This window comes from Balaenoptera borealis (genome assembly GCF_965194805.1).
Source record: "Balaenoptera borealis genome assembly, chromosome: 15".
NCBI lineage: Eukaryota > Metazoa > Chordata > Mammalia > Artiodactyla > Balaenopteridae > Balaenoptera > Balaenoptera borealis.
In genome coordinates this window covers 81,118,244-81,190,332 of record NC_138871.1, presented here as the reverse complement: position 1 = coordinate 81,190,332, position 72,089 = coordinate 81,118,244, and the positions used below count along the sequence as shown (strand labels likewise).

The window sequence follows — 72,089 nt, the reverse complement described above, 5'->3', positions numbered from 1 at the left end:
TCATTAGACAGGATGAATCTTCCTTTTATCGAACACTTCCTCTATGATAGACACTATAGTAAGTTTTGACATTGTTCATTATATTTAATCCTCAGAGCCACCCTAGGAGGTAGGTATCATTAGTCCCATTTTACAGATGACGTTAAGTCATTAGGTAACGGACCTTGAGGCAGGTAGAGAGTTGCATTTGCGTTAAACTCCTCTCAAGGATGCTTTTGAACCTAGATTGTCCGACAGTGAAACCCTTGCTCTTTTTTTTTTTTTTAAACAATCTTGCTGTCTGCCTGAATTCCCACACATCTTAGATGTCCACGGAAGCCAGTTGGGAGAAGAGCATCTTCATTGCACTGGTGGCAGACGTGAAATTACTAATTAAACATTTTTATTCTCTGGTCTTCTTTAACTGCAGGTGGTAGAACAACTCCTTTTCACCCTCTCTGCCCCTCAGGAAGGACCCTTCCTCCCTAAGGCATCCCCCCTAAGCTTAGCCCAGGGCATCCCACCGGCTTCCTGCCTTGTTCCAGGAAACTGGCACCCCAACAGCAGCAGCACCTTAGCAGAGTTCCAGAACATTCCTCCATGAAAAGCCCGTGAAGTGGTGCTCCCACCCCCGGGTGCTCACAGCGTGGATTATAACATGAAGTCAGCAGAGAGGTTTGACAAGAGCCCCAAGGCCACCATCTTCCTCATCTCTTCCTCTTTCAGGTGACAGATTTGAGAGGTGGTGTTTTCATCAGCTCAGGTGCTATAACAAAAAGACACCATAGCCTGGGCGGCTTATAAACAACAGGAATTCATTTCTCATAGTTCTGGAGTCTAGAATCTGAGATCAGGGTGCCATCATGGTCAGGCTCTGGTGAGAACCCTCTTTCAGGTCACGGACTGCCCACTTTGTTTTTGTGTGTGAAATAAAGTCAACTTTAATTAAGCATTGTTCATGTACTTTAACATTCTTATTCATTTAACATTTACTGAACACCTGCTAGGGGGTCAGTCACAAGTCACTCTCCTTCTTCACATTTGTCAGCGCTTCCCATCGCCTTCCCATGCTTTGCTACTCAAAGTCTGGTCCGTGGACCAGTAACAGCAGCATCCCCTGGGAGCTTGTTAGAACCAGAGGATCTCAGGCCTCTGCCAACAGACTGTCCACTTCTCATTGTGTCCTTATGTGGCAGAGAACGGAAAGAGGACGCAAGCCCCCTGTGTAATATTTATCAGGGCGCTAATCCCATTGTGGGATCTTCACCCTCATAACCTCATCTAATCCTCATCACCTCCCAAAGGTCCCACCACCTAATACCATCCACGGGGGTGGGTAGGGTTTCAATACATAAATTTGGGGAGGACATAAACATTCAGTCTATAACAGGAGTACGTAGATGTTTTTTCCCCTTCCTCTCCCTCTGGCTCTTTGAAAATTTAATCACGCAAACATTTGTTTCGCACCCACTCAGTTCTAAGCCCTGTGCTAAGCAAGAGGAACCTAGAGAAAATTCAGGGTCTGGTCAGAGAAAGAATATAAACCAGAAAGTCCAAGGCTAATGGGATGAGCGCTGTGGTGAAGGCCTGTATAAAGTGCTCTGAGTACACAGAGGAGGGGCAGGATCATTCAGCCTGCTGGGTTAGGGGCGTTTCACATGCCCCCCTGGTCTCCACGATGCCAGCAATGCAAGCTTTTAAGCTGAGAAGCAACCTGGTCAGTTGTGCTTTAGGATAAGCTTTCTGGCAGTGAGCATTTTCAAGGTCAGAAACACCCAGCGCCCAGCAGAGAACCTGATAGGAAGTTCACCGATTCCAGTACCGCTGATGGAGTTCCTATGATATGCCAGCTCTGGGCACATAATGTGCAGCAGTGAAGTCCCCACCCAGAGAAAGTGAAACAGTCAAGTCAACAGGATATTAAATGCAGAGAGAGGTCGGCACTTAGGAGAAGCAACTCACCCTATCTGGAGAGTGTAAGCCCGGCTGCCCAGACACGATATTTAAGCTGTATCATGATGGAGAAGTAGCAGTTAACCAGAAAAATGGGGCAAAAGTGGGGGGGAATGAGCAGGGAAGAATGTTCTAGGCAGAAGAAGTGGCATAAACAAATGCCTGAAGGCAGGAGAGAGTGTCTGAGTGAGAGTCTGGCCCTGGTTAGTGTGGCCAGAGTTGTGAGGTGAAGCTGAGACAATGGACAGGACAGGACACATTTATTCAACTTAACTGCAATGGCTGCAAGGGGGACAAAAAGCTGGAGGGAACAAGCACAGAGGCAGGGAGGCCATTTGGAGCAGAGCAAGGCGAATTTGATGGAGGGAAGAAGATGAAAGTCAGGACTAAGGCAGTTAGAGTGGAGATGGAAAGAAAGCATCAGAGGGGACCATCAGAAAGACACCAATAGACGACACAGGGAAAGGATCCACATTCATTTCAGTAAAGGATACAAGAACGACCGACCGTAAGAACATTGAACAGAGCAAGCACCCCAGCAGGAGTGTCCACAATGAAGGGGCAAACACCCCCTCGGGCTTTCAGATCCCAACTGTGGGATCTGCTGACAATGGGATTGTCTGATCTAGATGAGAACCCCTTAGTCCCATGGAGTGGTGGGTGGAGTGTACGTTTTTGGCCAACCCCAATTTTCCTAAAGACTCTGGCTACCCCTAACTGGTTCTCTCCCCAGGTGCAGAGAACCAGTAAGAACCGCTGCCCATTGCCGAGATCAGTTTCCAGAGGGCTCCATCCCCCAGCATGTCCGTGCTTCAGACCTGTCTAGAATCAAGTCCCACGGGGAATAAGGGAAAATAGCACCGGAATGACTCCCAGCATGTGCTGTGAGCAACTGAGATGGGAGGAGGAACGGGTCTTGATGGAGATGGTGGCGGCAGGCAGAGGACGGTGTAGAAGACAGAGGGATGAAAATTATCAAAAAGCAGATGCCTCAGAAGATATAACCATGGGAGGCGATGCTTCCTGGAAAGAATTGCGGTGCCATGGATGGGACAGGCATGGACACTAGGCAGAATATTTTACTTCCCTGAAACTCAGAGCCCCCAGCAATAAAATGGGACCACAATCCCTGCTCAGTTTGGGGACTAGGTTGTCTCTTGGGCTCCTCCAGTTCGAAAGTTATATGAATTGATGGATGGAAGTTCAAGCTCTTCTGGGGGAAGTCTCCAATCCTTCCCTAATCCCACCTGTACCCATCTTTCTAGCCACACTCCATGATTCCCCTTCCAAAAGCTCTTCTTCAACCAGGCTGGGCTCCTTCCTGGTTCCTCCTTATGCCCATGTCTTCTCAGCCCCACTGATTCCAGCCCTTAGCCCTACCTGCTGATTCTGTCTCTCAACAGAATACAAGCGAACACAACTCAGACCTTACACCTGTTCTATCCTTCCCACTAAGGAAGCCTTCCCAGCTGCCATTGATTGAGCACCGACTAAGTACCAGAATATCTGTTACTTCACTTCTTCAACACTATGAGCAACTTGAAGGTCACCGATATTAGAGGACATACCAAGTTCACTCATTTGGTAAGTAGCAGATTTGGATCCAAACCCATGTCATGCTGATTCTGGGGTCTGCAATCAGTCTCCTCCAAGGTCATCTAACCTTCCACACTTAAGTCTATTCCTGACTCTCCAACAGGTTCTCACATGTGACAAATTCGCCTCATCCTTTAACTTGCCATGTGTTTTAAACTTGTCACTAAGCCAGCCTGTGAAGTCAGGAACTGTACCTTCCACATCTTATGATTGCCCACGAGTCACATTTAATTTAAATTAATATTTTCTCTGTAGAGACAGAAGCCAGGGTCCAACAGTGGGAAAAGCCCAGACTGAGAGCAGCAAGCCTGGGTTCCAGCACTTTCCAACAACCAAACCTCCCGTGTCTTTGGAGGGTCCCTTTCACCCTTGGAGTCTATTTTCTCATCTGTAAAGGGTTGGATTTAATGATAGCTAACTTTCCTTTTGGCATTTGAGGCTAAATGAGCAGAACCTTTGAGAGTAAACTCTAAGGGGCATCAGAGCTAATCTGCTTACAGACAGGGAGGCTCTGAGGAACCAGCTGAGTAGTTTAACAACAGGAAGGAAGGAGACAAGGGGGCCCAAGTGGCAATAATGGAGAAAATTTATCACTCGATTCCTGAGATTTATTTTAGAGGAATGAAAAATGAAGGGCGGAGACCTGAAAGAGGAAAGACTCTTTTAGGAGCAATGGAATATGGATACCTGTTACAAATCTTCCACCTTTAATTACTCTTAAAGGTGGTCATTAATTTAATACTTTTATAGGGCTTGGTTTTTGAGAAAGTGGACAGTTATGGAAAGGGATCGATGATACATAGAGAATGACTTTGAAAAGTAATCAAAGGAATACACAGGCTGCATGCCTGGTCCTTAAAATGAAGACAGGACCCTGTATCAAGGATATTATGGGGTCTTACTAGGTCAGAAAGTAGAGGGGCTCTGTGATCACAAACTAGAGGACCTAGAACATTAGAAACTGAAAAGTAAGTTCCAAGGTTTACAAAAAGGATCAGGAACGAAGAAAGACGGGATGGCAGGGGGCATGGAAGAAAGGTGAAGTGACGTTAAAGTGGTTGGGTGGTCCAAGTTTAGGATTTCAGGTTCACAGCTTTCAGGATGATGAAGAAGGAAAGAACAGTGATGAACTCTCTATGAACATATGGCATCAAGCATGGCAATCAGGCTCCAGGTAACTGCTCTTGTCCTTGCTCCACTACCGATTGGCTCTGTGACCTTGAACAAGTCACTTCACCTTAAAGAAACTGCTTCTTCATCTGAAAATTGAGTCATAATATTTATCTGCTCTAACCAAGCTCCACCAGCAGCAGGCAAGGTCTGTAATGCGCTAGGAAACTAAGATGCCCTGTACCAATCCACAGCATCTTACAACAATAGAGAATCATCCTTTTCACCCTCTGGTGGCATCAGGCTCAACAGTTTTCCAGTCTGCACAGCACCTGCCCTGCTCTAGATCTCATGATCTTCACTTTGACCATTGCAACTACCTTCCATTTTGCCATTTCAATCCATCATCAACCAGAGCAATGTTTCCAAATTGCAAGTGTGGTCAAGTGTCTCTCTTTCTTATAACCCTTCCCATCATTTCTAGATTACATTTCAAGCTCCTTAAGAATGCCTACAACCTTCACAACCTGTCTTCAATACTCCATCTCCAAACGTTGCTGACCACTTGGTGTCACAATCCTTATACTGCAGCCAAGTTGAGCTACTTGGAATTCCCTCAAGACACCTTGATCTCCCATGATTCCAGGCTGTACTACGCGCTCATTCCTTTTCCTGGAGTGGCCTTCCTAACTGACATGTTCCAACTTATCCTTCAAGACCGACTTCAAATACAATCTTCCCTGAGAAGGTTTCTCCAACTCCCCCAGGCTGTTAATATTGCTGTTATCTTTGATTTTTAACCCAAACATTTATTTGTTCACACTGGAATTTCTACCATTTCCCTTAGGAAAAAAATGTTCTATAAACTGCTTATTGAGTTTGATAGCCCTGAAAATTTTCCTTTGTAGCCCTGAAAATTCTACATTATTGACAGCTCCAAGGTCAGTGTTTTGGAAATAGTGGGGTTTTTTTTTTTTTAATAATTATTTTATTTTTGGCTGTGTTGGGTCTTCGTTTCTGTGAGAGGGCTTTCTCTAGTTGTGGCAAGCGGGGGCCACTCTTCATCGCGGTGCACGGGCCTCTCACTATCGCGGCCTCTCTTGTTGCAGAGCACAGGCTCCAGACACGCAGGCTCAGCAGTTTTGGCTCACGGGCCTAGTTGCTCCGTGGCATGTGGGATCTTCCCAGACGAGGGCTCGAACCCATGTCCCCTGCATTGGCAGGTGGATTCTCAACCACTGCGCCACCAGGGAAGCCCAATAATGGGTTTTTTTAAATTTATTTTACACTATTTGCTAAGACTAAGTGAACTTGGGGGAAATGAATATGATTTTGGGGTCATCCTCTGCTGTATGGAATATTTCTGTAAATGTAAGAGATTTGGCAGGGGATGGGGAGGGGGGCAATTCACCTGCTTTTGTTCATTATGGAGAGTCAGTATCTAATTGCAAATTCCCTCTGTGCCCTCATGATACTCTATGCAAAGCTCTAGCTGAGGCTTTGTCCCACTACTTCTCATTGCTACCTACTTCTCAGCCTCCCAGAGAAGGCCCAGATGCTCTACAGCCTGGGACGATGTATCCACTTCCATGTTCCTCAGCAGCCAGCCTAGTGTATGAGAGACAGTTGGTATTCAATTGAGAAATGTTCTTTGCATGAGTAACAATAGCTAACATATATGGAGGGTTTACCATGTGCCAGGCAGGCACTGTCCTAAACACCTTCTGTGTAGTAACTCATTTAATTCTCAAAATAAGCCTATGAGATAAGCATTATAATTATCCCCATTTTAAAGATGACAAAACAGAGGCCCAGAGTATGCATAGAAGCCTGATTTAGAACTTCAACACTCTGCCAAGAGAGCCACACCCCCATCACGACACTTCACTGCCTCTCATGTTGAATAAACAAACCATTTATGAGTTCCATTCTAATGGAGCTCTTTAGCCTTTTATCAGTTTTGAGAAGGGAACAAGACAGGTTGGTCTAAATGCTGAGCAGTTTCATTCACTGTTCAATGAATGATTGCTTTGTGCCAAATATTTGTCCTGATTTCTTGGGGAACCAAGATGAGTCAACATTGTTTCTGAAAAAATGAACAAAATCTGGCCTTCCTTCAAATCCATCACCAAAAGTAACATTTCCCGATCATACTGCCTGTTTTTGAGATAGACGGAAGTTGTCATCCAGAGGCCAACCTCCCAGAGCCAGGCCATCTTCACAGTGGCAGACCTAAAGAAGTGGCTTTAAAGACCCACAAAAGGAGGCCATCGATGCTCAGGGCAACAAGATGGACAAGACGTTATTCTCCCAACAGCTGGTCCAGAATTCCTCTTAGGAATGCTGTTTTTGTTGGAAGAGCTGAGACCTTGTGGTATGAGTGTCGGCTGCCCTCATAATTTCCATAAAGGAGAGCTGAAGAGGAGAATAAAAACTTGCTGTCTCCAAGAAAGCAATCTTGGAGGAATGGGGGTGAGGAGGGAAGGTGGGAGAGGAAAGAAGAGAACCAGGATAATAATAAAAATTATGATTTAGTTCTCCTAACAGCCCTCTGATGTAGGTACTATTATTATTCCCATTTTACAGTTGAGGAAACTGAATAGTTAAGTTAGCAGAAGCATGTGTGATTTCCTTTCCCTCTGAATTCCTCAATTTTCCCAAAATTTTACCAAAATCTTTCAAAATTATAGGTGAGTATGAGTCTGGATATTTTTGTTGAATGTGAATATCAGCGCTAAGTTCCATGTGTGGGTTGAATTAGAGTGAAGAGGAGGCTGTAGTACATGCCGGACGTTGATGAACCACACATTCGCATCTTCGAAAGTTCGCAACTTGAAGATTCGTATGTAGGGGACTTACTGTACAATAGCCACCACCATGCAACATTGAGGAGAGAGGGTTACACGTGAGTGCTGTAATTGGTTGAATTGCTGGGAAGCAGAAGGAATGTTCTTTAAATCTGCAGGGATTCAAACTAAAGTAACCCTAGAGTGATGGAAGAATTTTCAATGGGTGTGTGAGCACAGAAAGCGCTTTCAAAAAAAAACAAAAAAAGGAGGACAAAAATGATGGTTTATACTAAATATCTGTTTTCCTTCTGGGAATCTGGAATTTTGGTATGTTCTAAAGAAGGGTGCTTACATGACCAGCCCAAAATTAAAACCATAGGCACTGAGTCACTAATGAGCTTCCCTGTTGACAACATTTCACATGTGTTGTCACACTCGTTGATGAAAGAATTAAGCAAGTCCATTGTGATTCCACTGAGCAAGGACTCTTGGAAGCTTGAGTTCAGTTTCCTCTGGACTTCACCACATGTGGTTTTTTTTTTTCCCTTTACAGATTTTGCTTTGAATGTTTTCACTGTAACAAATCCTAAGTGTAAAAATGACAACATGGTGAGTCCTGTGAGTTTTCTTAGCGAAGCATCAAACTTGGGGGCTGTCTTGGTGACCTTGGATGCAGTTGGGCAATAAAAAGACTTTAAGCATAAAATGTATTACATGAAGACAACATTTCATGAGAGAAGTGGAATGGAAAGGTGAATTCAAAGAGCAAAAGGAGGAGGGTAACATTTTTCAACAGTTGAACAAAATCTTGCTCACCATTTTTTAAATGGAGAATTCTGGGTACCAAACACTATGATATTTAGAATCCATTGGATACATTTAAAAGAGTGACGTAAAATATTTTTTTTAATATCAGTATTTATAATTTAGTGAAAATTTAAATTTATAGAAAATTTAGAACTATGTGAAGGAATATACATATTGATTTCTAAAATTTAGGGAAATAAATAAAATTTAAGACTATATGATGATTACTATAAAACAGAGGTTCTTGCTCTTAAAGAGGGTTACATACTCTTTAGTGAATCTGATGGAAGCTATGGAAGCTCTCACAAGATATATTGCACATATGCATACACCTACAAAATCTTGGATATGGGGACTTCTGCTTCCAGTCAAAATGGAATAACAGGGACCAGATTTACCCTAATGACAAAAACAACAGAAAAACACAAAGTATATACAAAACAACAAACTCATTGTCCATGAGAGACAGGAAACAAATGAGGTGAGCCCTATGATTGCCCCAGTTTGCTACCTTGAGAAAATTTCTAGGTGTAGGGCAGAAAGGGACAACTCAGGCAGAGCCTCACTGATCCCTTGAGTTAAGGAGCTGGAGCTGAGAATCCAGGTAGATATGAGTGGCTAGCATTCACAGAAAAGAATTCCAGAGAGGAGAGAACTGCACAATAATATCTGGAAATTTGCAGAAGTGTTTCCCAAGTGTTCAGCAGATCAGTGCATCTGTATGAGGAAATTGCCTCAAGGAATGAACTCTCAGAAAGGATAGAGGAAACAGTACTCAGTGCTCACAAGGGACAAAAATAATGCCCATTCCCACCAGCCAGATTGGAACACTTCATAATTCATGGAATGTTGGTTAGAGTACTCAGAAGAATCTTGATTCAGTATTGGAGAATAATTAGCCCTAGACTAAACACTGCTCTATCCTACCAAAAAATCTTAAAAGCAAGACCTGAAAAATTCAACTGTTTCCCTGTAACTCAGGTGATTCCCACAGTAAAAACTCAAAAATATTTATAAGTATACAATATCTAACACCCAAAAAGGTAAAATTTATGATGACTGGCATCCATGCAAAGAAGCAGGAAACTAGGACCCATAAGATAAAGCAGACCAATGAATTGAAACCATCCATAACTGACACATGTTAGAATTAGCAGACAAGGACATTAGGGTAATTATTATTATCACTGTATTCCATACATCCAAAAAGTTAAGTATAAACAGGTAAATATTAATAATATTCAAATCAAACTTCTAGAAATGAAAACGATATCTGAGATTTTAAAAAATGCATTGAATGGAAGCTTAGACATTATGGAAGAAACTACAATGACATAGCAGCAGTAACTATCCAAAATAAAACAGGAAAAAGAGGATCAATTCATCAAGAGTACCTAACAATACTAAATATTTAGATACTTGATAGCAGAGATTCAAAACACATGAAGGAAAAATGGATGAAACTATAAAGACAAATAGACAAATCCACATTTGCACATAGGCAGAACACTCTTTGACATAAATTGCAGTAAGATCTTTTTTGACCCACCTGCTAGAGTAATGAGAATAAAAACAAAAATAAACCAATGGGACCTAATGAAACTTAAAAGCTTTTGCACAGCAAAGGAAAACATAAACAAGACAAAAAGACATCTCTCAGAATGGGAGAAAATATTTGCAAATGAAGCAACTGACAAAGGATTAATCTCCAAAATATACAAACAGCTCGTGCAGCTCAATATCAAAAAAACAAACAACCCAGTCAAAAAATGGGCAGAAGGCCTAAATAGACATTTCACCAAAGAAGACATATAGATGGCCAATAAACACATGAAAAGATACGCAACATCACTAATTATTAGAAAAATGCAAATCAAAACTGCAATGAGATATCACTTCACACTGGTCAGAATGGCCATCATCAAGAAATCTACAAACAGTAAATGCTGGAGAGGGTGTGGAGAAAAGGGAACCCTTTTGCACTGTTGGTGGGAATGTAAATTGATACAGCCACTATGGAGAACAGTATGGAGGTTCCTTAAAAAACTAAAAATAGAACTACCATGTGACCCAGCAATCCCACTATTGGGCATATACCCTGAGAAAACCATAATTCAAAAAGGCACATGCACCCCAATGTTCATTGCAGCACTATTTACAATAGCAAGGACATAGAAACAACCTAAACGCCCATCAACAGAGGAATGGATAAAGAAGATGTGATACATATATACAACGGAATATTACTCAGCCACTAAAAAGGAACAAAACTGGGTCATTTGTAGAGACATGGATGGACCTAGAGACTGTCATACAGAGTGAAGTGAGTCAGAAAGAGAAAAACAAATATCATATATTAACGCATATATGTGGAATCTGAAAAAAATTGGTATAGATGATCTTATTTACAAAGCAGAAATAGAGCCACAGATGCAGAGAACAAACGTATGGATAACAAGGGGTAAGGGAGGGAGGTGAACTGGGAGATTGGCATTGACATATATACACTATTGATACTATGTATAAAATAGATAACTAATGAGAACCTACTGTATAGCACAGGAAACTCTCTCTACTCAATGCTCTGTGGTGATCTAAATGGGAAGGAAATCCAAAAAAGAGGGGATATATGTATATGTATAGCTGATTCACTTTGCTGTACAGTAGAAACTAACACAACATTGTAAAGCAACTATACCCCAACAAAAATTTTTTAAAAATACATGAAGGAAAAACTGATTAAACTATAAGGACAAATAGACAAATCCACATTTATAGTTGGATGTTTTAATACTTGTATGTTGATGATTGATTTAAAAAATAAAAAATCAGGAAAAATATAGATGACTTGAAAATAATTCCAAATAACTTGACCTAATTAACATTTGTGGAACGTGCCACACAATAGTGCAATACACATACTTTTCAAGTGCACATGAAACACTGATCAGGACAGACCACATTCTGAGCAATAAAACATTTCAATAGTTTAAAAGATTCAAGTCATACAAAGGCTGTCCTCATAACAAATGAAATTAAATTAGAAATAAAAAACTGACAGATCTCTTTAAAAATCAACAAATATTTGGAAACAATACAACATACTTCTAAATACTCTATGCATCAAAGAATAAATCAAAAGGAAAATTAGGAAGTATTTTGAATGGAATAAATATAGAAACACAAAATATCAAAATGTATGGTATGTATGTATGGTATGCTGATAAAGCAGTACTTAGGGAAAAATTTATAGCACTAAACACATGTATCAGAAAAGAATAAGGTCTCACATCAATGACCTCAGCTTTCATCTTATGAAACTAAAAAAATAAACAAAGTAAACACAAAGAAAGCAGAGGAAATGAAACAATAACAATCAGAATGGAACCAATGAAACTGAAAAGAGAAAAATAGAGCCAATCAATGTAACCAAAATCTAGTCCCTTAAGAAAACTAATTGATAACTAAAATTGATACCCTTACCCAGACTAGTCAGTTAAAAAAAAAAGATATAAATTACCAATATCAATAATTACTATAAATTCTATAGATATTAAAAGGATGATAAGAAAATGTGAAACTATTTTTATGCCAATAAATTCAACGATTAAGATGAAATGGACAAAGTCCTTGAAAGGCACAAACAACCAAAGTCTAATCAAGAAGAAATACATAAACTAAATGGCTCAATATCTATAAAACAACTGAATTTGTAGCAAAGACTGGAGCAATGCATCAACAAGCCAAAGAATGCCAAGGATTGCCAGCAACCACAAGAATCTAGTAGGAGGCAAGAAAAGATACTCTCTAGAGGCTTCAGAGAGAGCATGGCTCTTGGACACCTTGATTTTACACTTCTAGCCTCTAGGACTGTGAGAGAACAAATTTCTATTTCAAGTCACTTAGTTTGTGGCACTTTATTATAACAGCCCTAAAAACTTAGTACAATGACAAAGAGGGATTTATCCCATGAATGCAAATGTAAGTTAATATTAAAAATCAATTAATATAATCTACCATATTAATACACTAAAAAACGATCATCTCAATAGATGCAGAGAAAGCAATTGACAAAATTCTATGTCTATTCTTGATAAAAACTCTCAGCAAAGTAGGAATAGAAGGGCATGTCTTCAACTTCATTTTAAAAACCTACAACTAATACCATACATAATGATGAAAGACTGAAGATTTTCTCCCTAAGATCAGTAGCAAGATAGTGATGTCCTCTCTCAGCATTTCTATTCAACATCATATTAGAAGACCTACTCAGTGCAATATGTTAAGAAAAAGAAATAAAAGCCATCCGCATTGGAAAGAAAGTAGTAAAACTGTCTTTGCTCACAAATAACATGATCATCTATGCAGATACAATCTGATGGAATCTACAACAAAGCTACTAAAACCAATAAGTGAATTTAGCAAGGTTTATGGGATACAAAATCAATATACAAAAATCAACTGTATTTCTATATACTATCAACAAGCAATCAGAAATTAAAACAAAAATTACCATTTACAATGGCATAAAAAATATTAACGACTTAGTGTTACATCTACCAAAAATGAGCAAGACCTATACAAGGAAAACTATAAAACACTGCTGAGATAAATTTTTAAAGAGCTAAATAAAGGAGAAGTATACTGTGTACATGGGTTGGAACACTGTTAAGGTGTCAGTTCTCCCCCAAATTGATCTGTAGACTCATATAATTTCAATCAAACTACCAACAATATATTTTTGCAGAAATTGACAAGCCAATTTCAAAATTTACATGGAAATGCTAAGGACATGAAATAGAGAAAACAACTTTGGAAAAGAACAAAGTTGTACGACTGATACTACCTGATTTCAAGACTTTTTATAAAGCTACGGGAACTAAAATAAGGTGATAGTGACAAATAGATCAAGGAAATAGAATCGAAAATTCAGAAAAAGAACATATATGTATATATATGAACAACAAATTTTGACAAAGTTTCAATATCATCTCAGTGAAGAATATCCACATGCAAAAAATAATTTAAAACAGATCATACACCTAAAGGTAAAGGCTAAAACTATAAATTTCCCAGAAAAAAAAAAAGAAAAAGGAATAAATCTTTATGACCTTAGGTTAGGCAATGCTTTCTTAGAGACAACATCAAAAGCACAAATGACAAAAGAACAAAAGATAAATTGGACTTCTTCAAAATTAAAAGCTTTTCTGCTGCAAATGACACCATCAAGAAAGTAAAAAAGACAACACACAGAATGGGAGAAAATTTATTATATGATTTATATATCTGATAAGGGACTTGTATCCACAAGGTTAAGAAGAGTGACTCCCCTTTTTTTTCATTTTTTAAAAAATTTTTATTGAAATATAGTTGATTTACAATGTCATGTTTGTTTCAGGTATACAGCAAATTGATTCAGTTATACATATATACAAAAATATACACTTTTTTAAATATTCTCTTCCATTATAGGTTATTACAAAATATTGAGTATGGTTCCCTGTGCTACAGAGTAGATTCTTGTTTGTTACCTATTTTATGTATAGTAGTGTGTATATTTTAATCCCAAACTCCTAATTTATCCTTCCCCCACCATTTCCTCTTTGGTAGCCATAAGTTTATTTTCTATGTCTGTGAGTCTATTTCTGTTATGTAAATAATTTCCTTTACAGATGGCCAAAAGTCACATGAAAAGCTGCTCAGCAGTGTTAATTAGTAGAGAAACACTAATCAAAACTACAACGAGGTATCACCTCACACCAGTCAGAATGGCCATTATCAAAAAGTCTACAAAAAATAGATGCTGGAGAGAGTGTGGAGAAAAAGGAACCCTCTACACTGTTGGTGGGAATGTAGACTGGTACAGCCACTATGGAGGACACTATGGAGGTTCCTTAAAAAACTAAAAATAGAGCTACCATATGATCCTGCAATCCCACTCCTGGGCATATACCCTGAGAAAGCATAATTCAAAAAGGCACATGTACTCCAATGTTCATAGCAGCACTGTTTACAATAGCCAAGACATGGAAGCAATGTAAGTGTCCATCAACACAAAAACTTGTACAACAATGTTTATAGGAGCATTATTCAAAATATCCAAAAAAGTGGAAACTCAAATGCCCATTAGTTTATAAATGGATAAATAAAATATACTGATACATGGTACTACATGCATGAACCTTGAAAACATTATGCAAAAAGAAACCAGTCACAAAGTCTGACTCTGTTTATATGAAATGTATAGAATAGGCAAATCTATAGAGAAGAAAGTAGTGTTTGTCTAGGGCTCAGGGGAGTGGGTACTGAGGTGTGACCATTTAATGGGTAGGGGGCTTCTATGGGGGATAAGAAAAATGTTCTAAATTTGGGTGTGATGATAGTTGGAAAGCTGTGAATATGCAAAAACCATTAGATATACTTTAAATGGCTGAACTGTATAGTATATATGTAAATTATATCTCAATAAATAGTTTTTAAAAATAAAAAGCAATTCAGTGAAGAAAGGATAGTCTTATCATCAAATGGTGCTGGAAAAATTAGATATCCATAAGCAAAATAATGAAATTTATACCCTATACAAAAATTAACTCAAAATGGGTCCCAGCAGTAAAGGCTCAGGAAAAAAGAAAAGTCAAGTTTGCGGGGGGAGTCGACAGCTGTTGAGATGATAAAGGCCTCAGAAGGGCTCCAAATACAATAAGAACTAAGGACGCCCATCAGTAGAATTTCTGAAACTTGCTCAAAGACAAGAATCATCTGGAGTGACCCCTTAAAATAATCTTTTTAAACATCAGTAACTCAGGCTCCTATTGAATCAGATTCTCTGTGGGAGAAATTTGGTCAACTCTAACTTAATACACATCCCATGTAAGCCTTATCATTGAAGGAAGTTTAGAAAATACTGCCCTGATGTACATATTTTTGCTTGTAAATGAGTATAAAATATAGTAAAAAAATTTAAATGACCTATTTGGGTCTGTAATGATTCCAAAGTACAGTATTAAACTCATTGGTATACAAAGGGCTACACAACATAGGGTTTCAGAATCCAGGCTTTACAGCTGGACAGTTGGAATTTACACCCACACTCCACCAATGGAAGTTAAATAGTCTACCTTCATTAACAACATGGGAATAATAAAAGCATCTAACGTGTTTGTGAGCAAGGAATTGAAAAACGTCTCCAAGAAAAGCATTTAACAAAGTGCCTAAGACATAGTAAACTTCCCATAAACTAGAGCTCTTATCATTATCACATAATAACAAAACCCTCCCACCAAATTCTATGTTTTAACTGCCCACAGCCTCCTAAGAATGGTGGAGCCCCCATCAGTTTGCAAATCCCTTTGATCAGGCTGGGGGTGCTAATGCTAAATCCTTCATAATAAAGGGGTGAGAAATTGGGAGGAGAGGCGTCAGGCTGAACCTGGCTGAAAAGGGGGGCAAAGGAGATCCTACTCCCCATTTTCTTCACCCCCATAGAAGAGTCCATCCAAGACGGGTCTCTGAGAAACAGAAATGTCTAGTGAGTAGTTTTACATTTTACTGGGGAATTATGACTTAAACTCACTCCTCTGTCTTGCCCATTAAAACTCTAAGTTGATCATTAAGATTTTTCTGAACATCTAATCTTTAAAGGAAACGTGAAAGAGGGGCCGCGATGATGGGCTTGACAGTGCGAAACAGCAGCTCCAAGGAGTAGGTGACAGGTGGCACTGGGGCATAATAAAAATAATGAAATAAGTCTGCTACTATTTTTTTAAAAATCTCTCTATGTTAATATGATAACTTTGTAATGAAAGTTGTCCCAGCGATAAGGCCTTATTCCTGGAGGAAGAGGTAAGTCTCTCCCCTAAAGGGAAAAGGTATTCCTGGTTTAGTCTCTTATGCCTGGATTTGAGGAATCTAACACTCTTGGGAGTATTCCAAGTGGATGTGGAAAGATGAACTGGGCCAAACGAAGGTGGCCTGGGAGCCAGATAAGAAGACCTCTGCCAGGAGGCCTCAGACTTGAAGTCAAGTCATCTATGCCTTGTGAGACAAAATACAGAGGCAGGCTTCACTCATTTCCAGTTCATTACCGTCAAACCCTCAATAAAACTGTATGCAGCTCCTACCTAGCTGTGCCACGGGGTATTAAAGCAAGGATCTGTGGTCCCCTGTTCAGTATCATCATTTAAGAGAGAACAATGGTTCCTGGAGGCCAGCAGGGTGGTGACAGTAACCGGTACAAAATTCCAAGAAATAGTGAATCTCTAGGAAGAATCACAGCAGGAAGATCAACTAGCCGTTTCCTATTCTCTCTTCATTGCCAACAATGTGGGTTTAAATTTTATTTGCTTCTCTCACAACTACAAATTTTGGCTCTTGCTGAACCAATGTCTTGAATTGTTTTCTTAATTCTACATAAAATTTGGTTAGACTCAGTAATAGATTTAATCGATCGAAACTATCACCAAATTTAATAGATTGAAACTATCACCAAATTCATTATTGGATTGTTTTATTGATCTAACACTGCCAAAGAGCCGTCACTTTCTAAAATCCCTTCATTTTCCCTTTGCTTCCACCTCCACCATCCACCCGTTGGCCTTCTTCCTGGACCGTGCCACAGAGAACATCTCACCCCATCACAAATTTGACTGCTTACCAACAGTGGGTAAGAAACAGCAAGGCGACACTGAGATGTGAATGCTAAACAGCCAGCCAAGGTTACTCGCCACTCCATGGATTCATGAAATTCATATTTGTGCTCAGCTAGACTATAAATGACTACATGCAGGTCATGGGATTTATGTGTCATGAGTCATTAAAACCATGAATACTAAATCCTCAAATACTAAGACTCTAGTGAAGAAAATCTCACTGTGACAAGCTAAGTGTCCACCCCTATGGCTCTTGCATCTCCATCACCCAGACATGTCAATCACCAGTGCTCATAACGATGCATGTGATGGAGTATTTAAAGAAACACAGGGACATTTCTATTTCGACTCTACAGTTCTCACAACATCTAACACAGAGATCTGTACATAGAAAAAAAGGTCAATCAATGTTTGTCAAGTGGTATGCTCTGTTAAAAAAGGCAGATAAAAAACAAACGTTTCTAAAATTAAAATTCATTCACCATTCTAATGAAATTAATCCAAACAGTAGTGGATATCTAATATGGACCAAACATTTAAACATGTGATATCTAATGTATACTTGTAGGCTAAAAGAAGTTAGATGGTAGACATAGGGAAAGGATTTGTGGTTGCCAAGAGGGAGGAGGGGCAGGGGAGGGTTGGACTGGGAGTTTGGGATTAGCAGGTGCAAACTACTATGTCTAGAATGGATAAACAACAATGTCCTACTGTGTAGCTCAGGGAACTATATCCAATATCCTGTTATAAACCACAATGGAGAAGAATATGAAAAGGAATATATATACATATATACACACATATATATACACATATGTGTGTGTGTGTGTATATATATATATATATATATGTATACGTATATATACACATCACTTTGCTGAACACCAGAAACTAACCCAACATTGTAAATCAACCATACTTCAATTAAAACAAACAAAAAAGTTAGGTGGTTTCCTAAGGTCACACAGCTGTGAGCTGGGAACCAGATGTAAATCCAGGTCTCTATAATTCTGAAGGCAGGGTTGCCTCTCAAAGAAACCATCTGGAAAGAACCCTCAAAGAAGAGAGAGAAAGGAAGTGAGGCTGGATGGCTGAGGGGGATGATACATCTAGTAACCCAAGGTGATTAGAGGCCCAAGTAAAAGCCCACATTGTCGTGTAAGACCTTGGCTGTCTCCAGAGCTGGCATATGCTGAGTTAGCAAGTGTTTTTGAAATTAGAAGTGATATTGGACAAATGATCATTGTAAATAACTCTTGGCTACAACCAATGAATGTGCGATGAGGAAAGGGCCTTTCCCTATGATGGTGCCTCTCCCCACATCCTTTGATGGAGCTCACTCTACCCTTTTGGTATTCTCATGACACTCTTTCTTAAACCCCTTCTCGGGTATTCTGGCCACTCTGAGTTGTCAGTAGCTAATACCAATATAAAGGTTTTAACTGTAATGCCCCTGAAGCCCTGATGTGAGAACTTCAGAACATCAGTAGACCTAGAGTCTGCATGTGAAGATAGGGGATGAGCTGGAACCTTTCTAGGGGTCATGAAATGGCCACCTATTGGTAGACACCTAGTCCTCAGAAGGTATAAGCCCTGCTGCATCAAACAAACCTGAAATCTGTGCAACTGCTTTTGAATTATGATGTATAAAATAAGCCTCTACAATAAAAGGAAAGACAACCTGGGAGTACCTTAAGAAGTAAAATTGATTTGATTTGATTTTAAAAAGGAATTTTTAAAATGGCTTTGAATATGTGCATTCATCTGAACCATAATATGCTTTTGACAGACTTAGGTTAAAGCAACTGAAGAAAAAAAAAGTAGAATTTAAAGCATATCCAGGGCTTTCAAAGCATCGTACAAGCGTCACTGACAAACACAAAAAGAAGCTTCAAACTACAAAATAAGAACAATGAGAATCAAAGGCAAAGGAAAATGAACAAACAGGATAAAGCGAGGTGTTCTTTCTTCCCCAGGAATATTTTTAGTTTATTGCTTCTTGTTAAAGTTTACTGCATGTCATTATAATCCTGGGCATGAGTTCTTTGTGAATATTTGAATTGCTTTGTTTCAGAAAGTTTGTTGGGAGGAGGCAATGGCATTATTATACACATTTAGCAGAATGTTCCCTGTGGTCTATTGAATCAAGCTAAACTCCACATTCAAGACCTTACCAAGTGACTCCAGTCTATTTCTTCAGCTTTGTCCCCACAACTCCCTCTGTCTGAAATGCCACTCCCCCCCTCTATGTACCCAAATCCTTCCCATCTTTCCAGACCCAGAGCAAAAGCCAACTCTTCCCCAGAATATTTCTCAGTCTCCCCCAGGACATAAGGATGATCTCCTCCCTCCTTTTAATTTCCACATCATTTTATCCATACATGCCCACAACCAATTTATAAAAATGCCACACTTAGTCTTAAATAACAGTTATTTGTGCACAATTATTGCCCCTAATGCAGTTTGCTCCTTAAGAGCAGACATCATACCTTCCATATCTCTGAAACCCTTGAATTATTTAGGAAAGAACTTGTCACATAGAAGGAAATCACACACACACACACAAAAATCAGTGAATGAATGAAAGTTGTAGTGCCTATAAGCATCCTTGATGCATAGAAAGGTAGAACAGGTGTACAGCGGAATTCTTTGGTGTAGAGGAGAAGGAGAAGTCAGGGGGTGTGGCCAGAGGAAATGACTTTGCTGGTGAGGGAACAAGCGAGATATTGTGGACTTAGCATTGCAACCAGGAATACCTGCCACAGTGCAAGTTGATGAGTCAATGTTAGAACAGCGATGAATTAAATTTTCTACTCTGGGTCAATAGTTTCTCCCAACATGTCCCCTACCTGCATTCCCTGTTTTCAGTAAATATTTTCTTATGCAGCCTGTTTAAATAAAATCCTCATAAAATCTCAGGACTGAAAAGGACCTTAAAGTTCATGTAGTCTAGGGACCCATTCCATGTTTGAGAAGCTTGGACAACATCCCCATTGAGTGGTCATCCATTCTCTGCAGGGATATCTCCTATGGTAGGCAGAATTCTAAAAAATAACCTCCAAGATTCCACAGCCCTTCATCTCTGAACCCTGTAAATGTGAGGCGATATTACCCCCTTGATTGTGTCATAAGACACAGTTGACTTTAAAAAGGGGAGGTTGTCTGAAGGGATCCAATCCAATCACATGTGCCTTTAAAAGCAGAGAACTTTCTCCAGCTGGTAGCAGAAGGAAGAGTCAGAGGGATTTGAAGTACAAGAAGGACTCACTACTCCATTGTTGGCTTTGAAGATGCAGAGGACAAAAAGCCAAGGAATGCAGGTGGCTTCCGGAAGCTAAGAATGACCCCTGGCTGAGAGTCAGCAAGGAATGAGAACCTCAGTCCTACAACCTCACAGAACTCGATTCCGCCAACAACCTGGATGAACCTAAAGCAGATTCTCTCCCAGCCTAGTCTACCTCTTGATTTCCAGCCTTGTGAGACTCTAAGCAGAGTATCCTGCTAAGCCTGCCTGGAATTTTGACCAACATAACTGAGATAAAAATGGGTATTGGGCTTCCCTGGTGGCACAGTGGTTGAGAATCTGCCTGCCAATGCAGGGGACACGGGTTCAAGCCCTGGTCTGGGAAGATCCCACATGCCACGGAGCAACTGGGCCCGTGAGCCACAATTACTGAGCCTGCGCGTCTGGAGCCTGTGCTCTGCAACAAGAGAGGCCGCGATGGTGAGAGGCCCGCGCACCGCGATGAAGAGTGGTCCCCATTTGCCGCAACTAGAGAAAGCCCTCGCACAGAAACGAAGACTCAACACAGTCATAAATAAATAAATAAATAAATAAATAAATAAATAAAAGAACGTGAATTTCTAAAAAAAAAAAAAGAAAAAAAAATGGGTATCATTTTAAACTGCTAAAGTCGTGGTAATTTGTGGGTGTTTGGCAGCAGAAGAAAACTAACACATTTCCACTGGCAGCAGGTTTCCGCTCTCTCCAGTAGCAGCCTCTTCTATCTTTGGAGAACCCTGGTCAGCAGAAAGTTCTTTTTTTCAATTCAACAAATTATTTCTTCCTATAACACCCACTGATCCTGCTCCTATCACTTGGCTCCCTTAGAGCGAATTCAATCTTTCTTCTACGTGACAGCCTTTCAAAAATTAAAGATGTTTCTCATGTCACATCTTTAGTCCCTTAAAGCTTTCTTTATATTGTGCGGCTTTGAATGCTTTTGCCATCCTATTCACCATCCTATGAGTATGGCCTCATTTATCCAGGTGACTAATAAAGTGAGGCACTAATAAAGGATACTGTATCAATGCACCCCTTGCTGGCACTACACCATCTCTGAATGTCTTAGGCCAGCCCCACCAACTTTCTCTAGCTTGAAGCCTAAGTCTTAGGTACATGAATAATTGGTACCTTAGTTAAGGAGGAGATGGATTACCTTTTAGCTTCCAGAGAGAAACTGCCCGGATATCTCGGGGTCAGCCATTGTTTCATCATAACCGGAAGAAAAAAAACTGGTCCAGGAGAAGGTCTGATTTTTCAATTCCAGGTTTCTACTTGGCAGCCACCTAAATGCATGTACGGTGCATGAAGTTTATGAAGGAACATCCCTTCTGACAAGGATGGAGAAACTGGTACTGAACTAGTCCTCCCACTGCAAACAACTATAAAACTGGAAGAAATATATTATGTGACTCTTTTCAGACATGAAAAGACTGTGATCCTTGAGAGGAGGAAATACAGATGTACCAGTGAGGGCTCTAGCAATGAAGGGAGCAGATTTGGAGCTGAGAAGCAATAACTGATAACTGAAGCACAGGCTGAGCCTCCTGATTGCCCTAATTTTCTGCCTGGAGGCAACTTCTCAGACTGTGGTGTGGAAAGATGGAGCCCAAGAAGAGCATATAGTCTGGCTGAGCTGAGGAGGCAGAGATCAGATTTGGGGAGGGATGAGCTGGCCAGAATTTGCAGGCCAGGGTACCATAGAGGAGGGAGTTGCACAGAGAACGAGCTCTTTAAATCTGCATTTGGGGCCCCCTTAAGTAATTGGCTGAATATTAAGCTGTACATGTACAAGGGCAAGACTCCACAAGAATAGTTCTAAGAGACATAGGACCTCGTACTGATCAGAGTGAATAAAGCTTGTTGAAAATTCCAGGCATTCAACTGAGATCTCAGAAAGTCTATACCTTGGGAATAGTACTACTCTATCTCTGGAGCTAGATCTATTCTAGACTCAACTGTAGTGGGTTGAATGGTAGTCGCCCAAAAGATAGGTCTATGTTTTAACCATCAGAACCAGTGAATGTGATCTTATTTAGAAAAAGAGGTTTTTTTCAGATGTAATTATATTCAAGATTTTGAAATGAGATCATCCTGGAATATCTGGGTGAGCTCTAAATCCAATGACAAGGATTCTTATAAGAGACAGAAGAGGAGAAACAGAGTAGAAGGCCAAGAGAAGATGAAGATGGAGGTTGGAGCTATGCATGCTAAGCCAAGGAATGCCTGGAGCCACCAAAAGTTGTAAGAGGCAAGGGAGTATTCTCCCCTAGAGTTTTCCAAGGGAGTGCAGTCCTGCCAACAGCTTAATTTCAGGCTTCTGGCTTCCAGAATTGTGAGAGAATAAATTTCTGTTGTTTTCATTCACAGAGTTTGTCGTTTTGCGTTAAGGTAGCCCTAGGAAACTAATATACCACCCTAACAAAACTGAAAGCCAAATAACAAAATGTTTTTGAAAACTCTAGGGCTCAGCTTGACCCACTAGTAAATATACCACCTGAAATTCAAAATCTTTAAAAGAAGATAATAATATCCAGACTTTCAACCATGTAGCATTCACTATTGTCCAGAATAGAATAAAAAATAAAGAGACATGCAAAGGAGCAAGAAAATGTGACACCCATAACCAAAAGAAGAAGGACAAGGTGTTGGAGGAGAAGAAACGAGGGGAGATGAAGTGAAGGACAAGAAAAAGAGAAAGAGAGAGAGAGAGAGAGAGAGAGAGAGAGAAAGAAAGAAAGAAAGAAAGAAAGAGAGGAAGGAAGGAAGGAAGGAAAGGAAGGAAGGAAGGAAGGAAGGAAGGAAGGAAGAAAGAAAGAAAGAAAGAAAGAAAGAAAGAAAGAAAGAAAGAAAGAAAGAAAAAGAAAGAAAGAGAAAGAAAGAAAGAGAAAGAAAGAAAGAAAAAAGGAAGAAAGAGAGAGAGGAAGGAAGAAAGAAAGAAAGAAAGAAAGAAAAAGAAAGAAAGAAAGAGAAAGAAAGAAAGAAAGAAAGAAAGAAAGAAAAAAAGAAAAAAGGAAGAAAGAGAGAGAGGAAGGAAGGAAGAAAGAAAGAAAGAAAGAGGGAGAGAAAGAAAGAAAGAGAAAGAAAGGAAGGAAGGAGAAAGAAAAAAGAAAGAAAGGAAGGAAGGAAGAGAGAGAGGAAGAAAGAAAGAAAGAAAAGAAGGAAGGAGAAAGAAAAAAGAAAGAAAGAAAGAAAGAAGAGAGAGAAAGAGAGGGAAAGAAAGATCTAGAGATGAAAGACATGTTGGACTTTACAGATAAAATTTCAAAACAGCCATTTTAAATATATTTAAGTAAAGAAAAAGATACACACCATGATTGAACAAAGAATCTCAGAAGGGAAACAAAAGAGAACCCAATGCAAATTCTATAAATAAAAAATACAACATCTGAAAAAAGTTTTATAAATTCCTGAACTTTATATACATTATCTCATTTAAGAAGTAACATGACACAATGCAACTATCACAAGGCTTGGCATTCAAACTCTAGCCATGGAATTTGGGGCAAGTTACCGTAACACATAATATATGTTTTTTCTGACCTGAAAAGCAACCTACTTTTCCACCCCTTTCTCCTGCGTTTGCTTGTTGTCCACACCATGAACAAGGGCTCAAATGAAAGCAACCATCTTCTTAGAAATTCCGTACTCCATGCCACAATTCATGGTCTAGAGAACAGTGACACCTGACACAAGCTGGGACAATGTGTCCTTCCCTTGGAATTTTTAAATAGAATAAGAAAATAGAGTCAAGTTTCCCTCAGTCAGAGATTCCTCTATATCTAATTAAGTGATGGTCTTCTCTCAGGGTATCTGATTGGCTTTATTCCAATTCTTCAATAGACAGTTTTTAAGTTGACCTACTTCTAGGTATCAAAAACATGAAGCTGTAGCGTTTGAAGAGATCTTGGTGTAAATGTTTTTATTTTCCCTCTTTTTGCAGCTGGAGATAGTAAAACATTCAAAGAATAAGTGGTTCTCTCCAATTGTCTCCTGTTATTCTCCTGCCAGACACATTATACTCCCCTGCATTATTTCCCCAAATGCCCATATCCTGCCATGCCACTGTGCCTTTGCTTAAGCTAATTTCTCCACCTAGAACATCTTTCCTTCTCTTCCCTCTTACCAAAATTCTATCTATTCCTTTAATGTTCAGTCTAAAGATCATCTCTGTGAAACCTTCCCTGGCCCTTCCAAAGCTCTTCTTCATCTCTTTACTCTAGAATTTTATAAACCTCTTGGAGAGCACACATCATCCCATGACTTGTATTCAAGCTCATTCTGTTGATGTCTACCTTCTCACTTGGAGTGTGGGCTTTGGGGAGGGAGAGAGGAGAGAACAAATTGGGTCTTTATTCATCTTTGAAACCCTCACTGATCCTATGTGAAGCTTTGCACATATAATGATTAATCAATATTTATTGAATTCAACCAAATTTTTCATTAGCAGAGACTAACTCATCTCAAAGAGTTTTATCTATTTACATAGTAAAACTATCAAGAAATGTTAAAAGAACTGGGATTGCTTTTCTGGGTAGAGAGAAAAAAATCAATACAGTGCTGCCTTTGAGTGTAGCTGGCACAGAGTAGGTAGACAATTAACACGTGTTAAATTGAATGTCATGACTGGACCACGGCAAGTAATCAGAAGAATCAAGTCTCTGGATGTCCTCTCTTTCTATGAGATACACTCCCTCCCATTCATACTTTTTCCTTTGTACTCCAGTAAAACCCAATCTTTGCAATATCGCGTTTCAGTGACACTCCCTCCAGCCCCTGGCTCCCCTCCCCCAGACTCCAGTCCCAACAGAACATCTGTTATCTTAATGAGAAGACTCCTCTTTAATCTCACTTTCCACACAATTCTCAGGGTACCAGGTGGGGGGTTCACATTGCAGAATTTGAATACGAGGTGCATGGGGGTACACAGAGAGCTATTTTCTGCCAGATTCCATTAGTCATAGCCAAGGTTGGGGAGAAAGTTTTCATTTTTGTGAGTCACTGTTTATCTGTCTATAAATTTAGTAATGAAATGCTTATGCCACAGGCATGGGGACAAATTTCATTTTTGCTTATAAAATCCTCGGGGCATGTTTGGATCCAAAGTGCAATAACAGTATAAAATATTGCCCTGCTACTGCTATCTCCAGGCCTGGAACTCATTTCTGTATTATGAGAAGCGAAGAAGAAGATTTATGGGGAGATAAGGAGATAGCTTTTCTCAAGTATTTAAATGAGATTTTTCTTTAAATAGTCATTGTCTGCTAGTGTCCTGTTGCTTGGGACTGAGAAAGAATATTTGTCAGTAGCTCTAGAAACTTGTCTATTTATTGGGAGTCAGGGAAATACTTCAGTAGGAGTAAAAACAGCTACAATTTATTAAGCATCGTCACAAGCCTACTTTCTACCATCATTACCTTGAATTCTCAATATATTTTTGCAGAGTAAGTGTTATTAATACTTTATAGGTAAGGAACATGAGGTTCAGAGAGGTTGAGCAAATTTCCTCAAGTCACACAGCAATACTGGCAAAGCTGGGATTTACAACCAGAGTCTTATGACTCCAAAAGCTTTTGCTTCCTCCGTTACTAGTCTATATAAGACCAAGTCACAGAGATCCCTACTGTTCATCATCTGACTCCCCATTCCTATCCTTGAAAACATCTGGCAACTCTTCATTGTTTTTAGGAAAAAAAAAAAGTTTAAAATTTAATACAAATGGGAGAAGGTTTCTCCCAGTACATGGTATAGATGTGTTGGAAGGCACTCCTAGCCTAGGCTTACATGCTTTGGCAAAAAGGCTAGGTCTATAATTTTAATGCAAAGAGACAACCTTAGGAGCTGAGTGTGGGTCTCCCTTGTTAATATAAAACCCTGCAGGCAATGGGATCACTCTTCCCCTTGTCCCTCTCAGAACCCTGCTAAATAAAAGTAAAGGCACGAAAAAACCACAAACCTATAAGGCAAAGTGAATAGGAAAGGAGATATCAACATATAAAATATTTCAAAGAATTGGGAGGCACAAAGCAGGTGGAGGAGTGGTAACTGCCTTCGCAGAGCAAAGGAAGTAGCTAACGCTGCAGAAAAGATGCTAACAAGAGCACTGAAAGAACGGGTACTGCCGTAGGCCAGGGTGAAGCACCCAGAAGTAATCATGGAGACCAGCTGCAAGACCCCCGGTCAAGTCCCAAGTTCCTCTTCTCAGCTCTGAGCATCCAGGCAATGGCCAACCTCCCACACACAACCCCCATGAGGAGGTTAGAAATTTATCTTCTGAGGAAATTAAACCATGAAAACTCTGTATTCGGAGACAACAGAGTTAAGACAAGAATGAAGCGCAAGGGCTGAAAATAGAAGCAATAAGGGACAGCCGCCACCTCAGCCCCCTTGTCCTGCCCTTGCTCTTAAACCACCAGCAGCCTGGCATATGCACACCCCCAGGCAAAGAGATTATTGCGGGAGGAGACTGAATGCGCCCTGAACAAAGGCTTCCAAGTACTGACTTTGGGCCAGAAGGGACCGCTTGCTGCCAAACCATCTCATAGGGAAGCTTATCAGAGAGAGTTTTGCCTACTCAGAGGTCCAGATTAGGCTTTTCATCATTCAATTTTTAATTTTTTGATTCTTAATGTGAATAAGCAGAGGGGGAAATCACTAAATATGTGAAAATGGCCTCTGATGTGGAAGATTGAGACCTAAGAAAAGATAGTAGGAATCTTAAAGACATAGAAGAAGCAAGGAATTTAAAAATATTTTAAAAACACATGATCAATATCATCAGAAAGATAAGAGAAGATAACACATCCTGTGGACAAGAACAGGATGCCGTAGAAAGGTAAAATCCAAAAAAACAAGAAAAATTATTTTTGAAACTTGATAGCCCAAAATTTTTAATTTACTAGAAGTGTTCAGAGATAAAGTTGGGGAAATCCCCCAGAAAATAGATATCAAATAAACAGAAGAAAGGAAGATAAGAAAATTTGATAATCAATTCAAGATATCCAATACCTAATTGGAATGAAAGAGAAAGGAAACAATAAGGAAAAACAGAAAAAAGCAGAAGAGAAAAAGTTATCAAAGAAATAATGCAGGAAATTTTTCTGTAGATGAAGCACATATGTCTCTACCACATGCCCAGCACAATGAATGAAAAAAACGTGTTAAATTATAGCAAAGGACTCTAATGCTCCAGGGGAATGTGGAGCCATAGATGGAAGGGAAGAGAAGAGATATGTGAGTGGGAAATAAGATGGCATTGATTTAAGTTACTGAAATACTGGGGTTTATTTATGACAGCAGTGTTATCCTACCAGGGTAGCTAGCCTCAAAGATGGCTGCCAACTGGTCCCTCCCCGTCTCTACACATATGCTGCTCCTCACATCAAGAGAGGATGTCTAATTCCTCTCCCTGGCATCTGTGCTTGCCTTAGTGACTTCTTTGAACAATACAGCTCAGCAGAGGTGATGTTCTAGGACTTCCAAAGCGAGATAATAAGAAGACTTGCAGATTCTCTCTGCGCATCTTGAGAAGCTCATTCTTGAGATGCTCCCTCATAGAACCCAGCTGCTATGCTGTGAAAAGCCCAAGCCACACGGAGGGGACATGCATAGCTGCTCTGGTTGACTGCTCAAGCTGAGCCCCCAGCCAACAGGCAGCATAGACTGCCAACTGTGTGCATGAGCCGTCTTCACTCTGCAGAACAATCAAGCCCTAGGATGACTACAGACACCCCAGCTCCTCCGTCACTACCATGTGTAGCAGAAGATCCCGTTAACAACACTGAATGGTGGTGATAATACACTGTTTGAAGCCAGTGAGTTTTGAGGTGGTTTATTATGCAGGAATAGATAGATAGAACACTTATATAATACAAGGGAGTAAATCAAGAAGAGGGAGACATGGGGTCCAGGAAGTAAGAACAAGCGCTCTCAACTATCCCACGATGAGAGCTGAGAAGCAGAGCTAGCAACAACTGGTCCCTTCTGGAATGGGAGAATGGGGATTTCAGGAGAGAGAGCTTGAGGAAAAACAGATTTGATGAGTTTCCTGATATATTTTAACATTTGGAAAAAATACAGGTGGCATAGGGGGAAAAAATAAGGAGAGATACAGAGATAACCAAGCAAATGAAAAATGAGGCAATTGCTTGTTCAAGGAAAATAAAAATTAAATGAGAAAGAAAATGTGATAATTATAAACAACTTGGTTCATAAATAATCAAAATTTGCATAAGCATTTACATACGGTAAATGCTGACGAATTAGAAATTGAGAGAAAACAAGATTAGTAAGATGGGGGTAGGAAATAAGAAGGAAAGGGATGTATAAGAGCCAATTCCTTATCTTACATAGAGGAACTGAAAAGGTAATGTCTAAAACTGATCATAAATAAGTGGCAGCATAAGTACATTATTTAGAAGGACTATCAGGTAAATATCAAAAAAGAGTTAAGAGTAGTTGTCTCTGGGAAGAGGAACCAGGTGTGGGAGGAGTCAAGCAGGGGCTGCAGCTTCCTTTGTAAGCAGAACAGCAGGGGCATAAAATGTGCCAGACTACCTATGATTTCTGTCTTAGTCTGTTTGGGCTGCTATTACACAGTACCACAGATTGGGTGGTTTATAAACAACAGAAATTTACTTCTCATAGTTCTGTAGGCTGGAAAGTCCACGATGGAGGCACTGGCACATTCGGTGTCTGGTGAGAGCCTACTCCCTAGTTCATAGAAGGTCAACTGTCTTTTTATTTGTCCTCAAGTGGCTGAAGGGAGAAGGGAGCTCTGGAATCTCTTTTATAAGGGAACTAATACAATATGCCCTCATGACCTAATCACCAAAGTCCAACCTCCAAATACTATCACTTTTGGGCATTAGGTTTCAGCATATGAATTTGGAGGGAGCTGTAGGGGGAGAGGACACATTCAATCCATAGCATTTAGATCTCAGCTCCGCCACTTAGAAGCCCTATGACCTCAGGCAACTAAATAAACCTCTTTGTACTTCAGTGTTCCATCTGTAAGATGGAGATAATAATATTCAGTTGTGAGGATTATTAAGTGAGCTAATATGTAAAAAGCATTTAGATGTAAGTACCTGCCATACAAGCATTTGCTATCATTATGTCAAGCCTTTTAGCCCCATTGGATTTTAATCCATGTGCAAGAATTACTTTGATAAAAACAAAAATTAATTTTAAAATTCTAAAATAAATCTAGAGATTAATGATTTTCTGCTTGCCAATGTCTCTCACATTCTAGACTGTGCATCTTGGTCCATAGAAAAGGGTTTATCCAATTTCTTCATTTATAAAATAACCTGTCTCACAGAGCAGCAAGGAGAATCAAATTCACTGACACGTGTGAAGTGACTAAAACAACACCATGCACGTCATACAGGTTCAAGAAGTATAAGTCCCCACTCCATTACCCAAATTACAGACCATCTGATTATATATATATATAATTATATATATTATATATAATTAATGAAGAAAGGTTAAGAGCACTAGGATTTTTTGCAGAGAAAACAAAAGTTTGAGGGAGAAAATTAATGGCTGTTAAATTCTCTAGACAGAGGATGGTGCTCAACCTTCTCCACCTTTGGGGAAGGGGACACAAGAAACCATTGTAGGTTTACAATAAGGAAGACTTTACTCTTGGAAGGGACATTAAACATTGAAGGAGGCATTGAAAGTCCCTTCTTTGGAAGTTTTAAAAGCAGAATTCAGTCCCATGGTTTGGGATGACTTTTCAGTGCTCATGGAAAGGACATCTTCTGGCATCAGAATCTATATAATTCACTGAACTTCAACATTTTGCAAAAGATGTGGTGCTTCAAAGGGTGTGTGCCACCCCTGGTTCTCTAATGAGGCAGACTCGCAGACACTTCATGCCCAAGAAACGAACAGTCTTGTCAGCCACTCAGGACCCTCTGCCTAAGCACCCCCAGCATGTGCCTGGTTTTCTTTCACTCCTCAACTTCTCTCCAGTTTGACCCCTTAACTCAATACCCTGACATTGACCCCTGCCTCCTGTTCTTCCTAGACTTAGCTCTCCATAGCTTACTACTCCTTCAAGGTGAGGCCTTTGCACTTCAGCCAATAGACTAGATCATCAGAAGGTAAAATAAAATGAATTTTCAAGTCAGTAATAAAACAAATGAATACATTAAAGGGTGTGGGTTTTCTGGAGACCACTGACTTACTTGGGAAATAAGTGAGCTGAAGTAGAATTTGAAAGTCCCTATAAGTAAACCTTTTTAGAGATAAAGTGCTGAAAGTCCCTATGAGTAAACCTTTTTAGAGATAAAGTGCATCTCCAGGTACAGTTAATGGAACACTGAATTAGAAGTTAGAATTCTATTTCTAGGCCAGCACAAATCCCGTCTCTCTCCCTATATTTTTCTCCCATCCCATCTCCATCCCTTTTTCCTAGGGGAGCTGACTTGATCACCAAATTGGTCAGTTTCCATCCAGAACACTGATTAGTCATGGACGCCATGCTAAAGCTCACGTGCATTGATATGGAGTTTCCTCACCTCTTTCCAGTGGCTGAATGAGTGAGAGACCCCAGTGAGTCTCTGTAATGTGTAGACTTTATGAACAAACAGATAATAAATGAGCGGGATCCCTGTAATATTAGGGATAGATCATCTTTGGGGATTTAGGATGGTGGGAAAACTTCATCAAATTATTATAAATTAAGGTATAAGAGTGAAATCTAAAAGCCCTATCTATGGTCTGGAATGTTATGATTCAAAGAATCAGCTTTGTCAGAGGCAGATGTAAAACTATAGTGAGAGGCTGGGAAGCCTTCAGAATTGGTATATTTGCAAAAAATAAAAAACAAAAAATAACAATAAAAAACCAAATTTCTTATTTGGGAAAAGAACATAAAAAAACAGAAGAGGGCTTCCCTGGTGGCGCAGTCGTTGAGAATCTGCCTGCCGATGCAGGGGACGCGGGTTCAAGCCCTGGTCTGGGAAGATCCCACATGCCGTGGAGCGGCTGGGCCCGTGAGCCACAACTACTGAGCCTGTGCGTCTGGAGCCTGTGCTCCGCAACAAGAGAGGCCGCGATAGTGAGAGGCCCGCGCACCGCGATGAAGAGTGGCCCCCGCTTGCCGCAACTAGAGAAAGCTGTCGCACAGAAACAAAGACACAACACAGCCATTAATTAATTAATTAATTAAAAAATTTAAAAAACAGAAGAAATAGATCTGGTTTTGAAAACAGACTTTGGTTCTATAATCAAAAGAGGAAAAGAAAGACAAAGGAAAGATGAGACACTCTCACCCAGAAAACACTATCGTTCCCAGACTTGATAAAGGGAAAATGAGGACAACTACAGGAGGAGGTAGAAATTTTTTAACTTATTCGGCACAGCCTGAAAAAAAGTAGGTTAATAAGAGAGAAATGGAGTACTAGAAACATATCCCACCGCTGCAAAAATAAAGGTGATAAAAAGGAAAGCTTCTAACTAGCATTAAAGAATAAGATATACAAAGTCTGTACAACTAAAAGGCTGAGGTAAGGCAAGAACTTGGAGAAGGGTGCATAACAAGGATGAATTGTTTCTCTCTGAGCCCCCAAGAGCTTGGACTGTGGAAACAACTACAGCTTCAATCAGAAATCTATTGAGGACAGGAGTCTTTGTCTTAGAAGACTTGGAACTATAATTGTTGGTTTAGATGTCTAGAGGCTAGTTGCATACCTAAAAAAAAAGGCGTTCAAAGGATGTTTTGTTACATGAATAAATATTCTATGAATGGCTGCCAGTTTGAATGTCTGAATCCCTTTAATACTTTAAATTGAGACCACTTGAATACAAAAAAAAAAAAAATCAAACGCAGTTAAGAATTGTATTACTAATTCTGAAATATTGTGTGGAAATTAGTGTGTTCACATACTATAGAGCAGGGCACACTTAGAAATCTCAAGTCTACTGATGATCTAAAACCAGTTTCTGACATTGGTCACACAATCTTCTATGATGTTCTCTGGGTAGATGCAAGTGAAACAAGGGCCACAGCCACTTTAGTTGACATAATTAAAGATCCTTTCAAACACCATACATGTGGGTAGAATTCACATGTAAATTGTGGATGTGAATCATTTTATGAACAAGATTCTATTTTGAGTGTGTGTTTTAGCTAGGAGTCATCTTCCAAATATCCCAGAGCAGAATAAAATTGCTCATTTTCAGAGGTTTAAATTTCTCACAGGTATATATTGGGGCAGCATAACTGGGGGCGGCGGGGGTGGGGGGAGAAAGCTATTTTCAACTCTCTAACTAAAAAGATATGAATTGAAATGTTCCATTATAATTCCCATTCTCATATCTCCTGCCAACGTATAGAATGGCCCATTAAATTCACAACTGTTCAGAGAGAGAATACATTTAACACTACTGAGTAGAATGTTGTTAAAAAATTAATCCAACACATTGAGTCCTCCTCCCCTTGAGGATGCACTGTATAAACTCTGCCTTGTAATATAATACCTTCAACTCATGGAAAGGAAAAGTGGTTTTTATACATAACACATTCCATTCGTCTCTTCAATTCCCCATTATTTCCTGATTTTTTAAAAGGACTCTAACAAAAGTATTGCATACCAAGATTTTTCTTATATTTCACAGTAACAGCTTTCATGCACTTTTGAAGAAATTGATAATAACCTGCTTCATTTGCAGAAAAATACGCCATAGCTTGTAACTTGAAGTTTATTTTCTTCAACTTGGCAATAACTTGAGTGCTTACACAATCAAGAATTCTTCCTCTAGAGCAGATCTATGGGAAAGGTGGTTATTTTAGCACCTTTCCAAGCATTAGGAAAATCAAATATTAAACTCAGTTAATAAAGTGAGAATTTTCCATTTATACACACACACACACACACACACACACACTCAAATGTACTCTAGAAATAACATCATTTAATCAATAGAGGAGCCCTCAAAGTCCATAGGATATAATTTCATAGGTTTTAGGTGATATATTTCTATTTTTTTTAATTCTAAATTTTGAAATACCTAAAATAAACACAGAAAAGACTTTTAGAAGTTCATTAATTCATGTCCTTATCTCCTGGCAAGTCAGTGTCCTAATTATTCTATAAATGTAGATCTAAAATTAGGTATGGCCTGATTTCAGATAATCAGTCAGTTATTTTTCAATCCAAGCAAATTGAGGTTAAAGAATAAGAATAATAACCTGGTCCATGAAATGTTATCTCTTTGAAATGTGCACATGCATTTAAATGAATCAAAAATGTTACAAACAAAAGAATATTTGGATTCTGTATTTAGAACAAATTTACTTAACAAATATTAATTATGTGCCTGCCTAAAAAATGTCTGAAAAATGTTAAGATCATTTAAAGCATGGCTTTCAAGTAACAGCACCTATATCCACAGAATAGTATTCACCCAAATACCCAACAGTAGGGAAATGTTTAAATACATTTTGGTATGTTTTCTTTTGCTTCATTTTCTATGCATTTCTTACTTAGTTGATAATCTTACCCCAGCATTCAAATTCTGATGAATTTTGAGGTTGGTTTCCTAACTTCCTCTCCCACCAGCCTCCCTCTCATTCTCAATTCCCAATTCTAATTCTAAATTAGAATGTAATTGGTCAATCTACAGGGGAAAATATTTGTATTTGTCCAGATGTATCTACCATTGCTCTGAAGAAAGGTTTGGGCCAGAGACGTCGGTGCACACCATCACCCTGAAAACATCGGTAAGGAAACAAATAAGACATCTCCCCTCCCTACATAATGAGGCAAAAGACAAGAAACTTTACCCCAGAGATTTCATCAACTCTTTCCTTGATTTTATCCCTATCATATTCAACGTGGTGGTATCACTGAGGCTTATGTTCATTCATAAGGAAAGACTACTCTTAATTGGAGGGAACACAGGTGCTCATCCATATAAGTCCATTTTGAAATGTAAGACATAACATAATTCAAACGGACCCATCTACCAAAAGTTCCAGGGCAATGTACACTAGTAAATGGGAGAGAGTTTTGTCTTAAGTGAAACACTTACTTTTCAAGATGACTCAATGATATTTCCCTTTTGCTTCAAGGAGGATCTGTTTAAAAAAATTTTTTTTAATCACTTTGAATCCCCCCCTTATTGTTTCCAGTGGTCAATAAGAATGTTAACAGAAGGAAATGACAAAAATAGCAGGGGAGATGGATAGCTTCTTCTATAAATGGCATCAGGGAAACTGGACAGCTGCATGCAAAAGAACAAAACTGGACTACTATCTTACATCATATGCAAAAATAAACTCAAAATGGATTAAAGACTTGAACCTAAGACCTGAAACCATAAAACTCTTTAGAAAAAAGACATAGGCAGTAAGCTCCTTAACACTGGTCTCAGCAATGATTTTTTTGGATTTGATACCAAAAGCAAAAGCAACAAAAGCAAAAATAAACAAGTGGGACTACATCAAACTGAAAAGCTTCTGTACCTCAACCATCAACAAAATGAAAAGGCAACCTACAGAATGGGAGGAAATATTTGTAAATCATATATCTGATAAGGGCTTAATATCTAAAATATATAAAGAACTCATATGAATCAATAAAAAAAAGTCTGATTTTTAAAATGGGCAAAGGATATGAATAGGCATTTTTCCAAAGAAGACATACAAATAGCCAACAGGTCGTGAAAATATGCTCAACATCACTGATCATCAGAGAAATGCAAATCAAAACCACAAAAAGATATCACTTCACATCTTTAGAATGGCTATTATCAAGAAGACAACAGATAAAAAATGCTGGTGAGGATGTGGAGAGAAGAGAACCCCTGTGTACTGTGGGTGGGAATGTAAATTGGTGCAGCCAATAGGGAAAACAGTAAGGAGGCTTCTCAAAAAATGAAACAAAAACTACCACATGATCCAGCAATTCCACTTCTGGGTATTTATCCAAAGGAAATGAAATCACTGTCTTGAAAAGATGTCTATAGTCTTATGTTCATTGCAGCATTATTTACAATAGCCAAGACATGGACACAACCTAAGTGTCCATCCATAGATGAATGGATAAAGAAGATGTAGTGTATACATACAGTGGAATACTATTCAGCCATAAAAAGAAGCAAACCCTGCCATGTGCCACAACATGGATGAACATTGAGGACATAATGCTAAGTGAAATAAGAGAAAGTCAAATACTGTATGGTCTCACTTTGGTGTGGAATCTAAAAAACAAACAAACAAACAAAAATCTCATAAATACAGAGAACAGATTGGTGGTTGTCTGAGGCAGAGGGTGAGGGTGTGGGAGAGATGGGTGAAGGTGTTTTTTTGTTTTGTTTTGTATTGTTTTAAGAAAAAAACATAGCAGAGGAATTAAGAGAAAAACAAATATCGTATATTAACGCATGTATGTGGAACCTAGAAAAATGGTACAGATGAGCCGGTTTACAGGGCAGAAGTTGAGACACAGATGTAGAGAACAGACATATGGACACCAAGGGGGGAAAACTGTGGTGAGGTGGGGATGGTGGTGTGCTGAATTGGGCGATTGGGATTGACATGTATACACTGATGTGTATAAAATTGATGACTAATAAGAACCTGCATTATAAAAAAACAAACAAACAAAACAACTAATACTAAACTTTCATTGGGTTATTTGTATGGAAATATGTTAATATAAATGTTTCAGGCATTAAAAAAAGAAAAAAGAAAAAAACATAGCAGAGGATTTAAGATAGTAATTAGGTTAACAAGCAAAACAAAGCTGAAAAGCTAATTCACGAAAGGAGAAATAAAATTGATAAATATTTTTTTAAATGTTCAGCCTACCTGGTTATATAAAATAAGTACAAATTAAAATATGTTAAGAGGTTTCTGCCTATTAAATTTGTAACAAGTTTTTAAAGCTCACAATTTCCATGAAACTGCTCAAACTAGTAAGCTCCTATTACTGGTGAAATAGCAAATATTCAAGTCTCTTTAGGAAAAATGTTAGGCATGTGACATACAAATGTTTTGCCTATTTGATCCAGTAACCTCACCTCTGTGAGTTTAAGAAAATAACCTCAAAAATGGAATAAAGCCATATTCCCCAAAACAAGCAAATAAGATCAAAATCAGTATATACGCCAGCAATAAAATAAACCCTAACCCTAAACCATTGCACATCAGTTCAATGGAACAGTCTGCATCCCTTGAAATAATCATTGGCAATACCCGCAAGTAATATGTAATTTAGAAACAGACAAAATTATGTGTGTAACAGGAATCCACCAAGCAAAATATGATTCTGTAGCCATTTTTCTGTTTACCAAATTAATTGTAATATTTACATCATTTTTAAAAGAAAACAATTTTTTAAATAAATGGTAGGAAAAATTTTTGAACATCTATGGAAAGAGTAGACACCATCTTTCACATGCATTCAGCAGAGATGGTTCTCACTGAAGATCTGTTAAATAAGACATTGGCATTTATATATTAGAGAACCTTAGATTCTTAGAGCAGAAAGAGGCATATAATAGTTGCCTAGGAAGTTTATATATTAAGAGATCCTTTTAAAGCTCAGAAGAACCTGTAAACCCATGCTAAACATTTGATATTTTTATTCAAACTCCCTACTAATGAAAAGAAATGCAAATTAATATGAAAGAACATTTTTCACCTATCAAATTAAACACAACTTAAAATTTTATAATAACCAGTTCTGGAAGCAAGATAATGAAATGATCGCTTTCATACATTGCTGCTGGTAGAAAGAATAGCATAAGTTCGGGGGATTACTCCTCTGGACATTGACCCCTAAAAAGATAAGCCTAAATTCAGAAAAACGGGTTTTTATCACGGCATCACTGCAGCATCATTCAACATGGATGAAAACAAAAATACAATCTCAATGTCCAATAGCTGGGTAATCCCTATGTAAACTGTGGTATATACACTTGAAACAATAGTACACAGCCACTAAAAAAGATGCCTGTAAAAGTAGCAATAATAGGAGGGAATGAGTAGGCTATAATTTTAAGCGAAAAAGAAAGACATAAAATGGTACACAAACAGCATCACTACAACTCCGTTTTAGAAAACACTGTGTGCAAAAAACAGACAGGAAAGAAATATATCAAAAATTTACCAGTGTATACTTCGGTGGTGAGATGATGGGTAACTTTTTTCCTTTTATTCCACATCTTCCGATTAATTTTAAATGACCCTTTTTCTCATTGTAATTCTTCAATTGTTTAAACAGCAAGAAGTCTTGTTTAGTCAACTGAAAATTTCAGGCACAAAGTGCACAAGCAGGTTTGCATCTTGGAAGGCTAAAATAAAATTAATAAACAACAATATTACTATGAATAATCATAGTAATAATAATATCTTACACTGAGTATCATGTTTTTAACTTTCCAAAGTAGTTTTTTTTTAGTCTTCCAAGTCCTTATCATCTTAAAACATCTCTCTAAAGCAAATTAATTTAATCACCCCTTTTTATTTAATGTATTCACCGAGCACATCACTATCGGACCCTGGAATGTGTGTAGGGAATACAAGAAAATAAGACGTGGCTCATGAGTTTGAAGAGCTCACAGTCTAGAAGAAGCAAATGAAGAAACAGACAGTGGTGATCACTAAAGAGGTACACATGGGAGGGTTAAACTTGCCCAAGGGAAGCAAGGACATCTGAGCCTGGTCTTGAAGTGGGAGTGGGAGTTTGACAGCTGGAGAAGGGGAGAGAAGAGGTGTTCACCCAAGGACCTAGATGTGACACAGAGGAGCTAGCAGGACAGACTGCCTAGGAGGGCTGCCTGGGTGCCATATGCATGGGGGAGGGGTGGGGACAGAGAAGAAACGTGAGGTCCAAAGTCAAGTGATACCCAGCTCAACTGTCAGGGCTGGGACTTGACCAACAAACCTCAGCTCTCTCCATTGATTTCAGAAAAAATATATTAAATTTGAAATTTAAAAAAAAGCTTGATTCATATCTCTGCTGTATCAGGATCTCCTTGCTGAGTCTGCTTCCCATGTGAAAAAAGCCTTCTTCACAGGTTGTAAGGAACTATTGAAATAATGGATACGAGCTTAAAGTCCTTTGTGAATTCTAAAATTGTAAGAATTAACACACTTCTTTCTAGGTTTATAGGGAACCACGCCTTCCACTTTGAAAGATGCACAGTCATGTCAAATTTCCCTGCAGCATCATGGTTCTCAAATTCTGCTGTATACTAGAAACATCTGGGGAACTTTGAAAACTCTTGATACCCAGCTGCACCCTTATCCATTAAATCAGAAACTCCAGAGGTGTGCTCCAGGCATGGAGCGATCTAAAACTTCCCCAGGTGATTCCAATGAGCAGCCAAGTTTAAATATTAGTGCTTGAGTCCTTGACCCAAAGTATGGTCCAAGGACCTACAACATCGACATCACCTGGGTGCTTGGTGGATATGCAGAATCTCCAGCCACACCCAGGGCTGCTATGTGAGAATCTTCCTTTTAAGAAGCTCTCCAGGTAATTGGTGTACATGAAAGTTTGAGAAGCACCATTCAAGTCAGATTCATTTATTCAGCAAATATTCTCTGAGTTCCTACTCTGAGTTGGACCTCGGAATACAGCAGAAAATTAGTCCTACTCCTTCCTCAAAGACATGCCCTCTAGTAAGCAAGGTAGGCAAGCACATGGGTTACTGAGGAGGGGCAACTTTTTTTGAGGGTGGGGATGGTGAGTTGAGATCAGGGAAGGCTTCCTGGAAGAAGAGAAGTAGGCATGGAACAGACAGACACCACAGAGCTCGGTGTAGACAATATTACATTTCAGAGGCAGCGGGTTTGCAATTTGGAGGTTTGAAATTTAGGGAGGAGGTCCAGGTTGGTGACATAATGTGTGTGAAAATGCTCTGCAAACTGTAAATCATTATGCAAATGGAAGTATTTAAATTATTCCCCACAAATCCTAGTGGGTCTTTCTCATAATTGAGTCTTCAGAATATTAAACTCTTAATTGTAGCTAAAGGAAATCACCAAATCAAGATGAATATTCAGCTATGAGTTGAAGTCCTTGCAAGGACAACGAAAATAATTCCAGACAGAACGATCTAATACAAACCCCTCTGCCCAGGCTATCTGACAAGGGTGACCATATATCCTGCTTTGCCCAGGACAGTCTTAGTTATGCCTGTCATCCCAGCATGATTTTTATGATGCCTTCACTCATTCTCAAAAGTATCCTGCTCTGGACAATTAAAATATATGGCCATCCTGTGTTGGACCCAGTGGTGCTTCAAATAAATAGGTATTTCTCCATTTTTCAATAAATGGTCCAGGGCTGCCGCCAGCAGGGACAGCACCCAGGCCTCTGTGGAGTCAGCTCTGATTCCAGGTATTTCCTTTGTTCAGAACAGTCCCAGGAGCCCCAGATATTATGCACATCCCACACCAGTGTCCGTAACCCAACTGGTTTGAGGGAAGAGCTGAAAAGGCTTCCAGGTGAGCGATCTGCAGGTGGCAAAGGACCCCACCAATCACTGGCCAGGGGTGCTCTCCAGGTGAGAGAGGGGAAGATGCAAACCAGAATAATGCACCATCCATCCAGACAAGCCTCAACCTGAACCCAGCATTTCGGTCCCCTTCACCAGCTGCCCGCATGCGCACATGACCAGTTCCATCTTCATGTCTCCAGGCTCAGCTTCCGAGGAAGCCAATGACATTGCTCATGGAGTCATCAAAAAGAACAATTGTAAAATATTTGTGAGAACCCATTCCTGATTTCTGAACCGCCGCTAAGCGCCCCACAGTTTTCTCAGGGAAGGGATCTGAAAGGGAGTGGCTGTTTATTAAGTACATAGTACAGGCAAGGGACCTTGCAGGGCGCTTTACATTTCTTATCTCCTGGGATTGTCACTCACAGCAACCCTGGAAATACTGTACCACGCTGGCCATTTTATACATGAGAAAGCTGACACTGGGAGGGGTTACGTTGCCAAAGGTCACAATTTTTAGTGTCCTGTGACCCGCTATTTTAACTCAGATATTTCCCCTGCTTTTTCATTTATACCACATTGAAGACAAATTACTCCATCAGTAGGGAACAGAAGAGCAAAATCTGAATATTTACTTAGTTTTTTGGTATTTTCATTTCTGTTGTCCCGCTCTCCAAATCTCTGCTGATTTCTAGGACAATCCCTGGCCATGTCTCTCTCACTCAGCATTTGGAGACAGTACTCCTTTCTAGAATGACACATTGCCCTAGTGAAAATCATCCCATTCAATTTTATCAATCCTCTAATTGGTCCAAATAATTCCGTGTCACAATTTGCCCTTTCAAAGTGCTGGCAAATTCTTCTAATTCAGAGTTGTCTAAAAATATTCAAACAATATCTTACCTTGACTGCTTGCAGTCAGGGTCTATTAAAAAACCCCATCACTGCCAGAAATAAAAAATCCAACTCTAACCTTCCTAAATCTGTCTTACGTATAGCCTGACATTTTATATTCCTAAACATTTTTTAAATCAAATAATAATATTTATTAAAAAAACATAGTGCCAAGTAGAATTCAATTGAAACCAGACCAGCAAAGATCAACTGAATACCAGCCACGTTCCATCCACCGTTTCAGAGGGAGGAAATTACAAAAATGAGTGTGACATGTCCCTAGCCCTCTACAAAAATGAGTCAGGTGGAGGAGATAAAACGTGCACAGAAACAACTATTATACAGCCCTTTCTGAAAACTGGAATCTACCCTTAGCGTGTAGTGCCTGGCACACTAAATGACATTTGTTGACCTGCATTTTTCTTTCCCTGCACTGAGTTCCCTAAGAACTGGAAACATGACCTAATTTTTCTTGTACAGTCCAGGACCACATTCAGGGATTGGTTCATAATGTGTACTCAGTAAGTATGTGTTTCACTGGATTGAATTGCCTTAAACTTGAAATTGATGGCAATTTTAAAAAAAATTGGAAAATTGGCAACCTATGAAAGATCACCATTTTAAGTAAACTTGAGGGAAAGTGAGGGTTCCAACTACGGGGTGATGGTGGAGGGATTATTCCCAGTAGGGGGGTTAGAGAGATAAAAGATGAGGTGGAGTATATTCATTGCTAGGGTTCAGACCTGCTGAAATTCCCTGACATCCTCAAGGCCCAGCCGCAGCTTCGGCCTGTAGCATCTCACGGTCCAGAGAGGCCACCTGGCAGATGCCAGGAGGGAGTGCGGGGAGAGCGGGGTGGAGGACATAAGGGCTCCGGCTGCCCCCAGCATGAGGCCTTGGACGTGGGTGACGCGCCTCAATTCCCTTCCAGTAGGGTTCCGGGAGAGTCACAGCCTGGGAGGAACCGAACTGCCGCTTGCCCTCCGGGGAGGTCTACCTGCCAGGCATGCCCGTGCCCTCGGCATCTGTGGTCCTGAGGCTGCTGGCTACTCCTTGTCCTGTCTTGTCTTCCCCACCTGATCCTGCTGCCGGCCGCACCTGGATGCAGGGCTCTGCCTGAAACAAGGCTTTCTTCCTTGTCTCCCTTGACCAGCCCCCCGCACGGGCTGCAGCCCCTTCAGTCCGAAGAGCCTGGCATTATCTCAGCATCCGGTAACCTCTCATCGGGGGTCTGCTCCCTCCCTAGCCCATTCCCTGATGGGCTACACCAGTGACAACTAAACCCCCAGCCTTGGAGCCCAGGGCCAGCTCACTGCAGAATACCCCAGGAGTTTGCCAAGACTGTGTGGTTCCAGGTCCTACCCCCGGAGAATCTGATTAATTAGGCAAATGGATGGTAGAGAAATCTGCATTTTGAATAAGCTCCCGAGAGACTCTGAGAAGCAGCCGGGTTGGGAGCCCACCATTCCTGCCATGGCTGCTGCGTCTCTTTTAGCCCTTCGGCTGGATCAGAAACACCTCCACCCCCCTGTGAGAGCCCAGCATCCTACAGCAACATGCTGAAGGGGCCCCTTACCCTGCCCGGCCCCCTGGCCTCATCGCTCAGCAAATACAGAACTGGGGCCTCAGCCTGACCTAACATCAGCCCGGGCACGTCATTCCCCAGCCTTCTGCCGTTCTTCAGCCCCTCAGGGCTGAGCTGTGCCCGCCTGGCACTCCCCTTTTATCTCCTCATGCCTGGCAGCCCCAGGCCCACTACATCCCGCCCCCCTTCCCCACGCCTCTCCCACCCAAGTTCATGTCTAGCGTTATCTCCAGCCTGCACCCCCAGCCCAGGTCCTTCCAGAAGTCAACTCAGACCCATCAGGCAGCGACATTCTCTGCTGTCCTCTTCTGACGTTGAAAAAAAATATGCGTAAGTCACTGTCATTGTGCTTGGCACACAGTAGATCCCCAATAAGTGTCATGTGAATCTGCATCTAGAGGACACAGAAGAGACCCCACTGGGTCGCCGTGATGGCTAGAGTCATCGGGACACTGAGAGTGATAATAGCTGCTAATGTTTATGTCTATGTACTATGTGCCAGGCATCAACGTTTTAAGACTTTTATATGTATTAGCTTGTTTAATCCTAATGACTCTCTCAGCTAAGTACTATTGAGTTTTCAATTTACAAGTGGAGACAGGGAGGCCCAGAGAGGTGAAGCAACTTATCCAGGGTCACAGAGCAAATGCATGGTGGAGTCCAGATTTCAACACGGATAGTCCCAACGCCAAACTGCATGCATCACCACACGGCAGTACTGTCCTCCAAGGTCAAAGGCCCCCTCCAAGAGAGGGGACATCTGCTCTTGCCTTGTCCACTGCTCTTGTCACAGCCCAGAGGGAAATACTTCCAAAATAATTGCTCTGGGCTGTGAGAAGATTTTGTTGCTTCTTCAAGATGACAGACACCCTCGGGTGCTGGGAACAATGTTCCCAACCTTGAATTGACAAGGCTGGATGTAATACTGTGGGAAGGAGCAGTCTGCCAGGGACCTCAGAGCTCCTTCTGCCTTCCAAAGGGCAGAGAAGCAGATGCTGATATTATAAGAAAACCACTCCTTAGCTAAACCAAGTACAAACTGTTTCAAGGGCTCAGAAGAAAAAAGCTGCCATCACCCTCTCAATTTTCTCTCCAGCAAAGCTGTGTGCAAAGATCCCTCCTCTTCATCCCAAGTCACCCAGCGGAGACTCACTGGAATTTTCAGAAAGATTCTTATCCAAACAACAACAAGAAAAATAACAGCACAGATTTTTTTTTAAAAGCCTCGACTTGACTATCCCAAGTCCAAGTGTCTGACCCTATCACAGCGATTTCGTGCATTCGTTTATAAAAATAATGGAATGCCAAATACTTGAATAAATAATAAGTTGCTTCTCTTCTCCCTCTGGTCTGGCACATGAACTTGCTCCTCTGCCAGAGGAACTAGGTCAGATTCAGTTCAGCTCAGCCTTTGCCCAGCACGGACCAAGTGCCTGATGCTGAGCTTGGTCTTGGGTCCGTGAAATAAGTCCGAGGTTGCTGGCCTCGAGGTGCCCACAGAAGAGACACGTGTGAGATACACAGAGGAGCGACCCTAATTCATCTTGCATTTGTCCCCTGTTCCTTTCTCCTCATGGCTCCCTTCCAGCAAGCCTCCTCTCTGATTGATGGGATATTCTTTACATGTTACCTGTAACCAGCAAAGATTGCAAGCTTCCAGGTCATGGTGACGTCCAATTAAACATCATAACCCCAACCACGTGGATTTCCTACTTTCCTGTGAGTCCCTGGGAAAGAAAGAAAGCACGGATCCTACTCCTTGTCTTCTAACTTTCTCCCAGATGTGATCTACACTGGACAAGTTGCTTTATTCTCACTTTGATGAGTTTTAAAAACAAACAAGACAAACAAATAAAAAAAAAGAAGGCTCTGGCTAGTTAAAGGGTGTATCCACGTTTACAGAGCTGATAAGTGAAAGCAGGGCTGTCTGCCAACAAAGCTCCTGGGCCCACCACTCTCACGGATCAGGTGGTGGAACCATCTCGAGAAGCAAAGGCCTGCGTGCAGCAAACCTATAACTGGACCTTGCCTCTTACAAGCCAGTGGCTCCGTCCTCACAGTGTCCTTGTGCAAGGTGGCACCTGGCCTCCGTGAAGCCAAGGAAAGAAAAGAAAGAGGGGAGTGTAGTTGGTTGTTGCCATGTCGAAGAGAAAACAGCCAAGCCAAGGAAAGCAGTAAATCCAGCATGAGGCTACTGCGGGAGCCTTGGATATCCTTCCTCTCCAGTTTCATATTCTAGACTTACACACGAAGGTGAGCTGCTTTTTCTCTTCTAATGCCTATATTAAATACACGCACACGCACACTGCAGTTGCTATGGGAACCATCCCTGAGCATCTCCTGTCTTCTATTCAATTAAAATTTCGCCCTCGCATCCTCCTGAAGCGGCATACACTTTCCTTCACAAGAGGACAGTGAGAAGAAGGTACTGTGACGGGGTCCACTTCCAACGAGCAGGCTGAATTTCTCCAAATCTGATCATCTTTCCAGAGAGTCACAGCACGCTGGCAATCGATGGACCCGTCCTAATTAACGTTCAGGCAAGCGCAGGAGCTCAGGCACTAGACCTGGTGAGGGAGGGGTGGGAAGGGCCTTTGGGACCACACCTCCAGGTGTCCACTCAGTGGCCCTCTTAGAGTCACGTAACCTTCCCAAGGCCCTACCAGCCATCTGTGGTCACAAGGAAGAAGGAGGCGGTGAACGCCCTTTAATTCAGCGCTGCAGGAATTCCGTCTCTGTCCCGATTCTCAGAGGACTCCACTCCAGTTTACCTTCCTGCTCTCCATGGAGAATGAGGCTCGCAAATGATTCTTGTAAATACAATTGCCGAGGAGCCATTAGCATAAGACAGACAACTATTTTGAAGCGCTTCAGAGGAGTCTATTTACAAACTTACCTGGTAATTGCCAAGTAAGCCGTTACAAGGACTGCTTGGGCTGATGTGCAGATGTGATCATTTAAAATCACTTTTATCTATTCATTAAATCATTGGGTTGGAAGCCAGAATACCTAGGTTCCTACCTCATTTCCAACATCTACTGCCTGTGTGTTCCAGCAAATGACTTCAATTCCTGGAGGCACAAATTTCTCATGTGGAAAACAGGGCTAATCATGCATAGGGTATAAACCAGATAGCAAAGCAAATGACAAATAAGAACTATGCGAGCTTTGCAAATTGCAAATGTGCATGTTCGTTGGTTTTATTTTAGTTCTCATTGCCTATAAGGCAACGGTTGTGTACAACTTGCTTGCCAAAGTGGAAGTGAGGGATCACAGTTCTTTTTATTCTTTTTATAATTTTGATGACTTTAAAAAATGTTTTTAAGGGATCAAATGGTGAGTGACTAATCTCAGGGCGCATTTATACACGGGCAGTGAAACTGACATGAGAGTAGGGACCATGCTGGCTTAAACTAGGCTGGGATCAAACCTTTCTTATCAATTCATTAAAGCAGGATGTCTGCCCAATAATAGCTGTCAGCTTTAACCCAGTATTGTCCATATCTGAAAGTAAAGCGCTTAGGCTGAATTGGAAAACCAAAAGCTGACAATCCCGGGATGTACTTACTCCTGGGTCATTCTAGACTAGCCAGTGTTCAATACATAAAACCACTCTTTCTGCTACCGAACCCACCCCTGGAAGCTGGCACAAAATGGGCCAACATCTTAAAGGAGATGGGAGATGCCAATTCCGAGAGGGCAGGAGCACAGATTTTGTAATGAGAGAGAATGTACATAAACCCCCTGGTATAGAGCCTAAGAGTCTAGTAGAGATTACTGCAACCATTATAACCAAACCGTAAACCAAAACAGATCCTTTTCCAGTGTTTATGGCCTGTCTGCCACCTTGGGGCTGAGCAACTCACAGGTAATATGACTCTAATGAATGTTATGAAGAAACTATGAGGGAGCTGGCGACAAATATTAAATAAACAGTGGTGAAGCATGATAAATAAACCACATTTCTAATTTCCTTTCAGACGAAAATGTTCTATGAAGACAAGAAGAGCAGTAGCTCATTGTCATTAGAGTTGGAATAGCCCCAATTCTAATGACAAAAGTGATCAGGGCAGTTGCTTGCTCAGAGCCCGCTATGTGCCAGGCATATCTGGGCACTATCATTTTCTCATTTCACCATCAAAAGGACCTAGTGAGGTAAGAATTCCTCTCCCCATTTTACAGACGGAGTAACTAAGGTTCGGAGAGGTTGAATGACACACCTCACAGCTGGCAAAGGATGAGAACAACTTTGGAGCACAAGTGTGCCTGACGCCATCAAAGCATAGCATCCTTCCCAGTTGGGTGGGGCTGGGGAGAAAAGAGCATCTTAGAGGTCACTGTCTCAAAACTGCTCAGATAAAAAAATCCTGTATAACATATTGTGAATCAATATCTTTACGAGGAGTACAAGGTTGATGGAAGAATCCTTGAGTAATCTCTCTGCTATTGAACTCTCCACTCTCCAAATCTTTTTTACAGGATTTTCATATATATTCTATCATCATTGGCTTCTTAGTCCAACATCATTTATGGAATATCTACTATAGATGATGCAAGATATTGGACATTTTAGGAGATGAAAAAGATGGTTACAATTCAATTCTTAATCTCATGGAGTTCAGAGTCTAACAGGAGAAAACTCTACATCATTTTGTTACAAATATAGTTATATTACAATATAAGGTATAATTATGTAATAGGGAAGAACTTTTTGTATTCTATTACAAGTTAACCACTAAAGGGATGTTGCCTATAAACCTAAGTTATACATGATGGCCCATCTCTGGGAACCCTGCCTCCCAGGTAATGAGCATTAAGCTAAAATACCTTTGTTTAGCTCCCAGGGAACACCTGATCAGGTCCACCTGTGAATGACTGTAGAGAGGAAGAAATGAACACATCCCCTCCAGAGGCTGACGGGAACCAGGAAATGTTTGATTTTACTCCCTCCCCTTTTAATATAAAAGAAGCCTGAATTCTGACTCAGACAAGATGGTTCTTTGGGGCACGGGTCCACCATCTTCTCGGTCTGCTGGCTTCCTGAATAAAGTCTCTATCCCTTTGCCCCAGCAACTCGTCTCTTGATTTATTGACCAGTCGTTCGGCGAGCAATATGAGCTTGGACTCAGTAACAATTATACAACATAATACAACGTTAAATCAAATTACAGTTGTTATGTAATATATATAGCCCAGTGTAGTATAAAGTATTAGAAAATACTCAAGCTGTTCAGAACAGGGAGAAATTCATTTCCAGAGCAGAGGTCAAGATAGGCACTTAGGGGATGTAGGTCTTTAACTGGGCTTTTAGGATGTGAATATTGGCAAAGGGAAGGAGGGAGGAGAGTCCAGGGAATACAGCTGATTCTGTATTCAGTGCCTTTTGAACGATCAAAGAAAGCCTAGAGGATGGGTGGGAGTGGTTTGTCTTATTGTGTTCATTTACTCTCCAATTATTGCAACCCATACTCAGGATGGTTTAGTGTGTGCAGGTACAGTTTTAGATACTCTGAATATAGCAGCAGACAAAACCAACAATTTCTTGTACTCGCAAAGCTTACTTTCTAATGCAGGGACAACATATAAGAAATAAGTTCTTTGTGTGTCACCCTGTTATCAGTGCTATGAAGAAGAATCAAGAGGGAAAGGGTAAGCTGTGCTATTCTACATGGATGGGCTGGGGAAGGTCTTTCCCTCTCTAAAGAAGAGACACTCGTGTAGACCTTACGGACTGATCACCCGCAGCCCTGGTTTCTTGAGTGAGGGAACAGAGACCCCCATGCCTCACTCTCCAAGCCTGAGTCCCACCAAGAAATCTCCAAGCTCTTTGGATAGAACAAGAGACTCCAGCTTCCCAGATGTCATTACCACTTTGTCATTTTTTTGAATTAGATTCTAGCCAACCAGGGGCAAAATATTTATGGCAAGATAGTCTAGGCCGTTAAGAAGCAAATCACATTCAAGTACCTGATATTTCAAGTTCGTGACTGGATTCATTTTAATTAGAATGCTCTCCCGCTCCTGAAAGATAAAATGCAGGACACAGTATCAGAAAATCAGCTTTACTCCTGTGACTCATGAAAGATAAATCAACTTGAGACATTTCCAGTCATCTATTTTTTTAATGCCATAAAAAATTGGGATATACATTAAATTATTTTTAGGCCACTGGAATCTCTAACATTTAGGAGAGCATTTCAGAGCCAAGGATTCATATGTACAATCTTGAGACATCTTCACAAATTGGATTCCTGGCCTCCAGTCACTAATAAACTTGGTCTCCTTCGAAGTAGAAAATAGTTTCTTTACTATACAGTTCATTTAGCACAGCACTGGCTTTTGTACTATTTTTTATTTGTATTTTCTGATTTGATGCCAAATTTTCAAAATAAGTGATTTCTGGATCTGCAAACATATACAAACAATTTACAGTTTCTGAGAGTTTTTTTAAATAATATTCACTTAGAGATGAGACCGAAGTTTTACTCACAAATAATCTTTTCAATATTTCTGTCACTAGATTTTCCTGATATTTCATTGCTTTCAAATTTTAAACAAGAATCCTTGAGACTTTCCCAAAACTGGCATTTGGTAATGTGTCACTTGCCAAACTGAGTGAGGAGACACTGTTATTTTCATTATTTGTATTACGTTAAAAAAAATGTTTTTTAGGGATCAAACACTGAGCGACAAATATCAGCCTTTATTGTATGATGAAGTTTATATTTTCAACACTAAAATGAAGCTAATCAGACGCTGGGATCTGGCTCTCCTGGAAGAGATGGGAGAACTGCCTGTCAGTTCAAGTTCAGGCAGTGACCTTAATACCAGGAGTGACAACAATCCAACATTGTTTTGCTCAGACTTGCTACAGCCCGTGCTGTGAACTTTGGCAAGTCTAAGTTTCTTGTGCTTATACAAATAAAATCCCGAGAGTTAAATTCTTTCCAATTTTATTTTACTGTGGTAAGAACACTCAACATGAGAGCTACTCTCTTAACAGATTTTTAAGTGTACAATACAGTATGGTTACCTATAGACACAGCATTGTACAACAGAGCCCTAGAGTTTATTCATCTGGCATAAATGAAACTTTAGATCTTTCCCCCTACCCCCAGGCCCTGGCAACCACCATTCTATTCTCTACTTCTGTGGATTTGGCTATTTTAGATAGTATTTCACACTTGAAAGGCGTTGTCCTTGATTTAGAAGAGTTATCATTTCCTGACATCCTAGGGTGCACAATGTATTTTATCATTTCATTTTATCCCCAAACAACTCTGAGAGGTGGGCGTTATTGCCATGGAGGTTAAATGACTGCCCCAGGGCATAGCCAAATGAGTGACAGAGGCAGGATTCGAGCCCAGGAATTGCTTGCTTTCCCGTTAAGAATATGAAGGTGAGACAGGGACTGTCCCTGTGGTTTCTTTCTTTTTTTTTTTTAATATAAATCTGATTCTTTTTTTTTTTAATTAATTAATTTTATTTATTTATTTTTGGCTGTGTTGGGTCTTCGTTTCTGTGCAAGGGCTTTCTCTAGTTACGGCGAGCGGGGGCCACTCTTCATCGCGGTGCGCGGGCCTCTCACTATCGCGGCCTCTCTTGTTGCGGAGCACAGGCTCCAGACGCGCAGGCTCAGTAGGTGTGGCTCCCGGGCTTTGTTGCTCCGCCGCATGTGGGATCTTCCCAGACCAGGGCTCGAACCCGTGTCCCCTGCACTGGCAGGCAGACTCTCAACCACTGCGCCACCAGGGAAGCCCCCGGGAAGCCTCCTGTGGTTTCTTTCATCCAGATGCTCTTAGCCTGCCTACCTGCTAGAATTTAAGACAATGTGTGACCCTCGCTGAGTCTCTCACTGCACAGCTCTCAGGAGATGTATCTTAATATTAAATTCCATATTTACCAAAGCAGTTGCCCAGGACCAGGCAGTGTGGCAGCTTGGACCATACTGTGGTGGCTTTCCATGCAGGGTAAAGGGTTTACTCTCCTTGAGAAGACATGGGGAGCCTTTGAAAGATTTGAGGAAGTGGTGACGTGATGAGGGTATTGATTTTAGGAATAATTCTAGCCACATGTAGAGGATGGAAGGGAGGAAGGTTAGACTGGGGTCAGGGAAACCAGTTTAAAGCCAGTTCAAGATAAATGCACAAAGAACATTTTTAAAAAAGCAAATAACATCAAGAAACACATTTGGCAACCAATTTGGGAAAATATTTTAATAGCAATCCAATAAGTTTAAATGAAACAAATATATACTTAACAAAAAATAAGAATACCTAGTGCTAATGAGCATATGTTATGACCGACAAAATCACACAGTCCTTTCGGGAAACAAATTGTCAGCATGTATCAAAAGCTTATCAGATTCTTTGATCCAGAAATTCTGTCTTTGGAAATTAGTTCAAAGGGATCATTTGGAAGCCTAGAAATAAGTTTTATGCACAGAGACATTTATCGTGACATTTTTTATGACAGTGAAAAATTGAAACAAAAAAAGTTAGATAATAATGCAGACTTGATTTACTATGGTACATTTGTTCAAGAAGTTATTGTAAAGATATTCAAATATATAATTACGAAGACAGTTTTAAAAAAGAAAATGCTTGCTAAATAATAATAACTGAAAATGTAATATAAATTGTATTCACAATATGATTACAACTATGCTTGAAAAAAATAAAATCTACACTGGGGTAGATAGGAAGGATTCAAATGATAAGGCTGTAAGCAGCTTTTGGCTGGAAAGAGTTCTGCAGGAGGCCCCTTTGTCTTGTCACTAAACTTAAACCAGTCTCCCCCATGTTCTACCCATCTCCGGCCCTAGCACACTTTTTAAATCTTTTGATCACACAATACCTTGCCTAACTTGTTAGGTCTTTCCATACATCAAAGAAGTAGAAATGAAAACTAAGTAATTAACCCATGACCAGATCCCTTCCCTAGCTTGCCCTTCAGTACTCTCGCAAACTGTGTGAACAAGACAGCATCTAAAGAAGAATCACAAGAAGTCCACAAGCCCGCACACAGTGGGGGGTGGCGAGGACTCTGACCCCCCATCTCAATGATTAACTGAAATTACTTCCCTTTTTCCCTTTAAAAACTTTTTTAAAAACAAGCACAATCTTCGGATGGTTTTGGGGGGATACTGAGTCCACCGTCTCCCCAGATTGCCAGCATTCTGATAAAAAGCAACTTTCCTTTCTACCAACATTTGTCTCTCTCTCAAGTATTGATTTTTGAGCGGCGAGCGCTGGACTTGATCCAGTAACAAGGTTAAAGGTGGTTTTCGTTTGGTGATGTGACTAAAGCCAATTCTTTTTCTTTCTCTGTTCCTATGAAAACACAAACATCCTTTAATAAATATCTATTTATTTATAATTAAAAATACAATCTCTTAAATGTCTTTTTCAGCTTTCCAAGCATCTTCTTTGCAAACTCAGGTGTCCAAAGAAGGCACCTGGTTAATGCATATCGAGCCAATGACAGTACCTGGGAAAGGCCAGCAAACACTGCCAGGCTTGCACTTGCTGGCCAGTCTCATGATCTTTCTGAGTGTTGTTCATCCCAGCTGCAGCAGGAGGAGATTGTGGTTGTTGCTGTGTTTCAGACATTCATTTGTATTTTCTCTACTCCTCAATTTTGGTCATGAGCCACTACTTAGGATCTACTTAAAACATCATTAAACACTATTCAGTCCTTCTTTGTCATTATGAAGGCAGACATTAAGCCAGTCAGGAATTCTCAGCCACCCTAGGGGGACCTTGGACACGATGCCAAGCAAGGACACAGGACCATTTATCATTTCATTTTGCTTTCTTCCAAGGGCATTTGCAATACATGCGCTGATGTTCATCGTCATACAGTTTGAACTAATTTTAACACTAAATTATCAGGAGACCCTAGGTGAGCCAATTATCTAAGGCCAGCCACGGAGTGCTGCCATGATCTTTTTTTCCCCCACATAATGGGTAATTCCACTTAGAAGCCAGCAGTGGATGCTGAGATTCATTCAGTCACATGCTGTTTGATAGGTAGGAAGCCAATTCTATCAGTGTTTTTGATTTGCTCTCTTTCATATTTGTCCGTTTAGTCATGATTTTCATATCCAAGCACATTGTATATAATTTCCCATCTTTTGCCATCCTGATTTTTAAACTTAGGCTGTTTATTTGAAGGAGGTGGAGAGGGTTTTCTCTCGTTGAAGTCTTTTTTTCTTATAAATTTTTTTTCCTGTGAACTATATATTTTGCCCCAGAACAGTAATAGCAAGTGTAAAGGGTCCCTGTTATTAGCTGGGACCCTAACTCAGAGTTTCTGAGCTTCCAATCTCATCAGATTTTCTGGTGGGAATTTGTGATTCTTCCTCTTCGGTAAAGAGTGCATTGAAGACAAAAAATGTCTCTACCCAAGTCCAGGTCTCAAACATGCCTCTCACTGGGATACTAATAAAGGCTGAAGAATATTAAGCAACAAAATGTATTGAAAATGAAAACAGCTTGGGTTTTGTATTCTACTTAAGCTCAAATATGAGCGCCACAATTTATTATATGCATGACTTCAGTCAAGTTGCTTAGCCTTTCCAAGTATCAGTTCCCGCCTTTGTCAAATGCAGATAATAATACCTGAATTACAGAGCTATCATGAGGATTCACAAAGTAATGTTTACAAAGTCCCAGAAATATAATAGGAAGTTTAAAATGACATTATTTGGTCTCTCCGGCTTAGTAAGATATCCCTGTGTAACAGATGTCCCAACATCAACCCTCCTGTTGACACTTTCCCTATTAGTTGTGGCAATACTTCTAATAATTAGGACTCCCAAGGGCTGCTCTCAAAAAGCAATGACAACAGCAGAGGTGGTCACCCAGGAATAGCCCGCAGCAGTGGCAACTCCAAACAACTTTTGCCACTGAAGGGTCTCCATGGTGCCTCACCATCTCTTCCTCCTGGGTTCCTTGCTCAGGGTGACTTCCTCAGTTCTGTCGTTCTAGAGGGCAGAGCTTGCCACTGTCCCATGCTACAGGATTTTACCAAAGACCCATTCCTTTCGGAGCTAATTCACTAGGGAAATCTTTTTTTTTTCCTCTCACACTTTTGAGTGTTTATTCTGTGTTCCAGACATTGTGTTAAATGCTTTACAAGCATTGGCTCATGTAGTCCTACAATTCTCTGAGGTTGTTTAGTATCATCCTTTTACTAATGAGGAAACTGAGGCACAGAGACCTTAATAACATTTTCAAGGTCAGACAGCGATAAGTGGTGGAATCAGGATTCAGACCCAAGCAGTCAAGTGCAGACACTGTGCTCTTCATTACCGTGCTACGTGACCACCCAGGAGATCTGAGCCCACCTTGGTTACTCTCTCTGATTTCCCCTCTTAAACTGTATTGAAATAGACTTTTTATGTGTCCATAACATTCCGCTAGACAGTAAGCTCCTTGAGAGCTTGATGCATCTCCCCTTCTCTCCCACGGCTGCCTGATGCCAACCCAAGTCCATGACTCCCTCTCCAAATGGCCTCTCCCAGGTCCATTCACTCCTCCTGGAAGGGCCCTCGGTGTCCAGTGCATTTAGATACTCAGAGGCTTGACCAGAGCCTAAAATCACTATTCTCATGTCCCTTCCACCAGGGCACCATCTCACTGATAGAAATTGTGCCTCAAGGACTTCCCTGGTGGCGCAGGGGTTAAGAATCCGCCTGCCAATGCAGGGGACACGTGTTCAATCCCTAGTCCGGGAAGATCCCACATGCCTGCCGCGGAGCAACTGAGCCCATGCGCCACAACTACTGAGCCTGCGAGCCACAACTACTGAAGCCCGTGTGCCTAGAACCCCATGCTCCACAACAAGAGAAGCCACCTCAATGAGAAGCCCGCACTGCAACAAAGAGTAGCCCCTGTTCGCCGTAACTAGAGAAAGCCTGCGTGCAGCAACGAAGACCCAATGCAGCCAAAAATAAATAAATGGAAATAAATAAATATATTTTTTTAAAAAAGGAAAAGAAATTGTGCCTCAGAAATCAGTCTGGATGCTCATGGCGTCCCAAGGTATAAATACCTTCTTAATTGGAGCTGCTCACTTACCTGTAGATATGATTTCACTTTCTATCATAATATTTAAATGCTTCCCTGAAACTTATAAAGAGAATAGAAAATCGGTGAAATCAGGCACATATTGTGTTATTTTCCACTCTTTGCCCTGAAGTATAGCAAGAAGGAGTACATTGGCAGTCCAGCTATTTGAAGTATTACAATAGCCCAATTAATTAATTAACTAAAATTTTAAAAAACCTTCACATGGGTCTAGCTATTGCAACCTCATAGCTTAAAAAATATATCTCACCCATTGGCCCATTTGATCTTCATAAAATTCCTGCTAAACAGTTCATCATCCTAATTTAATTTAAGTGAAGAAACTGAGGATTAGCAAATTGAAATGACTTTCCCAAGGCCATCTAATTAGTGGCAATCAGAACTAGCAACCAGCCCTGATGCAAGCTTGGCTTTTCATCCAGTGCTCACCCCAATGTATCAATAGCTGTGGGAATGTTAAACTACATCAAGTATGACCTTTGGTTAGTGACAAATGTCATAAATGCCAGCAAGTAAAAATCTTGTCCCTTGTTTCCCATAGGTTTGTGGACACAGGCAAGAAACTATGAATAACCACCCTCTTAACCAGTATCCAGCCAACCCAAACACACATGGTAATCTAGCTCCCAGGAAATTCTACAATGGCAATGTCAGAGACTCACAGGCTAACAAATAAGTGCAAATTACTCTCTTGATGTAGTAGACACCCATTAGAAAACGATTTGCCTGTTTCTTTTTAAAAGCTACTAAAAAAAAGTCTCCAGCCCTCAGCCAAAGATTCCTAAACTTGAACTATGAAGAATAAATCTACCACAATAATCATTCTAGAGCCCAAGCTAAAGGTATATGTGGTTGTTACTCTGTAGGCTCAATAAATAATGCAGGAAGTCATTGTGAATGCCCAGACTGTGAGGGATGTAAGATGTTCCCTCACCTGGGTGAGGGTCAGATGCCCCTGCATGTGCAGCAGTTTGTTCTACAGGAGAAGAACCCCAAAATTATGAAACTCGGAGTTTATACAGGAACATAGAAAGATATGACATATTTTCCCAGCCTCACTGCTGAGAGAGAGAGAGAGAGCTTATAATTTACTCTGGAATGCAGTATCATGAGGGAAGAGGTGAAGGTCTCTAATCTGGAATATAAACAATAGTCTCTGGGGGAGATGAAAAGATGTTATTATTATTATTACCCTTAGAATGGGGGCAAATGGCAGAGGAGAAGAGGCATTCATTCTCTCGCTTTATAGTTGGTCAATTTCTAATTCAGAGAAGGCTTGAAACATGCAGGAACACCAGGAAATCCAGGGAGGGTTGTGTTCCAACACTAAGTAGCCTAGCAAGGGATCCCAAACCCAACAAGCATATGACATGATGTGCACACATCTCTCCAGCCTAAAAATTAAAAAAAAAAAACGGGTCCTTGATTTGGGGATCTTCTGACTTAGAGGGCTTCTCCCTCCATGTGAGCTACTGAGACCCTCACATTTCCATGGCAACTCCAGGAAAGAAAAGTGAGGCAGTGGAGAACTTCTACTTACAACCGCTACATCTCAGGGATGCCCTTTGCCTGGCCTGAGAGCTGAAATGCCACAGCTGTTCTCTAACTGGAACCCACCTTTGAGCACTGGCCTAGCTCAGCCTGATTTCCCAGTAATAATGCTAACCCCCAGTGTTTTATGGTGTCGCGAGTTTACAAGAAACTTTCATATCCACCATCTAATTTGATGCTCAATCCTGTCGCACTCATAGCAGGAGCCATAAATATCCCTACTTTCTGGACGAATGTAAAATATAGCCCCAAAGGAAAAAATAACCAAAAAGATCACACATGGTTGGTGAATGGCAGAAACAGAATGTAAACCCATTTCCTGTGTGCAGATTCTGTGATCTGACACTGATACAACACTGTGTCCGCATACCTGTGCTAGACTGATACAACCATGAGAACCTAAAATCTAATAAATAATTTTGGCTCCTTCTTGGGTCCTTCAAAACATTAAATGACAAATATGATTATTTCCCAGAGCATTGGCTTGCTTTATTATTGTTGTTGCTATTGTTTTAAATATTTTTTTTAAATTATACTATAGTTTTGGTATTGTGAAGCTTGAAAAATTCACCTTGACATATGCATAAAAGGATTGAGTTATTTTATCTTTCTTTCTTAATCAAGGAATTAATTAATTCATAATGTTAGTTGCTATGCAGGAATATTCCTAAACTTTGTTCCTGAGTATGCAAGGTTGAAAATTATTTCTACACATAATAATTTGTACACATACCCCAATAAGTCAACCTTAGTTTCTGAGAATCAAATAAAAACTCTTCTTTTTTCTGAAATAAAAAGTCATTTTGCAATTGTTTTGCATAGTTCTTTTTTTTATTTAAAATGCATCTGACTGTCATTTTGTGCAAAATTTCATGCATGTACAGGAAAGTATTTCATGCAAGAAGCTGCAGCTTTTGAGCGCTGTACATTTGTCTGTCAACTGTGATTATGTACAAAAAAGAATGCACTTTCTGCATGTCAATAAGCCACAGGATAGACTGGTTCAAAACACACAGTTTAATGAAATGGTAATGATTTCATTCATATATCAAGCCATGTCTAATTCCTATCAAGGAACATAAGACAATTTGCATTCACTCCGAACACACAATAAATAAATAGTCCAATTGACAATAGATTAAATGCGTTCTCTACCACCAGAGTCCTGATACAGACGTTATTGTAATATCATTAGAGATTATTGTAAAGGAACATGAATTGAAGTATAATGTTGAAATGGCAGAAAAAGTTTTCCTGGTTATAATTATGCATGAGGTGAATGATTAAGCCAAAATTCAAGGACTTATTCCTCAAAAGTTTCATATTCATAACTTTTTATCTGATCCTTGTTACAAAGTCAGATTCCTCCCTTTATAACCCTTCATTCATTGTCCCTTGGGGACAGCTTTGTTACAGCATGGGCAGAGGAAAAGGAGCTACAGTTAGAAAGAGAGAAAGAGAACAAAGATTGTGCAGAGACATGCTCAAGAGAGATTGATAAGGCAATGATATGCTCTGAGAGCCTCTGGGCCAGGCCAGCCATAAATATATCACCTTATTATAATGTCATGACCACTCTGTGTTGTCTTCACAAGTATCTCCCCATTTTACAGATAAGGAAGTCAAGGCTTAGAGAGTTTAAGGAAGCTGTCCAAGGCCAAACAGCTACTCTTATTGAACTAGAAAGTGAACTTCCTTGTACTTAACTCGCACGTCCACACTCTTTTTTTATTATGTATTATTTTATTTTACGTATTTTTTATTGAAGAATAGTTGATTTACAATGTTGTGTTAGTTTCAGGTGTACAGCAAAGTGATTCAGTTTTATGTATGTATCTATATCTATATCTATATCTATCTATGTATATATACATATTCTTTTTTCAGGTTCTTTTCCCTGATAGGTTATTACAAAATATCGAGTAGAATTCCCTGTGCTATATGGTAAGTCCTTGTTGATTATCTATTTTATATATAGCAGTGTGTATATGTTAATCCCAAACTCCTAATTTATCCCTCCCTCCCCCTTCCCACCCCTTGGTAACAATAAGTTCGTTTTCAATGTCTGTGGGTCTATTTCTGTTCTGTAAATAAGTTCATCTGTATCATTTTTTTTTTAGATTCCACATATAAGTGATATCATATGATATTTGTCTTTCTCTGCCTGGCTGATTTCACACTTTTTCACTCGACCACACAACTGGAGATTTCTCTATGGGAAGCGTTTCCAAAGGGAGAGAGGGTCAACAGTTTTAAGTGTCCCAAAGTAGTTAAAGATAATGAGGGCAAGACTTGATTTGAAAGTTATGACTTTCTCAATGATATTTTTAAGAGCTGGTACATAGAGTTTGTGACTGAGGAAAACACATTGCAAAGGGTGATGTAAGGAATAAATGGAAGCAAACTCTCAAGCTATTCTTTCAAGAAGGGGTGGTGGGTGGTGAGAAAGATGCAGTGGGAGGTGGAGAGGGTAGATGGGTTGAAAGAAGCTTGCTTCAGGATGGGAGAGTGAAGGCTGAAGGAGGGATTGAAGATGAAAGCAAGAGCAGAGACGGTAGATGAAACAGGATTCCAGCAGAAGGGCAAAGGCTCTGGTGGAGAGGCTGGCCCTGAAGATAAGAGACGCTGGGCAGAAAAACAAAGTTAATTAAAGCACAGAGGGAATTTGAGATGGAGGGAAAAACAGAGACAGAACTCCATCCCTGAGGTGGAAGGGTGAAGGGGTAGATTGTAAACAAAAAGAGAATATACACATTGTTCATCTTAGAGTCCTCAGAGCTAAGATATGAGAAAGGGCTTTTATGGGTAAAATGATGCTACTACATGGTGTCTCTTATTTTGAGACATCTGAAACAAAACTTGTTGACATGGGTGGGGGAAAGAGCATGATAATGCTGCTAGCACTAGATTCTGAAACTGTGGAAGTCTAAAGCAGAAAGATGAGTTTAAAGTCATTAATAGATTAAAAATCAACCATCACTTACCCGGTGCTTATTCTGTGCCAGACACTATACAAAAAGCTCACAATACAGCAGTAGGTAAGAGGGTGACTCTGGAGGAGCACAGAGTCCAGTGGGAAAGACCAAGGTTTACATAATTATCACCGGTGATGAGTGCTCTAGAAGAGGCAACACAAAGGAAAATGAACAGAGAGGAGCAGGTAATAGTACATCACTCCAGGGCCTGCCTGTAGTGGGATCTGCATTGCTATGTGTTTTTGACTGAGTTAATGCATATAGAAGGCATTTGTGTCACTTTGATTTACAAAATGGAACCCTAATATACTTATTTCAGTACAATACCTAGTGGGAGTTCCTTCAAATCAACTTAATAGCTAATTCATTCTTTTAAGGACTGTATAGCATACCATGGTATGCATGTACCATAATTTATGGCTATTCCCTTATTGGTGAATATTCACCAATTTGTTTCCAGTTTTCTTTTATTTTGTTTTGTTTTGCCACTAGGAATAACGTCACATGGATCATTCTTATTCGTGAGTCCTTACATCTTGGGAATTTAATCTCTGTGAGAAAGGTCACCAAGAGTGGGTCAAAGGATATAGGTAGTTTAAATTTTATAGGTGTTGTCCATTGCTTAATAAAAAAAAGCTGTAACTTTTCAAATTTCTAAGTTAAAACTGAAAGTACTATTATTTTCCTCTCATGCTTGACAACCATCGGTTTCATATTTCCCTTTAATTTTTGCCAATGGGTATAAAGTTATATCTCATGATTTTAATTTCCACTTCCTAAACTGAGAGTTAAGTTAAACATCATTTAGTGCTGACTGGCCACTGGTATTTGCTTTTCTCTGAATTAACAATTTATGCCTTTTGTTCATTTTCTTAACGGTTGTTTTCCTTCTTGTCAACTTGTAAGAAAACTTTGGATATTTAAAATATTCATGTTTTGTTCATTATCTGCAATAAAAATATTATCAAACCATTACCTTTGATAATTGACTTTATTTGTGGAGTTTTTTGTATACACAAAAATTTTAATTTTCATATATTCAAATATGCCTTCACATTCTTACATAGTTTTGGGGTTTGAAGTTTTAATTTAAAAGGTATTCCTAACTCCTATATTGTACATGTAGTTTTTTAGATTTGTCTACATTTAACTCTTTAATTCACCTGGAATGTATTTTTCTATATGACATAGGATTAAATATGGCTTAAGATGGGTGTCTTCTTTCAGATGAATATCCGGTTGGGTCAGCACCATTTATTAAATATTAAAGTCTCACATGTAATTGGGATATATTTATGTGTTCTTTATTTTGTGTCCCATTAATCTATTTCTCTGTTCATAAACTAACACCATACTGAGTTGATTACAGTGGCTTTATGGTATAATGATATCTAGCAAGGCAAATCTCCACTTCCTGTTCTTTCTCATACTTCTCTCATATTTTTTTTCAGACTTATTCTTACATATAAACCATGTGATAATTTTCTCAGTACCCTCCCAAACTGGGGACTCTCATTGGCATGGCATTAAAATGTAATACTAATTTAGGGTAATTAACAAGTTTGTGTTAGGAAGTCTTCCTATCCAAGTATAACATATACTTTTCGGTTTAGATTAATTTTACAGACATACCTCATTTTACTGTACTTTTTATTGTGCTTCACAGGTATTGTTTTTTACAAACGGAAGGTTTGGGCAACTCTGTATCAAGCAAGTCTATCAGAGCTATTATTCCAACAGCATTTGCTCACTTTGCATCTCTGTGTCACATTTTGGCAGTTTTCCCAATATTTTGAACCCTCCACCAGCAAAAAGATTATGACTCACTGAACGTTCAGATGACGGTTAGCATTTTTTACACTAAAGTATTTTTAAATTAATGTGTGCTCATTGATTTTTAGACACAATGCTATTGCACAGTATACACTACCATATAATGTAAGCATAATTTTATATGCAATGGGATACCAAAAAAATTCAAGTGCTCACTTTATTGCAATATTCACTTTATTGCACTTGTGTGGAACCTAAACCACAATATCTCTGAGGTATGCATGCATTATAGTTTTCTTCATATTGATTTACTGTGTTTCTTGTTTTATTGACTCAAGTACTTCAGATTTTTCACTATCATAAATGAGTTCTTTTCCGTGTCAGATGAGGGAAAAGTCATTCATAATTTTGTAGATAGCTCCTATATCCAGCCACCTAACCATATTCTCTTAATAACTGTAATAATCTTACTAGAGTCTCTTGGGTTTTCAAACATAAAATAGATCATAAGCTCAAAGATATAGCTTTATTTCTTCTTTCCAAATGTTTGTAGCAGTTATTTTATCTTCTTATATTTTTGCATTCACAGAAACCTCTCTGAACATTAAATAATGAAGGGAACGGCAGCCAAGCTATACAGTTCCTGATTTTAATTGAAGCAATTTTTTCCATTTAGAATAATGTTTACTACCAGTTTTTAGCCATTGGTATTATCATGTTTATTGTCTTTAGCCTTTATCATATTTAAGTAGTTTTACTTGGTTCCCACTTTTTGAGTTGTTATCAGGAACTGCTGCTGAATTTAACAATTGCCTTCTCAGCATTTATTATTATGAAGATGAAGGTTTTCTCCTTCCGTTTGTTGATATAATGGGTAATGTTACATGTTTCCCTGATGTTGAACCTTAGTTGATTAGAAAACAACTCTGCCTCATCATTGCATCTTATTCTTTTGATACATTGCTGGAATCTATTGACTAATATTTCGAACATTTGCTTTTATATTCATGAGTGCAGTTGTTTTATAGTTCTGTTGGATAGATCAATGACCACAGAATAAACCTGAACTATGATTAAAAGGACTACCATTGAAAAACTCATCAGGAACTTATGAGCTCACACTTGCACTTTTTTTTTTAACATCTGTATTGGAGTATAATTGCTTTACAGTGTTGTGTTTGTTTCTGTTGTATAACAAAGTGAATCAGCTATATGCATACATATATCCCTATATCCCCTCCCTCTTGCATTTCCCTCCCAAATAACAGATAATTGCATTGTTTTCTAATCTAGTGATTTCCAAACTTTGGTATGAATACAAATCACCTAGGAAACTTGTTGGGGGGAAAAAAAAAACGGAGGCTCAGTCCTTGACAGACTTCAACAAGTCTAGATTTCTATATTCTGTATTAGCTATCCAGGGGATTCTGACACATACCAAAATCTGAGAACTACTGTTCTAAACTGTTCCAAAAGCTCCCAATTAATTTTATGAAGACAAAAAAACTTTAATACCAAAATCTGATAAACCTAGGGTCTTTTTATCTTTTTAAAAAGGAAATCAGATTGTGTCAATCTCCTGCTTAAAACTATTGAATTGTTTTCCATTGTACTGGAATAAAATCCAAATTCTATACTCTAGCCTACGATGCCCTGAAGCATTTGGCATGCCACCATATTCCTTTGACATCTTCTTGCTCTCTGAACCACAGCTCTTCTGTCCTCAATCTCAACAAACTCAGTCTACTTTGTGGCCTTCATAGTTTCCTCCAACTGGAAACTTCCTTCCTCCAGATGTTGACATGCTCACCTCTCCTTGACAGTCCAGTATCAGCCTAAGGACAAGCAAGTCTTTCCCTACTGGAGTCTTAAAATACTTCCTTGTCACTACACTACCTGATGCTTTCTTTTTTATATATCTGCTCATTTGTTAATATTCTCTCTCTCTCTCTTTTTCCTTCCCTCGTTCTCTCTCCTAAAATGCAATCTCCATATCAGCAAGGAGCTCATGCATCTTATTTAGCACTAAATTTCCAACACCTAGAATAACACTTGACGCACTGAGTCAATGTATTTATTCCCTTATTAGTCCATAGGCTTCAGAAAGATACAATTCTTTCTGGTTCATATCTGTAGCCTCAGAGCCTACTATGACACAGATGCTCAGGAAACGTTTGCTGAGTGAGAAAATGAATGCTTGTTGATCTTTACTCAACTCTGAAAGGATTCATAACAAAGGGTGGTTGATTGTAAAATACTGCTTTTAAACCTTATAGAGAACTTAAAGACTTTCTAAGAAACAGGCGGTGAGACTGGCCTGAGGAAGAAGGTCCCACTAGGAGGGTCCAGCTACAAATTCTCACCAAAGTGCCTTTTCCCAAAGGTGTGACTACCCTTAGAACCATGATTGAATTATAAATCTTACCAAAATAAGCTGAAAATGATTGTCTGGTACAGACTCTCTGCCTTCAGGCTGTTTCACCATCATTATCCTCACTCTATAGATGAAGCTTGATAGTAACAAAAGAAAAGAGGGACCTTGGCATTAGAAAGAGGGGGAAATGAGGTAAAATACAGAAGTCTAACTAGAGTAATTTCAGCAAACTTTTGGGAGAGATAAAGGAATTTGAAGAAAACTATTACCAGGCCTTGGAAGTACACTCCTGCGTGTTTTGCAATGAGAAATACACAAGAAGGGCTGATGGTGTCTGGTCAAAATATTCTGGTGTGTGTTAGTGTTCTTGTGTGTGTCCTAGTAAGGTTTCATCAAGTGACGTAGCACAGAGCGGGATGGGAGGTGGGGAAGCAGAGTCAAAGAGAAAAGAAGATGATGACTCTAGCTAATGGTACTGCACTAAACGTTGGAAGTTTGCCAAGAGATTAGATTTCAAGTGTTTTCATCACCAAAAAAAGGTAACTATAGGAGGAGATGATATGTTCATTAGCTTGACTGCAGTAATCATTCTACTGTGTATACGTATATCAAATCATCATGTTGTATACCTTAAATATACACATTTAAAAAAATTTTTTTAATCGAAATGTAGTTAATTTACAATGTCGTGTTAGTTTCAAATGTACAACAAAGTGATTCACATATATATATATGTATACATATATATATTTTTTTCTTATATATATATTCTTTTTTTACATTCTCTTCCATGACAGGTTATTACAAGATATTGAGTATAATTCTCTGTGCTATATAGTACGTCCTTGTTGTTTACCTATTTTATATACAGTAGCGTGTGTATATATTTTTGGCCGCGCCGCACAGCATGTGGGATCTAGTTCCCCAACCAGGGATCAAACATGCGCCCCCTTGCATTGGAAGCAGAGTCTTAACCACTGGATCGCTAGGGAAGTCCCAATAGTGTGTATATGTTAATCCACATTTTTATTTAAAAAAAGAAAAGAATAAAAGAAGAATGGAGGGAGCAGGCCTTGGTATTCATGGAGACCACTCAGGAACAAATGCCACACTGAGTGAAAGGAGTGAGCTTGCATCTATTTCCACCCTGAGTTTTGCAGATATCAGAGGAAGAAGATCAGAGATGGTCAATGATTCCACCAAGACCAAAGAGCTAAGGGTGGAGAGGAAACAGGCAGAGTGCAGACCTGTCTTGCTGCCCGCCTCTGCCATTGACTGCCTGAGAGTTTTGGTCAGGGCCCTTCCCAGCATTACCTGTCAAATAAAGGGGAGGGGGCAACAGGGGGAGGGAAACAGGAAGGGAGGGGGAGGCACTAGATGCTTCCAACTCAGACTCTCAAGTCCAATATTTGCAGTATTCTCACAAATGAGAGCTGGGAATTCAGGAAGAATGGTATTCAAAAGGATCCATTCTTCAAAAAATGCTAGTAATTTGTCTTTTGAAAGGTAACCTTTTTAACATAAAAAAAAAAAAAAATTCAGGCTCACAGCCTCCACAGGTCACCAGGGAGGAAACTCTTCATCATGCTGTTTCTGCTCTTAATTAATTTAAGCATCTGTCTGTTATCTTCAGAAAATCATCTTCTGGGAAAAGGGGAAGTTGATATTTTTAAGCATAATTTTTGATATTTGATATTGATATTTTAATAAAAATATATTTTTATTTGATATTATATTTGATATTATAAATATTATAAATATAAATATAATTTGGAGGATCAAATTGATTCTTTGTGTTATAAATATATTTATTATAAATATTATAAATATCAAATATTTATTTGATATTATAAATATATATATTTCTTTGATATTTTAAGCATAATAATCACATGAAAGGTCTTAGCAGTGAAAAAGAGTGGGCCAGGTTCCCCAACAGCTGGTTCAGAGTGGTGGCACAAGGGGAACAACAGTCAGGGGACAGCAAGAGTGGGGGAAGGGGAGAGAGGGTCAGAGTCAGAACTCTGTGGGCCACAGTCATGCATGAGTTGGAAGCATTGGGGTTTTTAAAGAGGAGGAATGACCAGCAGAGCTTTGAGGAAGGAAAATCCAAATCAGGAATTTTCTGAAGCGCCCTCTACAACATCCCCTGAACACTGATGAATTGACCCAGGAGCTCCTTAACCCCATCCTGGCCTTGGTGGTGGTTTCCTTTCCAGATGCCACTCCAAGAAGGAGGATAGAGCAGATGTGGGAACCCCTGTCTCTGCCAGGACGGAAGGAAAGACAAGAGAGGCAATGCTCCGTGTGTGTGTGTGTGTGTGTGCGTGTCTGTGTGTGTGTGTGGCAGGGGGTGAGGTTTACAGATAGGATTCCTGCTCACGCCCTGACCGTTTCCACCTCTGAATTTCTGGTGTACAGTCATTCATACAGCCTTTAGCATTTCATGCGCTTAGAAGCACTTCTCAGCCCTGGCACTGTTGGCATTTTGGGTCAAATGACTCTTTGTTGGGAGCATGTAGGATGCTTAGCAGTATCCTTGGCCTCTACCCACTAGATGCCAGTAGCACCCCTTCCCCTCCCAGTTATAACAACCCAAAGTGTCTCCAGACAGTGCCGATGCCCCCGAGTTGGGAACCATAGCTGGAGATTGTGTGTGTCACACTGGCTTTTCAGGCGTGACTTCAGGTCCCTGAGAATACAGACCATGCTTGTTCTTTGCTGCTCACCTGCCTCAGAAACCTAGTTCTGAGTCTCAGATCTGCCACTAAGCCTACACGCCATCATTTGATTACAAGTATAGAAGGAGAAGGTATATTCTCAAATGTTTTCATATCATGTATAGATTCTATACCAATATATCAATCACTATCAATCAAAAAGTATACAGAAGCTCATGCTTAGAATTTATTATAATTGACATGAGATTGAAAGTTACAAGCGTTGTTACCAACCAACGACCTCATATAATTATCTGCCAGCTCTGTCACTAAAGAGCTGTGTGAACTTGGACAAGTTGTTTAGCATCTCTGGGCCTCAGTGGTCTCATTTTTGAAGACAAGTATTTAAGGACCATAAATAAGCTCAAAGGCTCTACAGTCTGGGATCCACGTCTCAGTTGGGCTGTGCTATGTTCTTAGTGGATCCTGCATGGAGGTCCTTCGATCTGAGCCTTGGCTGAAGCACCAAGACAGTGAATGCCAAGTCCTCGTGCACAATGAGGTAGAAGACTCTTGGCAAACTACCCACATCTGGCCTATCCCCGGAGTTGGATGATGGATGAGAGGAAAAGCTGGACCAATTTTTCACTCTTATAAAAAATGCTGCCATGAAAACTCTTGTAAATCTTTCATAATTTACATATGTAAATGTTTCCTTAGGGTAAACACTGAGAGGCTGGATTACTGAATTAAAAGTGTATGCATATTTTCAGTGTAAGTAGAAACTGTGAAATTGCTCTCCGAGAATTCAGTTTCTACTGCCACCAGCAATAAATGAGAGGAGTTGTTTCTCTATGCCCTTTCTAACACTTGATAGTCCCAATATTTTAGATTTTTCCAATATGTTGTATTTTTTCAATGTTACCCCATTTTTGTTTTATAATTTGTACATTCCTGATGATCATTGGCCTTGAGTCCTACGCATGTTTGGTGCCTAGCAGAGTCACTGTATGAAATAAATACTAGTAAGTATTTTTATAAGATTTTCCAAATACAACAGCAAAAGCAAAATTTACTAGGTGATGTGCCAGGAGGTATACAAGGCACTTTATACACATTTCCTCATTAATTCCCTCAACTGTTCTCTAAAGTAATTATTTTTCCTTCCCATTTGATAAAAAAGAAATGGAAGCCCTGCAAGATCAAGTACATTCCTCAAGGTCACAAGGATAATAAGACAATACAACTTCCAGCTCAGGTCTGACTCCAGAAACTGAGTCACGTTCCACCTGGTCACCCCCCAAATCTTGGGTGAGTACCTACTCTGGGCAAGAGCTGCAGGGGGCTTACGATCATGAATGCTGTGCCCATTCCAGGCACAACTGGGAGGATTTGACATACTTTGATATAAATACAGAGAATCACACACAGTGAGCTTTACCACTTACCGCTCACCAAATGCTTTCTTCCCACCGCACATTCGGTACGCACTTCAAGTCTTTAGGAAGAGAGGGCAGGGCCTATTTGAAGCCTGTCCATCCATATCTTGCAGATGTGAAACCTGAGTCTCAGAGAGGTTGTGAGTTGTCCAAGAGCACCCAGCTGACAAGTGGTAGGAGAGACTGAGTACCCGAGGAGGAACCCAAGTAGGAAAGACAACTGGAGTACCTGCGGGAGGTCTGTGGAGGCTGAGCAAACAAGGAAGGCCCTGGAAGAGCAGACCTTGACAGGAGCCTAGAATATGGGAAGGTTTCTGGGGTGAGAGGGAACACAAAGAATCAATCTGATCCTCCAAATGTCAACACCAAAGGGACAGAAGTTATCAGTATTTTTCTGGAGTTCAGATTCCTGCAGGTGCTTTGTTCTTCTCTGTGGTGAGAGTTGTAATCACTCTCCTTCCTCCACCACTAAAGCCTCTGGACCCCAACTGAGATCTTGCCCTCAGGACCCTTCATTTATAAAGGCTGGCATTTGGGCTCCAAGAGGGCCAGAGGGGACCTGAGGTATGTTGCACAGTCTCTGGTCCCACACAACCTCGTGTTTCCTTCTGTGATGGGACCAGTTAGAGTCTCCTAATGGTCTCTCCCACTTTGGCCAGTCACCCCATTTCTAACTTTTTTGGGAGTAGAGACCAAATCCTACTCTTCTCCGTATCTCCCTGTCCCATCCCACCCTGTCTCCACCTCCGAGTCCTAGCACTACTGCTACCAACACATTCACAGCATTTCACAGTTTACAAAATTGCTCTGTAGCCAGGAGTGGATGTTCTTTATCTGAAATCTGGAACTTTTACAATGTGAGGGGTCCTCTATTCGAAAAATAATACAAAATAATAAATCAAAATGAAGTTAAAATGAATAATTATTTGGAATTGGAAATAAATGATTCCAAATTGCAAATTTTAGAAAGTGGACAAATAGGATAAATATCACGAAATCTAGAAAACATAGTTCTCTTATCTCTAATCATCTGCCTGATACACCTCTACAATCTTTTGTTCTACATTTTGGGGCTGCACCCTCTTTGATCCTCTTTTCATATGACAATAATTTGCTAAACATATTTACATAAGACAATTAAAAAATTAATTCCATCTTTCCTCCAGTATGATTGATTAAAACTTCTTTTTTATTAGTAGTAGTTGGGATGCATGAAACATGTGACTTTACACACAGACAGAGTTGCTGATTGTGATACTTCTGTAGGTTTGTACTCTACAAATACAGGTATTCTGAGAAATTCCATTTTACATGATTCCCATCAAATAACGGGACTATAGTGAATTTATAATTGTATACATTATAGACTATATTCTCAATAGGAGAGAACTTCCATTTGACCATTAGATCAGTACCAAACCTCCCACTTGGAGGTTTACACATCTCAAGGTTGGAAGAATTTCCCACAGACGAGCTCCTAGTTCTGTGCATCTCATATGGTGTTTCTCCCGCATCACCCAACCAGGTCTGATGGCTGGTGCCATGGGACATGTTCATATGGCCTCTGCCCCTACACCTTTGTGTCCTAATACCAGGTGAGTCAGCACAGTGACATCCCCCAAGACAAGCAGCAGTAATTTATCCCCGAGAGTGACTGGGACCAAGTGAATATATCCCACTGAGCCCAAACAAATGTATCTCCCAAATCAAGTCTCCTTTAGCCTATCCCAGAAAGGCCCACAGCCGTTCCATGCTGCGTGACCCAAGGGGGGCATAAGATGGAGTAGAAAACAGGGTGGAAATCAGAGTGAAAAGAGACAATGTTCTTAACCAATGGCAGATACAATCTCTTACTTTTGTAGATTTTACAAAAAGACCTGATCACGTGAACATGATATGAGGGGCCCTAAAGCTTTATCTTCATTGGCCTTAGGATAGATCCACCTCTGCTCTGGCTCCTGTTTCCACAGAAGACACTATGAATCCACATTTGTAGCACTGACTAACCTTTTGCGAAAACTGGAATAGCAGAAGCAGAGGAACTAAATTTGAATACAGACCCCAAATCTGATTAGTTGGTGGCTTTGGACAAGTGACTTATCTTCACTGAACTTAGTTTCCTAATCTGTAAAATGGAAACATTAATACCAGTCTCAGGAAGCCACGTGGAGGATTAAATGTAAGGAAAGTGCCGAGCACACAGTGGGCACACTAGCACTGTTGCTGCAGTTGCACACTGAACAAATTGGTTGAAAATGGAGACAATTGGAAGGTGGGTCTCATCTTCCTGTGCTAACAACCCCTTAGGTGCCTTCAGCTCAGAAACATTCTATGATTTGAAGTTCCCATAGACATAAACCAGGGAAGAATTTAAAGAAATAGTTACATATGATTTTTCACAGGCTAATCTGTGGCTCCATGTGGGTCAAAGAAGATTAAGGGCTCCTGGAAATTCAAAGGCTGATTACTTCAAATCCCATCCCAGGAGTCAAGAGGGATACAGCACAGCTCAATATTTTGTGCACAAGCCAGAACTTTTAAGATAAGCATTTCAGGGGAAGCTAACATAAGGTGAAGGGTTTCCAGAAAGCTGTGACTTTAAAACAAATCCAATGCAGCAGAGCCCTGCTCATAGCCTTTGCACTCAATTAGCCCCCTCCCTGAGCCTGTGGCCAGGTCCCATCCCTGGCTCAGATGCCCTTGTCGCTGCTGGAAACCAATTCCTCCCTGCAGCATCTGAGGGCCAGGAGAACTCAGAAAAGGCTGCTCTGGAAGCCAGTCCCCTCCTGACTTTGTATCTTCCTTCCCAGCCCCTCCTCCAAGCTCTGCTAAAGGTGTCTGCACTTAATGGGGAACAAATTAAATGACAGCTTAAATCTTGTAACGGGCCAGGCAGGGGGTGAGGTGAGCACTGCCTGTTCAAGAAGGTGATTGATCCATCTCCTCCGTCTCTGGGGAGAAGGGCCGATGGGCAGAGAGAGAAGAGTGGTGAGCGTGGAATTAGGAAGGGATGAACCAGCCAGGGGCACACCGCTCTGTGCTGCCCCCTGCAGGCTGACCCAGCTCAAGGCCTGTGAAAGGTGCTTTCCTGGAGCTTGGAGTACCTGCAAGAAGCAGGATTCCAACAAGGAGGTCTCGATCGTCTTGGAGTGCTTTCCCCCATTGCACAATCATACTCCTTGTCAGCATTTACTATGTGCCTACCGCATGCCTGCTGTGTGTCAGGTATTGACACACATTCAATACATTTTTTATCTCATTTAATCCTCACCGGACCCCAGCAAAATAAGTTTTATTACGGTGGGGGTGGGGGTGGGAACTGATGCTTAAAAAGAGGTTATGGTGACTTGCCCAGGGTCACACAGAGCCCAAATCACAGCCGTCTAGGAATCTCTGATTAGTCCAAGGTTTCTGATGGTTTGTTCTGATAAAGCAAATCTTTGCTGAGTCTTGAGCATGTGCATACAGACTTGCCCAGTATGACCTTGAACCCTCAGAGGGTAAAACAGCTGGCAATCAGGGCTCCAAAGAAGGAATCAGAGCAAAGGCTTCCGAGAAAACTGGTCAGGACCGGCAGCCTGATGGTGAACTTGTGCCATCCAGACTCAGCAAACAGACGTGGGGCTCAGCAACGGGCACCCGGCTCACGACAACAGCCGATCCTGAACTGACTTCATGTGGGCTTCTTTAAACCCACCACCCAGGCTTCCTTGTCACACTTGAGTTTTTGCCTTTATGAGCCCTAGCCTCGCCTTTGGTCTAGGAGATTCTTCACAAGGGCTGCTCTCCCTCAGACTCCCTTCTCTCTGAGAAACCCCAGGGCTCGGAGCCGCCCCTGCATCATCCTCCGACGGCGAAACTGAAGGCCTCCATCCCTTGCTGGCTATTCCCTCTGATGGTGAGGGTGTCCCTGCCTTGCCTGGGGATAAATTCAGTTTAACTCTCACAGGTCTCAAACTCTTTGTTTCTCTTTTATCAGTTAGTTTTCCTTGAACTACTGCCTAATTAAGTTTCCCTCTCCAGGCTTAATCCCCCAGGCTTAATCCCCTGTAATCTAATTTACACACCACTGGCAGATGAAATTTACCAAAGTTTAGCTTTGATCATGTCAGCCCCTACCCCAAATCCTTCCATAGGGGTCCCCCTTCGAATAAAGTCAAGCCCCTTATTCCAATATTCACATCACTCTTTACTCAAGTCAAACGGAACCACCTCGTGTTCCCTGACGAGAGGGCATATCTCACTTCTGTTAGGAATACTGGTCCACACCTCACCGTGATGGTCTCCAGACCTGGATGAGAATAGAGAGGACTTTCTGGAGGAAGGCAGAGCTGAGCCTCCACAATGGCAGGTTCAAGGACCTCCCTGGGAATCAAAGAAAACAGGCAGCTATCCATGCAGAAATCTGGGTCCATCTCCAGGGGAAATCAGGAGTCACAGACCAGAGCAAACAACTGGACAAATTCTGAGATTCAGGAGCACTTTTGCTCTCCCACATCTGTTCCCTACATCTGTGCCTTCTTCCATAAAAACCCTTACGACAAAAGCAGCTCTAGGGCAGGAGGGCCAGAGGGCTGAGGTGGCAGGATCCCACTTGTAAGAGGTGGAGAAATCCCTGAGGGAGACAGCAGCTGTTGAAAGGGGAATAAACCCTTCTGGGCTGGACCAGGAGAAGTGAGCCTGGGACGGAGAACGTGCCTGGTGGCTGGGACGTGGGACGGGCATCCAGGGCAGGTAACCAGCTCAGGACAGTGGCAGGAAGTCATCTTCGACTGTACATCAGACAGAGAAACAAATGAAGAAATCTCTGCCGCCCAGCAGCTGCCCGCTGGATGTTCCAAATAAATAAATAAATGAGCACAGCCCATCTGGGCCCCTATACCATCTGCACAGTGAGAAGCCTTGGCTGTGCTGCTTCCAAGGGCTCTGCCAGCACCGATGTTCTATTTTTTCCTTTTTTTTTTTTCTCTTGGATACTAAATGGAAATAAGGTCTGGGAAGGTGGGCCCATTTTCACAGTTGAGAGCACACATTCTGAAGCTGGCTTCGGAAGAGACTGTCTTTTAGCGAGTGAAAGTGAAGTGAGAAATGAAGGTGATTTGTGTTTGTGC

At 40.3% G+C, this 72,089-nt stretch overlaps 1 long non-coding RNA gene across 1 annotated transcript; it reads right to left on the bottom strand.

The window, feature by feature from the left end:
• Window positions 1–49,570: 49,570 nt before the first annotated feature.
• On the bottom strand, window positions 49,571–63,764 carry LOC309612225. The gene is made up of 2 exons (XR_014235065.1): window positions 54,187–63,764; window positions 49,571–54,125 (listed from the first exon to the last, which is right to left on the bottom strand). It is a non-coding gene; the product is annotated as an uncharacterized lncRNA (long non-coding RNA).
• Window positions 63,765–72,089: the final 8,325 nt, after the last annotated feature.